Raw genomic sequence first — 62387 nt, 5'->3', positions numbered from 1 at the left:
TTATGCTAAGCTTCCTGCATTACAGCTTTATTTTATACCTATATCCTACCTCATACCTATGTGTTGCCTAGCCAATACCTATACCTGTAGGCTACAGACCTAAGACAAGAATGCTGGCAAAGAGTTTCTTGTCATTATTATGGGAGAAAAGCTGTCATTGGTTCAAGAAGTCCATCAGTGCAATTTCACCTTTCTCTTGAGCAGCAAGGAAGTAGTTTGTCATCTCATTGGTGGCAACAATGTCTGTGACTGCCCCGCTCGAAGCAATTTGTCCACTCTCGGTAGCATCCCGCCAGTGGCCGCATTGTTACAGATGGACTGACAAAAAGTGGTGTGATGCTTCCCCGGGGACAGAGATGATGCATATTGGGGGCATGCAGGGTCATGTGCCCCACCCCCGCAGATCCGCTGCTTGGCTTGTATTGAGCATGCTCATGTGGATGGAGCATGCTCAGTAACACCGCTCAAGCTGCCTTTCCTCACTTTGCTTTCCCACTGTTGGCAAGCACCAGTCGTCTTTGCCTGGGGAAACCAGGCCAGTCAGGCACTTTGCTACTGCCTGCCCTTAGCGTGAGGGAGCCGTATCTGTGCCTGCTGGGGGTTATCGCCCCGACTCCACCGGCCACAGGCAACACACAAACTGCCCTCCACGTCTACGCTGGCGCTACTTGTTCTGTATTTGGTTGTCATGGTTTTTGTTCCTATGGCAACTGAGTTAGATTATTAGGGGATAGCCCAGCCAGCTTGAGCTGGTCAGGTGAGCTCCGTGTCTGTAAATAAATGGTAGCTTTGTTAGCTGTCTGCTCTCTGGCCTCAAGTGATTTCTTCCTAAACTGGCTGCCCTCAAGGATATAACAAGTGGCGACGAGGATGGGATTCCGGTGCTGCCCCAGCAACAGAAGGAAGTAGAAGTCAAGATAAAGAACAAACAAACAAACAAACAAAAACTGCTTGTTTGTACTGACTGTGAAAGTGAAACTAAAATCATGGCTACTCTGACCAGGCCACTGGAACCTTTTGATGAAAATATAATGCAGTGGCATGTGTATACTGAGCGTTTTGAACTTTTTGTTATTGCAAATGACATTACAGAAGCGAAGAAGGTGCCAATATTCTTAAGTGTTGTAGGGGCTAAAAGCTACTCCCTGCTACGCAGCTTACTACACCCTGTTAAGCTTGAGACCAAATCTTACAGTGACATTGTGGAAATCTTGGGGTCCCATTTTTCCCCAAAACCACTGGTAATTGCTGGAAGATATAGGTTTCACAAAAGAGACCAAAAAGAAGATGAAACAGTTGTACAATTTGTAGCAATTTTTAAAAAAACTAGCAGAACACTGTGAATTTAAAGAGATGTTAAATGATGCCCTACGTGACAGGTTAGTGTGTGGCCTGTACAGTGAAGCTATACGGAAGCGCCTACTGATAGAGGCTCAGCTTACCTTTCAGAAGGCTGTTGATATTGCAGTCTCCATGGAACTGGCTACAAAGGAGGTGCAATACATCGGTGCATCCCCTAGGGTGCAAAAAGTGTCACAAGAACCTACCCACAAATCTGTGCAGAGTCAGGAATGTTACCGCTGTGGTAAGCCGGGTCACCAGGCATCAGAATGCTGGTGTAAGGACCTGGTGTGTCGACAATGTGGCAAAAAGGGACAGATTGAGTGTGCCTGTAAACAAAAGAAAAAGAGGCCTGTGGTCTGGCCAACAAAAAGTGGACCCTGCATACCCTAGAGCAGACCCAGGATGATCAAGGTGACACCTCATCGCAAGAGGAAGTGCCACTGCATGTTTTGTCTTTGGCAGTGGGCTCACATGAATACTGGGTAACCCTATTGTTGGACGGCAAACCTATACGCATGGAACTGGACACCGGTGCAGCCATCTCGCAGGTCTCCGAGACTGTGTATAAAGAAAAGCTACAGCATCTTCCGCTTAAGGCAACAAAAACTGTTCTGAAGACATATACGGGAGAAACTGTGCCCATGTTGGGCACTATTGAGGTTAAGGTGGAGCTCAATGGACAGGCTGCAAAATTGCCACTGTTTGTGGTGAGAGGTAATTACCCAGCCTTAATGGGTAGGTCTTGGCTTGGGAAGATTCAGCTGAACAGGGCAGAAGTGCACCGAATGACTAAAGAAGAAACCAGTCTAACCCCTATACTAAGTAAACATGCTGCTGTTTTTGGAGAGGATCTGGGAAGTATGATGGGAATCACTGTGATACTGAACATTAAACCTGACAGTCCACCAAAATATCTCAAAGCCCAAACTGTGCCATATGCCATCAGGCCAAAAGTTGAAGCGGACCTGGAGCACCTGGTGACCAATGGAGTCCTAATACCAGTTACCCATAGCCCATGGGCCACTCCTATCGTTCCAATAGTGAAGAAAGATGGCTCCCTCCGGATTTGCGGTGATTTTAAAGTCACTGTCAACCCAGTGTTGTGTGCAGAGCAATATCCGTTTCCCCGCATCGATGACCTCTTTGCAAGCCTGGCTGGGGGACAAAAGTTCAGTAAGATTGATCTGAGTGAAGCATATTTACAGATGCACGTTGATGAAAAGTCCCAAGAGCTGTTGACTATTGTGACTCATAAGAGGCTTTATCGATACTGTCGCCTACCCTTCGGAATAACGTCTGCTCCCGCCCTGTTCCAGAGGGCTATGTACCAGATCTTGTGTGGCTTGTCTCATTCTAGAACCGAGATGGACTGAACTAGTTACTGCCTATCTTACAGAGCAAAAGCTCAGGCCTGGCTGTGATCATCCGTTCAGGAGGCAAGTCAGACTGTCAGCTTGCCCCATCAGTGGAAAAGATCCTGGATGTCTCTCCGTGGTCCCAGTTACACTCCCCAATCCATTGCCTTTATTTATAAACTGGACACCTCCCACTGGCTGTTTTTTTCCTGTGTGCCTCTTTCTTGTCGATTGCACCGTCTCTTGATTAGCGTTCGGCTCAGTCTGTAGACAGGCCTCCATTGTGAAGCAGACATTACACAATGCACACCAAGGAGAGAAAAGTGTCCCTTCCTACCTGTCAGGAGCAGGTTTACCATCTTCTGGTGAATCTGCCTTAACTTAGACCTTGAGAACCTAATTTTCAGCACAGCTACATATTCCGTAAACATTATCCATACATCTGACCCAGGGAATCCTTGTAAAACTTTATACTGTCTGCCAATTGGCAACAACATGTCCCTGGCTCATAAGCACGATAGAAGAGCTAGGTTTGATTGGCATGATTATCATGTATAAATATCAAGGAAGGCCAGCTGCAGAGTCAGGCAGGCTTCCCCTGTTTAATAGTGGGAAAATTTCTCTGCAAATACAAAGGCTTGGAGAATGTTTTGTTTCCACTTGGGAGCTCAGATCGTGCAGAGCGAGGTGTGGATTCAGCAGCAGCACAGGGCCCCTGAGAGTGTTTCTCCATCTTTCCCTTTCCTCCACACAGGCAGTGGGCCACTGGCAGCATGAGAAAGGGGAACGAAACACTCGTGACCGAGTTCATCCTGCTGGGCCTTTCCAGCTGGCCCATGGTGCAGGCCATGCTCCTGGCTCTGTTCCTTGCTTCCTACCTGGTCACCCACCTGGCAACATGGTGATCATTGGGCTGATCCGTCTCGATTTGCACCTCCACACCCATAAGTACTTCTTCCTCAGCAGCCTCTCCTTCCTGGACATCTGCTATGCCTGGCATGCTGCACAGCCTGATGTCTGGCACAGGGCCATCTCCTACATTGGCTGCAAGGGGCACATGTACATGGCGTTGTCCTGCGGGATTAATGAGTGCCTCTTGCTGGCTGTCATGGCCTACGATTGCTACATGGTGGTGTGCCTCCCATTGCACTACATGGAGGTCATGAGCCTCAGGGCCTGCATCGCCTTGGTGGCTTGCTCATGGTTGGTTGTCTTGTTGCTCTCCGTCGTGCCTATCTTCAGCCTGTCGGTGCCTTTCTGAGGCCCCAACCAGATAGACCCCCTTCTTCTGCGAGATGCTGGCGGTGATGCAGCTGGCCTGTGCCGACACCAGCTACAATGGGACTGTTATCTTCAGTGGGGACGTCTTCACCCTGCTCATCCCCTTCTCCTTTATCCTGGCCACCTATGTATGCGTCACTGCTGTCCTGAGGATCTGCTCCCTCCAGGGCTAGTGGACGGCCTTCTCCACCTGTGCCTCCCATCTGATGGCCATGGCCCTGTTCTACGGGATGGCCATCTTCATGCACATGTGGCCCAGGTCCACCCACTCCCCAGAGCAGGACAAAATGGTTTCCATATTCTACACAGTGGTGACCCCCATGCTGAATCCCTGATCTACTGCCTGAGGAGCAAGGAGGTCAGGGAACCATGGCTAAGGCCATAATCATGGGGGGTGGTGGTGATTCTGTCCTGGAAGTACATAAGGGTGTTCTCTGTCTATGGCTGGATAGAGGCAAAGCCAGGTCCCACTTCCAAGGGTGGCTGGTATAAATGGGACTTATGACACTTGCATCAGAATTGTCTGCTGTTACTTAACAGTCTGGAAGAGTAGTGTGAAAGCAGGCAGGTAGGATGGGCCTGAGGTTAGGGTGGTGGCCTAGGGGACCTGGATACAATTTCCTGCTCCCACCACAGTGTCCCAGTGTGGTCTTTAGTGAGTCACTTAGCTTTATTGTATCTGAATTCCCCACATGTGAAAAAGTACTTCCTCACCTCATGTGGGGTGTTGGGAGATGCTTAGATACTATGGTGATGAGGACCAAATATGCTACTTATGGTAGATATCTAGAATATCAGGGTTGGAAGGGACCTCATTTAGTCCAACCTCCTGCTCAAAGCAGGACCAATCCCCTGATAGATTTTTGCCCCAGTTCCCTAAATGGGCCCCTCAAGCATTGAACTCACAACCCTGGATTTAGCAGGCCACTGCTCAAACCACTGAGCTATCCCTCCCCCCTATAATAGAGCCCCTCCCAGAACACAGCAGTTGAATTAAGTATTGTAGAGTGAAGTCTTATGCCCTTTCGGAAAAGGTATAGCGAAAAGAGAGATGGGGGAAATGAATGTTTGGCCGTGGGGGGGCTCTCAGCCAATGACAGCCCTACCTTTTTGGAGGACATTTCACTGTGGATGCTGACCGCTCCCCACTCTCTTGGCCACATCAAATGAATGGGGCAAATACCACGATGCCAAGATGGAGTTTGGTGCTCCAGGATTATGATATGGAAGTGATCCATGGGAAAGGGAATGCCAAGGCTGATTGCTGATAAACGCGTGATGCTCTGTCTGGGAAATAAGTCAATGGATTTGTAGCGGGGCAGTAACCCTGCTCCTGTGAAAGGGTTAAAGGTCCTTGGAGAGGGCTGGGGCTGAAAGCCGAGAAGAAAAGGCTGATTGGGGGAAGCAGCCACGTTTGGGCCATGCCCCAATTAGGCCACAGCTGGCCCTATAAAAGGGCTGTGAGCCAGGAGCTGAAAGAGAAAGATGGACCTGGCTGCAGGGAGCTGAGCAGGGTATCTAGAGTGCAGCAGGGCTGGGGGAAGGCCAGAGGAGCTGGGGAGCTCCAGCCTGGAAAAACCTGCAGGCCTTGCTAAAGGCCAGGAAAGGTAGTGTGGCTATGGAAGTGTAGACTGGGAGTAGGCAGAGGCAGCTGGTCCAACCCCCCTTGCCGATGATGAGTGGTTTACAGACTGCAGTCTGCCCCAGGGAGCAGGGGCTCAATGGTGACTGGCAGTAGCCACTGAGGTGAGGTGGGGATAGAGGGTTGGGGGTTCCCCTGGGTTGCTGCTGGGGACAGGACCCTGATGTAGAGGGGCACCGGGGTCTGGGAGGGACATGGAAGCCAGCGGCAGGTGAGACACTGGTCTGCAGAGGGCATTCTGGACTGAAAGAGCTAATTCCCAGGATGACCAGCAGGAGGCGCCACACCGGTGAGTCATCACCCCGCCACAGGTTTCCACTAGCATGCCGGTCAAGCAGCCTAGTTATGTTCAGTTCTTTAGCGGAGAGATGTGACAGGCAAATTTCCTGCAGTCTGATTGACTAGGTCAGCCTCTCTGTGTCTTGCCTGGGGGTTACCAACAAAATGGTTGCTTAAGTAGCCGATTATTGGACATTTTTAAAGATAGCTCAAATATGTCCCTCTCTTCCTCCATACTCCTTGGGTTGTTGTAAGTTGTTGTGGCCATTGCATCAGACTGTTTTACTTTGACTGTATTACTGTATTCAGTTTGCGAGGGATTCTGTTCAGCGAGAAGAATGCTTAGCAGATTGCTCCTAAAGATTTAGAGTTTGCTATTTTTGTTAATTCACATTGGACTTCTGTAATGTTGTGTGCCCTGCCCCATAATACTATCCCTCAGTGAATCTCAAAGGTGCCTATGGATGTTGGGAGCATTATCCTCACCCACTTTACAAGTGGGCAAACTGAGGCACGGACAGAGCAAAGTGAGGGAGCACAGAGAAGCCAGGGATAAGAGGCTTTGTGAAGTGGGGCTGAGCCATGCAACTTTGAGGGTTAAGGATTTGGCCCACAGCCCATAATGGGGGCTGATCTAAGTGGATGCCATGAGTACTGCAATCAGGCTGCTTCGTGATCACCTTTTACATGCAGACATCCCAAAGGGCAGGCACTTAATATCCTGCAGTTCTCCATCCATCCCCTTCCCCCCCCCTTCTTGCACGTCTATTTTTGAATTGTCCTAGACAAACAAAGGCGTGGTTAAGAAGTTGGCCAGCATTATTCATTCATTCCTCCTCATCTTCTCGTCACTCTTGGAGGGGGGGTCACAATCCGGGAAGACAGATGGGTGAAGATGATGGGAACAGAGGATGTTGATAGCTGTGGTCTGTGTCAAAATCGTAGCTAGAGCAGGGAAAACATTTTCAATTTTTGTTTCAATTAAAAAATGCAGATTAATTTCATGATTTCATATTGAATTTGCCAAACTGTTTTGGTCAAAACATTCCCTCCCTCCCCAACCCAGAAACAAATCAGAACATTTTTGAAAGGAAACATTTTGATTTTTCAATTTGAAACAACTTTGTGTTTCGACTTCTACTTCAATTTTAATTTTTGAAAAGAGTTCTAAAAAAACTCCCCACGTGAAACATGTTGTTGGCCGTCAAACACAATGTCTCTTTTGACCTGAAGCTAAGGTTTTTAGACTTTTCTGTTACTTTGAAAAATATTCATTTTGGTTCACCCCAAATGATTTTTCCCCCTTGATTTTTCAATTTGGCCAGTGGTCCAAAAAAATCAGACTGAGTTATTCACACAGCTCAAATCATGGTTTTGTGACATGGTTGTTTTCTCACATTGGTCAAACCCTTGGAGATAGTGCACTCATTATCACACCGAGGCAAAAGGCTTGAATCTCTTCTTCACATAAGGTATTTAATCTGAACAACTGATAAGACAATGAGGCTGGGATTCTAGCATCAGCATCAGCATCATTATATAGTCGTAATAATTTGTATGATCGTAGTGCCAAGCCTGGACCAGGACTCCATTGCGCTAGGCACTGTGCAAGCACACAACAAAAACAATCTCTTCCCCAAAGAGCTGACACTCAATTAAGAGACAGCAAGAGAACACAGAGGGATGGTGGACTACAAAAACAGTGAGACCGCACGGTGTATTAATTTCAGAGAAAGGCATAACAAGACCCAGTGGCTGGCAGCTCAAGCCAAACACATTTGAATTAAATGATGGCCCAATTTTTTAACAGTGAGGGTGATTAACCTTGGGACAAACTTCCAAGGGAAGTAGTGGATGCTCCAACTTGTGAGTGCCTCTCCAGAAGATATGCTCTAGCCAAACCCAAGAGATTCATAGAAGAATCATAGAAGATTAGGGTTGGAAGAGACCTCAGGAGGTCATCTAGTCCAAACCCCAGCTCAAAGCAGGACCAGCCCCAACTAAATCATCTCAGCCAGGGCTTTGTGATTTAGTTGGGGATTGGTCCTACTTTGAGCAGAGGGTTGGATTAGATGAACTCCTGAGGTCCCTTCCAACCCTGACAGTCTATGATTCTGTGATTTGTCAAGCCGGGCCTTAAAAACCTCTAAGGGAGGTGATTCCACCACCTTCCTAGGCAACGCATTCCAGTGCTTCACCACCCTCCTAGTGAAATAATTTTCCCCTAATATCCAACCTCGACCTCCCCCACTGCAACTTGAGACCATTGCTCCTTGTTCAGTCATCTGCCACCACTGAAAACAGCCAAGCTCCATCCACTTTGGAACCCCCCTTCAGGTAGTTGAAGGCTGCTATCAAATCAAATTCAAAACAAAGCAAAGCAATACAGAAAAGGAATGCTTTTCCACACATGCAGCAATAATAATCTGTGGGACTCACCGCCGCCTGGGGCCCAGCGCTTAGCCAGATTCCAAACAGAACAGGACAGTCGTAGGGACAAGGAGAGAATTGCGAGTGGCAGGGGAGGTTAAGAAACCAAGAGTTTTATTAAGGCTATAAATCCTCATGCTTCAGAGAATGAGCTGACCTCTAACAGGCTGGGGTCTGGAAAGAAACCCTTAGCCTGGAGTCAGGCAGATTATCCCATGACTGCTCACTGCAGAGGTTTAGAGACCTTCTGCTGAAGCAGCTGATGCTGCGGGGAGCCAGGTTACTGGGCTGGATGTGATCTGATTCAGCCTGGCAAGCCCTGTCCCCATATGACGGCAGGGTGGTAAATGGCCTTGTAGGGGGTGGCACCCCAGAGGTTTAGGCCCATTCTGGTTGAACAGCATTTTTAATGAGCTGCAAAAGGGAGCAAATAGCCTCTCAATGGTGTTCACAGATGCTCTTGCCTTGTAAAGGGCCCCTGACACCAGTAAGAAAAGGGAAATACCACAAAGGCACCCAGGGAGGTTAAACACAGGCAGGAAATACCACTAGGAGCTGTAGCTGCTTAGAGCACATGACATGGAAAGCCACCACCAGGTGCTGCTGTGAACTCAGGGATGAGACTGAGACCATGGCACCGATGCAGGAGGTTAGGATTTGCTCCCTCAAGTCTGAAACATGGTTCCCGATGGACATCCTGGCTGTGGCAGGGTACGTCTACGCCAGTGGTCCCCAACCTTTTTCGTCTGGCGGGCGCCAGACGACGAGAAACGGAGGACCATGGCGGCGGACGAGCATCCACCGAAATGCTGCCAAGCGGCAACGTCAATAGGCGTCGCCGCCGACAAGCAGCGTCATCCAGAGGCGTCGCTGCCGAAATGCCGCCGAAAATCGGGTACCGCGTTGGAGACCCCTGGTCTACGCTAAGCCCAGCGTCTGACTCAGATTTGAGCCCGAGCCCCCTTTCCCGTCCACACACAAATCAGTCTGACTCAGGACCCGGGCCCAGGGTTGCCAACTTTCTACTTGCACAAAACCGAACACCCCCTGCCCTGCTTCTCCTCTGAGGCCCTGCCCTTCTCTGAGCCTTCCCACCCCCAACTCACTCTGTCGCCCACTCCCCCTGTTGCGCGCTTTCCCCACCCTCACTCACTCACTCATTTTCACTGGGCTGGCTCTGGGGGTTGGGGTGTAGGAAGGGGTGAGGGCTCCGGCTTGGGGTGTGGGCTCTGGGGTGGGGCCAGGGATGAGGGGTTTGGAGTGAAGGAGGGGGATCTGGGCTGGGGGATGGGGCTGAGGGGTTTGGAGTATGGGATGGGGCTCCAGGCTGAGGCAGGGGGTTGGGGTATGGGAAGGCAGAAGGGCTCTGGACTGGGGGTGTGGGTTCTGGGTTGGGGCCAGAAATGAGGGGTTCAGGGTGAGGGAGGGGGCTCCAGGTTGGGGCAGGGGGCTGGAGTGTAGGGGGGGGGGATGAGGGCTCAGACTGGGGATGTGGGCTCTGGTGTGCAGCCAGGGATAAGGTGTGCAGGAGGGGCTTTGGGCTGAGAGATTTGGAGTATGGGAGGGGCTCTGCGATGGGCAAGCCAATGGGAGCTGTGGAACTGGCACTTGGGGTAGGGGCAGCGTGTGGAGCCCCCTGGCTGCCCCTATGCATAGGAGCTGGAGGGGGGACATGCTGCTGCTTCCGGGAGCTGCGTGGAGCCAGGGCAGGCAGGGAGCCTGTCTTAGCTCCGCTGTGCTGCCAACCAGACTTTTAACGGCTCGGTCAGCAGTGCTGACTGGAGCCACCAGGGTCCCTTTTCGACCGGGCTTTCTGGCAACTGGGCACTTGGCAACCCTACCCAGGCTCTAGGACCATGCTGGGGAGGTGGAACCGCCCCCCCCCCCACCCGCGGCCCCTGACCCCGTCCCCAACAGAAAAGCTCCCCCAACAGTGGCCCAGGCCTGACCCCAGCCCTGGCAGAAGCCATGGGATGGGGGAAGCTCCCCCTCCCCACCAGCAGCTCCTGACACTGTCCCCGGCAGAAGCCCCTGGGCGGGGGAAGCCCCAGCAACCCCCATGTGTCCCTGGCAGAAGCTGTGGAGCGGCGGGGGAAGCCCCTGGGCCCAACCCCGCTCTCTGACAGAACCGCCAGGCGGGTGGGGTGGGAGAAGCCCCAGCACCCCGACCCTGGTCCCCAACAGAAGTGCAGGGGGTAACGGGGGAAGCCCCAGCACCTGGACCCCTGCCCCCCGTGGCTCTGGAACTGGAGGTGCTCTCACTCCCTGCTGACAGAGTTTCTGTCCTGGGGCCACAGTTGAGGGGTGGGGGTGGGGGGCAGAAAGGAGCAAAAGGGGTTGAGGAGCTGTAGTGGGGGAGGGGTGGAATGGGCGGAACCCCGGGTGGGAACAGTGGTGGGCTGGAGCCAGGGAAGGAGGCAGATGTCTCTGCCTCGCTGTGGAGCTCCGGATCAGGGATTGAGCTGTGCAGCACCCTGACCCCGAAGGAAACTGACTGCTGTGAGGTATTGCTGGGAGTGCTATCTGCTATCTACCCCGAGGAGACTGAGGACCTATGGAGCCACATCAAGGAAGGGTGGTAGGAAGTAGCCCAGGGAACTCAGACATTAATCCCGTTATATTGCTGAGAGATGTTTCAGAAGGATCCCCACTGACCCAGTGGCGGGATCATCCGCCACTGTTAGGGCCCTGGGCTGGAACCCAGTGGAGTAGGATGGGCTCAGATGCCCCTACCCCTTGCTGTCAACCCCACCCCTGAGGTGGTGGCCTACTCACTAGGCTGGAAGGCCTGCACCTTACCTGTGGCTTGACCCAGCTTGAAGGTAGTGAGCCCTCCATATTGTCTCGTTTGCTGTTGGCCCTAGCCTGGAGGCTTTGGGCTATAGCCTGCTCCCTGCTGTGCCCCACCTGGAGGATCCAAGAGACTGTCCAGGTCATCAGCCCAGCCAGGAGGCCTGGACTAAAGACTATTTATTACGTGGCCCCACCCTGAGGGGCAGAACCCCAGACTGTGGTCACTGCCTGCCCTAGCCGGGATGCTAGACTGAAGACTGTTTCTGATTCTGTCCCACTCAAAGGGCCTGAGCTATAGACCGTTACTTGTTGTCTGCCTAGCCAGGAGTCTAGGCCAAAGACTCACAAGCCCCTATGACTTGGCTGTTTGATGGAGTGAGGCAGAGCCGGACGGCCATGGACCACAACATTGCCCAATAGAAATGCTACTTGTCCAATGAAAATTCCTCCTTTGTCCATGTACTTGGTGCAACCATATGATACCTGTACCCATCACCTTCTGGCTTCTCCCATCACCTATACAATATTCCATCTTTCACCTCCAAATCAGAAAGCTTTTACAGTGGTATAGTGAGGGTCCACTACATTCCAGGGTGGCTCTATTTGCAAATTGATTTTTCAGTCACACATTATTCTGACATCAGGGTCCTTTCTTTGGGAAGTTTCTAGTTGCTTTGGCATCCATTTCTGCAACCCCACTTCCATTATTCCAGTGGATGAACAAGGAACTTGTGCAATTCTGAAAATTATTGGATGAGAGGAGGCAACCATCTACTCCCTAGTACACACATCCCTGTGAGCTAACAATTGTTTGCTCTTCTGCTAAGGGAATGTTTGCGTTTAGTCTCTCCAACAAGGCCATGTACACAAGGCATCTGCATTGCTATGCTTATGGCCAGGCTTGTGCATGAATGGGAAATCACAGCACTGCAGTTTTCCCAACCACATGGCAAGCTGTTTGTCAGGATTCCTGAATCTAAAGAGCCATTGCAGGGAAGCATGGTCTGTCCTGACCAAAAATTCCTCCCATAGAAATACTGATGAAAATGTTCTCTAGATTTAACCACTGCAGGAGTTTCTTCCATGTGGTGCCCTCTCAGAAGAACTAGACTTTTGCTGAACAAAACCACCATCCTCTCAAATCCTTTGTGCTTGTGCCAATACTGCCCCCAAACCATAAGCACTAGCATCTCTGTCAAATCTGAAAGAGGTGCAGTTGTCATTTAACTTTCACTTGCATAATAGTCGCTCTCTGTCCCACCGCATCTCTGGGTGAGGCTCCCAGCCTTGTCACCAGTTGTGGTGTCTTTCACTCTTCACACCAGAAACAATAGGAAGTTCCGACCCCGCCCAGTTCCTTTCCTTGAACTTTAGCCAAGCATGAGATAAATGGCTAAACATCTGTTGTGTGGGTAACTCTGTGGTGTCTTTGGCCCAGAAGGGAGATGATGTTACCGATATCTTTGTACACTGTTACAACATTACATAGGTGACTGTGGCCCAGCAGTTTCATTTCAAGTTACTCTTGGCACCTCCCATTAAAACACGTTTTATCCTTCAATTAAAGATACAGAGAAGGTGGCCAAAAGAGAGAAAACATTTGAAATATAAACTTCAGCCATATGCCTGTGGAGTGGGACTGGGACTCCATATCTGTTTCCTTTCTTATAGCCAGGGCCCTACCAAATTCACTGTCAATTTTGGTCAATTTCACAGTCATAGAATTTTAAAAAATCATAAATTTCATGGTTTCAGATACTTAAATTTGAAATTTCATGGTGGTGTAACTGTGGGGGTCCCAATGCAAAAGGAGGCTATGGGGGAGGTAACAAAGCGATTGTAGTGGGCTCATGCTCTTGTCACTCTTGCTTCTGCGCTGTTGCTGGTGGTGGCGCTGCCTTCAGAGCTGGGTGGCCAGAGAGCAGCAGCTGCTGGCTGGGCGCAATCTGTTGGGGAGGAGCAGGGCTGGCCTTATGGATGGGCGACCACCCAGAGTACTGTGGTTGTGGGGGGGATTTTCCGTAGTTCCCCCCACAGCGTCCCAAAGTGCCTTTAACTCCCGAGTGCCGGGGCGCTGGGCTGGAGCCGAGGAGGGGCAGGGCTGGAGGTGCCCTGGCCGAGGGCTCCTACCTTACGCCAAGCTCCATCTGCTGGTTCTGGCCAGCGTGGTGAGGGATGGGACTTCCTCTTCCCTTGCAGGTACCGCTCCCGTGTCAGACCCACCTTCGGGAACCTCCCCCAGCTGCAGGAAGCTCTGCGGCTGCTGGCTGGGAGTCCAGCTCTGGGAGTCCAGTCTGCAGCAGTCCAGAAATAAGGGTGTCACGATATGGTATTGCCCCAGTTACTTCTGCTCTGCTGCTTAATGTGGCACTGCCTTTAGAGCTAGGCGTCCATCCAGCATCCACTGCTCTCCAGTGCCCAGCTTTGAAAGCAATGCAGAAGTAAAGATGGCACTAGTGCGACCCCCCCTACAACAGCCTTGCAACTCCCCAGAACCGCATTTTGGTTGGGACCCCCAGTTTGAGAAACGCTGGACTCCCCCATGAAATCTGGATTGGATAGAGTAAAAGTACACAAAAGACCAGATTTCACCATCCGTGATGTGTTTTTCACAGCTGTGAATTTGGTAGGGCCCCTATTTATAGCTATTGGGTGATCTCTAGCCATTGCATTTCCCTCACTCACTGCTCTTTAATTTGTGTCCCACTGCACTTATTTAAATTTTCTAATGATCATACTTAATACTGAATTGGGCAATGTGTATGCTGTTTAATTAGATAGATATTTATATGTATTTCGTGCTTTAGAATAACTTTTGTTCTTTTTAGTTCTTATGCTTTGGGCAGATATAATAAAGTTGCCATCGATGTTAATGTCAGTATGTTATTTCCTCTCATGCCCACCCTGTCAAAATGCCTTTTTTCCCCAATCCCTCTTTCTAGTAGATGGGTTTGTAGTCAGAAGCAGAAATCATTTACTGTCACCTTGCATACATAAACACTCACTGGAGATATAACTTGGGGGATGTGTAAAATATATCTGATAGGCCCAGAGACCATGCTGACGAGTTTTCCAAGACAGACATAACATCATAACCAAGTGCCACACAAATATGGTATTTGGAAAATTAGAGAAAAATTAAACAAGTAGGAAGCTGCTAATTTTCATACTGATTAATAAAGCTCCACAACCACAATAAGGTCTCTGAGGCTGGGTGCTGTAGGGATTTAATTGGTCATCTCCATTGTGTCTGTCCTGGTGGCTTCTATGTCTTCTCTGGAATCTGCATGCTCTTCAAAAACCCTCTGGAGTGCGACTTTAACAGAGCCCCTGAAACGCCACTTCCTGTAGCTCCCAACTAAAAAGTAAATAAGTGGGTTAATGCTGCTGTTTACAGAGGCCAGTGCATTACATATCTCAATGTGGATATTATAATAATTAAAATACAGGCCAAAGCGCTGGATACTGAAGGGAACAGCAAAGACGAGGAAGAAGAGGACGGTGAGCAAGATAACGATGTAGAGCCTTCCAGGCTGACGTTGTTGGGAGCTATGTCGGACCTTGATGAACAGGATCAGGTTGGACAGAACCATGATGGGAGCGAAAATCAGGAAATCCAGAGCATACATGGCTATGTTTGACATCCGACAGCGTTCAGTTCCAACAAAAACACAAAAATAAGACATTACTCCGGTTACCAGGCAGGAGAGCGCCCACAGCAGGGCACACACAAGGGCAGACAGGTGCTTGGGGCGGTGGCATCGGCACCAGATGGGGTAGAAGACAGACAGACACCTCTCAACGCTGATGGCCGTCAGGAAGTACAGGCCGGCATTGTAGGCGAACAGAAACAGCAGTTGTAATAACCCCAGAAATTGCCCAAATTCATAGGAACAGAAGAGAGATTCCACAGTAGAAAGTATGAGGTAAAGAAGCAGGCAGAGGAGGAAGCTTAAGTCTGCTACGGCCAGGTTGAGGATGTAGACGGTGAAGGGATTTCTCTTAATGAAGAAGCTGAGGAGCCAGAGGACGACCCCGTTGCCCACCAGCCCGAAGAGACAGATGAGCACAGTGACACCATCAAGGATCACATTAGTTAAACTGTGTATTTTGCAACCAGTCTCATTATACCTATAGTCTGGGCTGGTTTCTGTCAGAAGCAGGGACGTTGTGCTCAGCTCAGTCATCATTAAACCTCTGCTGAGGGATGCCAGTGTCTCCTTGTCTTTCACGCGCACCTGTTAGCAGAGAGCAGAAGCGGGAGTGGAAATCAGTGACTTTGACATTCCCAGCACAAAGTTTCACTGATCATTTCAGCCCCTCCCCAACCTCCTGGCCTGGAACAACCAGATCCCAAGGAATATGAGTGAGAAATACCCAGGGAGATAATGGCCATGGGGGAAGGTGGGGACAGAGAGAGGCACAGAGAAGGAGGAATGGGTGGGGACCAGCCTCGATAGAGGAAGAGTGACAGAGACACACACACAGAGAGAAGGGGAGATACAGAGAGGGAGATATGGAGAGGGAGAGAGTAAGAGAAATTGGTAGGGGTCATCAGTCCTCTCTGGACAGGACTGGCAGAGGAAAGGGTTGTGGATAGTGGGGTAGAGATCAGAAGAGAGATTGCTCAGTATAAAGTATGCCCCATTGGATGAATGCAAAAACCCAAAGAATCTATCCAGCAAACCCTTCTCTTACCCCTCTCAGCACCTGAACTGTGTTTACAAAAGCTGGGCAGGAGCGGGTCTGCTTCAGAATCTCCGTGTCTCAGTCACTGTGATCCTCCCCATAGGATCTTGTGAAAATTTATCTGACTGTCTCTAGGCAGCATTTGGCATACAATATGTGCCAGGCTCTGTCCGGGAAATATCCTTCCACTTTGGGCGTGGCGGGGAGGGCGGGAAGGGAACATGGGGATCACAAAACTGCCGGTAAGCATTGAGCACTTTATAACAACTGGTAGCGTTAGCATTCTGCTTCACTGCTGTGATTGTTTTCACTCTCCTAAACATACAGGAAATGGCTCGTCAAAGCTTAAAACTCAAGGGATGGATACCACAAAATGGCCCAGTTATAACTGAAAGGCTCCTTGGGTATTTAGAATATAATAGTTACTGTGGTAACTAGTGTGTGAATTGGCCTCAACACACGAGTCTGGTACGTGGTGTATGTTCTACATATCCCTAAAGATAGATTTCCTGGGAGTACATTTTAAAATTGATGTTGTGGTAAATAGGTTTGTATTAAGAAGGACAAACTATCTGCTAGGCAGACGTGGTCTGGAATCAGGAAACCCACAACCTTAACTCAGTCCCCCATTAATAACTGTGATGTTTTCCAGGGGTACTCATGGTTGTGAGGCACCTTGCTACTGTTATGCTTCTAAGAAGCGCACAGAATCTTTTTAAAGGGGATAAGGCAATATGCTGCGTTTATTGAGAGTACAATTTAAGCATTAAAATCAGCATATGTTTCCATTCACACCCACCCACCAAAAGGTTCTGCAGCTGGATCTTATAGTTACCGGTCCTTCGTGTTGCCTGGTAGGTCCAGTGGCCAGCTGAAACTGCACATGAGGGAGGGGAGCTGGGTCTCTATCGAACGCATTCAAAGCTCTGATGTTGATGCAGAGTGAACCCAAAATCCCACGGCAATACACCTTTCTTTTATAGTAATAAGTTCCCATACAAGTCTATGGACCTTCCTGTGTCACACTGGAGCTATCAATCATGAGGTATTTAAGGTTGCTTTTAATTAGCGTTATCAGGAGGATCCGCAGCTGTTTCTTATCTTGGCCCTCTGGCTCAACTCCTTATCTTGTCCTTGGGGTGTATGCCTTTGCTTTAGGGTCGTCAGTTTGCCAGCTGGGTGATTCTGATAATAAAGTTGGTACCTCTTGACTCCTCCACCCCCCTTTCAACCATCCGGGCTCCATCAGTATTGTGCCTCCTGTCTCTATTCTTTTCATCATCATAGCATACATTCTTCACTCGAACACACCACAGTATATGATTTCAAAGGCCGGCTCCAGACCCCAGCGCGCCAAGCGCGTGCTTGGGGCGGCATTTTGCCAGCAGGGCGGCAGGCAGCTCCAGCGGACCTTCCGCAGTCATGCCTGCGGAGGGTTCGCTGGTCTCGCGGCTCGGGTGGACCTCCCACAGGCACGCCAGCGGATGCTCCACCGGAGCCGCGGGACCAGTGGATCCTCCGCAGGCACGTCTGCAGGAGGTCCCCCGGAGCCAGACCGCGCCCCGCAGCGTGCCACCCTGCTTGGGGCGGTGGGATTCCTAGAGCCGCCCCTGCTCGCCCTCATACCACTTCTTCCCTTGAGGCCACACTACCATGCTCACCCTTGTGGCCGGTAAAAAGTGTGTGTGTGTGTTTGGGGGGGGGTGCATGGCCCCCTACCCCTCATTCCAGTGTCCCTGGCTACCACTGTCCTTAGCACAAGGGAGCAATGTTCCCTCTAATTTTTTCCATCCACATGTGGAATTAATTTTATGTGCACCACTAATATTTGGTAATATGCGGATGTGCGCCACCAGTACAAACAAAAAACCTAGATATAATATATTATTTTTAAAAAGTTCATAGGTATGGAAGAATATTAAAACCAGGGATAATTAACAAGGTGCACTGCTTAAGATGTTTATTTAATATGAAATCAAATAAAAAGAAAATTAACACTGCAAAATTTTCAGTGGCCTTTTAGGAACGTACATGTATCTATTCCATTGAGGCATAAAACAAAATTAGCCATTTTCTGGACATAGGAAACAAAATATTTTATCATTAGTATTGATGCATGAAATAAAATAATTGTTACACTTTCTTTATCCTTGACATTAAAGATTATGTTTCTTGGCTTGACAAAAAAAAGCTTTTTATCTAGTGCCTTTATGTAGGATCGTGTGTACACACACACATACACACACACACACTTTTGTTGTGACTTGTGACATAAAATTAAACATTTTGTTTTGACACATGAAAGAAATGACTTTATTTTCTTGATTTAGGAGACCACTAATCACTATCACTGGATACCCTGAGTCAGTAGTTGGCAGGCTAAATGATGGGGCAGATACTTGCCACTGATCATGAACCTTTTCTCTCAGGGCCGGCTCCAGACCCCAGCGCGCCAAGCGCACGCTTGGGGCGGCATTTTGCCGGGAGGGCAGCAGTCGGCTCCGGCGGACCTTCCGCAGTCATGCCTGCAGATGCTACACCGGAGCCGCGGGACCAGCGGACCCTCCGCAGGAACGTCTGCAAGAGGTCCCCCGGAGCCGCGGGACCGGCGACTGGCAGCGCGCCCCCTGCGGCGTGCCGCCCTGTTTGGGGCGGCCAAATTCCTAGAGCCGCCCCCGTATTCTCTTCTGTCTTGACACTATATATAAACACTGGAAGAGTGGTAAAGGTTTACTTCTCCACCACTTGAAGTGTGAAATTTGATCCTCATTAGCATATCCAGGCGATCTTCTTTCAGTCTGTTTCATGATTTAGTTTTGATATTATTCATAAGGTTAAAGCCACACTCACAATCAGCACCGGAAGCTTGAAAGGTTGCACATATATCCACTAGTTGTGAAACTACACTGGATTGTTCTGGATTTTGTAGACTGAAAGTCACCACTTCCTGGAAATTTGTCATCATCTTTGCTTCATGTTTCTCTGCAATTATGTATCTGTAATCATTGTAATAGTTCACAATGAACTCCTCCTCCTCCATGGTGTTTTGGGCAGATGACTTCACTTGACTAAGGTCCAAAATTTTTCTGTATTTATCAACTAGCTTGCTAATGTTTTCAGTACCAAATTCATAACTGATTTGTTGTGGTGAAAGTGAGGCAAAGTCAAAAGCTGCCCATTCATCAGGGGTGGCTCCAGGCACCAGCACGCCAAGCGCGTGCCTGGAGCGGCAAGCCACGGGGGGCACTCTGCCGGTCACTGCGAGGGTGTCAGGCAGGCTGCCTTTGGCGGCTTGCCTGCGGAGGATCCGCTGGTCCTGTGGCTTCGGCGGACCTCCTGCAGGCGTGCCACCGAATCCGCAGGACCGGGGACCTCCCGCAGGCAAGCCGCCGAAGGCAGCCTGCCTGCTGTGCTTGGGGCGGCAAAATACCTAGAGCCGCCCCTGTCATTCATATAGTTGCTTTTCTGGAAAACTTTCATTCAGATGATTACACAGTAATGATATGAAACTTAGAATAGATTCACAGCTGAATTGTTCATCTCTTGTGCTCGATGCAATTAGATTTTTCCACATTGTTGCTCCAAGAGACTGTTTCTCCATGATACTGTCCTCTCATCTTGTGGATCTGGGCCCTAGAGTGACCAGAGGTCCTGATTTTATAGGGATAGTCCTGATTTTTGGAACTTCTTCTTACATAGGCACCTATTACCCCCCACCCCCAGTCCTGATTTTTCGCATTCGCTGTCTGGTCACCCCGTAGCATAGCTAGTGGGGTGCAGGGGAAGCAGCAGCTTCCTCTCAGCACATTTTCAAAAAAGCCCCGCCTTAGGTGGGGTTACCATGGCACCAGGGGTGGGGCCCACGCTTCGCTCTGAAGCTTGGCCTGCCCGGCTTCCCCCAGCTTGCTGCATACCCCGCCCCCGCTGATCAGCTGTCTCTCCCAGCAGGAGGGGAGGGGAAGAACTGAGCTCCAGCAAGCTGGGCTCCAGCAGGCAGGCTTTGCTGGCTTCCCCTAGTGTGCTGCATAAACCCTGCCCCCTCCCTGCCTCGCTGATTAGCTGTCTCCCAGCAGGAGGGAGACAGACAGCTAATCAGTGAGGGGAGGGGGAAAGAACTGAACTCCAGCAAGCTGGGCTCTTGGGGAGGAGGAGAGGCTGGAGCCTTGGGGAAGAAGGGGGTCGGTCGGGGCATGCCCCTATAGGGGGCAGGGGCACCCACCCACCAGTCAACAGTTTATGGGGCCCGTGGGGGTCCACAAGCCATCAGCTGTTGGGTGGGGGCGGGAGCAGTAGGGTAGCTAGCTAGGGGAGTGCGAGTGCTCACGGTTTAGCTGGTTTTTGGCCACCTGCTAATCAGAGAGAGGAACTGCCCCTGGAGCAAGGGGCTGAGCAGCTGAGAGACCCCCACCTCCTTCTCCTACCTGCTTCTTGTGGCACTGTGGCAGGTGTGCTTTCTCTGGCTCTGCAGCAGCAGCTCCTAACCTCTCAACCAACTAAAGGCAGCCAGTAGCAGCAGCTGGTAAGTGTATTTCAAAGGGGGGTCTTTCTTGTGGTGAGGGGGGACTGGAAACCCCCCAGGTGGCTGTGAGAGCCAGCACCTGGCTGCCGGTGGGATGGCCATCTGCATGGTGAGGGGCAGGGGGCTCAGCCAGAGGCATCTCCAAAAACATCCCCTGCACCTGGGCAGCTGGACCAGGACAGGCATTGGTGGGAGGGGAGGCGCATCTCCTGGTCTCCTGTGGGGTGTGGTGTCCCTGCTTGCCCTCCCTGCCCAGGCAGAGACGCCTGCCTCTCAGAGACAGTGGCCATGTAGTGTGCTTGGTTCCCCCTCCCTGGCATCTGGGTGACTGCCTCTTAGGGGGTGAGGGGTGGAAGGGAAGAGGCAGTGGGGAAGGGATAGGGGTGGGGGGGTAGGAGAGGAAAAAAGACGGTTACTCACCGTAGTAACTGTTGTTCTTCGAGATGTGTTGCTCCTATCCATTCCAGTTAGGTGTGCGCGCCGCGCGTGCACGGCTCTTCGGAACATTTTTACCCTAGCAACTCCGGCGGGCGGGCTGGCTGGGCACCCCCTGGAGTGGCGCTGCTATAGCGCTGGATATATACCCCAGCCGGCCCATCCGCTCCTCAGTTCCTTCTTGCCGGCTACTCCGACAGTGGGGAAGGAGGGCGGGTCTGGAATGGATAGGAGCAACACATCTCGAAGAACAACAGTTACTACGGTGAGTAACCGTCTTTTCTTCTTCGAGTGATTGCTCCTATGCATTCCAGTTAGGTGATTCCCAAGCCTTACCTAGGCGGTGTGGTCGGAGTGAGACGTGGCAGAGTGTAAGACTGCTGAGCCGAAGGCTGCATCGTCTCTAGATTGCTGCACCAACGCGTAGTGGGAAGCGAAGGTGTGTACAGAAGACCAGGTGGCCGCTCTACAGATGTCCTGGATGGGAATATGGGCCAGGAAGGCGGCAGACGAGGCCTGCGCTCTCGTCGAGTGAGCGGTGAGGCGGCATGCAGGCACGCGAGCAAGCTCGTAGCATGTCCGGATACATGCCGTCACCCAGGAGGAAATCCTTTGAGAGGAGACCGGCTCGCCTTTCATGCGATCGGCAACCGCTACGAACAGCTGGGTTGAACGCCGGAAGGGTTTCGTCCGCTCGATATAAAAAGCGAGAGCCCTGTGGATGTCCAGGGTGTGAAGCTGTTGCTCCCGAGGGGAGGCGTGCGGCTTCGGGAAGAAGACCGGAAGGAAGATCTCCTGGTTGAGGTGGAAGGCCGACACCACCTTAGGGAGGAAGGCCGGGTGTGGTCGAAGCTGCACCTTGTCTCCGTGGAAGACAGTATACGGCGGACCAACCGTGAGGGCACGGAGCTTGGACACCCATCTTGCCGACGTTATAGCGACGAGGAAAGCCGTCTTCCACAAGAGGTAGAGCAGGGAGCACGTGGCCAAGGGCTCAAAGGGGGCTCCCATAAGCTTGGCCAGAACCAGGTTCAAATTCCAGGCCGGGGTAGGACGTCGTATTGGCAGGTACAACCGGTCCAGTCCCTTAAGGAAGCGGGAAACCATCTGGTTCGAGAAGATGGATCGACCTTCTATGGATGGACGAAAGGCGGACACGGCTGCCAGGTGCACCTTCAAGGAGGAGACCGCGAGTCCTTGTTCCTTAAGGTACCAGAGATAGTCCAGGATTGTAGAGATAGGGACTAGGAAGGGATTAAGGCCGCGCTGGTCGCACCAGAGCGCAAAGCGCTTCCATTTCGCGAGATAGGTGGAGCGAGTGGAAGGCTTTCTGCTTTCAAGCAGGACTTGCTGTACTGCCGCCGAACAGTCCCTCTCTGCGTGGGTCATCCACGCAGGTACCAAGCTGTAAGATGGAGGGACTGTAGGTCCGGGTGGCGGAGTCTGCCGAAGTCCTGCGTGATGAGGTCCGGCCATAATGGAAGGGGAATGGGATCCCGAACGGAGAGCTTGAGCAGCAGGGTGTACCAATGCTGCCTCGGCCAGGCCGGAGCGACGAGTATTAGGTGGGCCCTGTCCCTCCGAAGCTTGAGTAGCACACGGTGTATGAGTGGGAACGGAGGGAAGGCGTAGAGGAGGTGATCCGTCCATGAGTAAAGGAATGCGTCCAACAGGGAGCCCGGAGAGCGACCCTGGTAGGAGCAGAACTGGTGGCACTTCCTGTTCTCCTTGCAGGCGAACATGTCTATCTGGGGAAATCCCCACCTTTGGAAAATCATGTGTACCACATCTGGACGAAGGGACCACTCGTGGGAGAGGAACGACCTGCTGAGATGGTTGGCCAGCGTGTTCTGCACTCCTGGAAGAAATGACGCTTCCAGGTGAATCGAGTGGGTCACGCAGAAGTCCCACAGGAGCATCGCTTCTGTGCAAAAGAGGGAGGAGCGGGCTCCGCCCTGCTTGTTCACATAGAACATTGCCGTCGTGTTGTCCGTGAAGACTGTCACGCAGCGGCCTTGCAGACGGGCGCGGAAGGTGTGACATGCCAAACGGATCGCTCACAGCTCCCGGACGTTGATGTGGAGAGCGAGCTCTTGGGGCGACCAGAGACCCTGGGTTTGAAGGTCGCCCAGGTGAGCCCCCCATCCCAACGCCGAGGCATCCGTGGTCAGGGTGACGGATGGGCGAGGAGGGCGGAACGGGACTCCTGCACACACGATCTCTGGGTTCAGCCACCAGCTGAGCGAAGCGAGTGTCGGTTTTGTGACGGTGACTACCATGTCTATCGAGTCGCGGTGCGGGCGGTATACCGACGCCAGCCAAGATTGAAAAGGGTGAAGGCGGAGCCTCGCGTACACGGTGACGAACGTACAGGACGCCATGTGGCCTAGGAGGCGCAGGCAGGACCGAACCGTTGTCATGGGAAAGGTGAGAAGGTTCCGGATGATGGAGACCATCGTCTGGTGCCGAGATCGAGGGAGGCAGGCCCTGGCCAAACTGGAGTCGAGGACCGCTCCGATGAACTCCACCCACTGCGATGGAGCTAGGGTGGACTTCTCGGCATTGATGAGAAGGCCGAGGAACCGAAATAGGGATAGTATCTCTGTCATCTGGTCCTTTACCAGCTGTCGGGATGTCCCGCGAACCAGCCAGTCGTCGAGATATGGGTAGACGTGTATGCGACGACGGCGGAGGGCTGCGGCAACCACTGCCATGCACTTGGTAAAGACCCTCAGCGCGGTGGACAGGCCGAATGGCAGCACTGCAAACTGGTAGTGCACGTTGTTGACTACGAACTGCAGGTAGCGTCGATGGGGAGGGTAAATCGCGATATGGAAGTACGCGTCCTTCATATCGAGGGCGGCAAACCAGTCTCCCGGATCCAGGGAGGGAATGATGGTCCCCAGGGTGACCATGTGAAACTTGAGCTTGAGCAGGTACCTGTTGAGCTCCCGGAGGTCCAGTATAAGACGTAGACCTCCTTTCGCCTTGGGGATGAGAAAATATCGGGAATAGAATCCCCTGCCCTGCATGTCGTGAGGCACCCCCTCTATGGCACCCAAGCTCAACAGAGTCTCGACCTCTTGTAGGAGGAATTGCTCGTGAGAGGGGTCCCTGAAGAGGGATGGGGAAGGTGGGTGGGAAGGAGGGGGCAAAACAAATTGAAGGCGATAACCAGACTGGATTGTACGAAGCACCCAGTTGTCCGTTGTTATTTGGGACCACGCTGGAAGGAAGTGGGGAAGGCGGTTGCAAAATAATCGGGAAGGATCCGGTACAGAGCCTGATGGGCCGTCCTCGGGCGTCCCATCAAAACGCCTGCTTGGTGCCTTCGAAGGCGGGTGGGTCTGGTTGCGCTTGTTGCCCGACGGTCTACGGCGGTTCAGGCCGGGTCGCTGGCTATTATAGGGTCGCGACCTGGGCTGATTAAAGGGCCAGTAGGGTTGCTGCCGGAATGACCTTCGCTGGGTAGCCGGTGTGTGCATACCCAGAGTGCGAATGGCAATTCGACCATCCTTGAGGGTCTGAATTCTGGAATCCGTCTTTTCCGAAAACAGACCCTGCGTGTCGAACGGGAGGTCTTGAAGGGTGTACTGCACCTCCGGCGGCAAGGTGGAGGACTGCAGCCAGGAGATGCGCCTCATGGTCACTCCTGAGGCCAGGGTTCTGGCTCCCGAGTCCGCCGAGTCCAGAGTGGCCTGGATGGAGGACCTGGAGGATTTCTTGCCCTCTTCCAGGAGGGCCGAGAATTCCTGGCGTGAGGCTGTTGGGATCAGCTCTGAGAATTTCGCCAGGGACACCATGATGTCAAAGGTGTATCGGGCGAGGAGGGCCATCTGGTTGGCGATCCGGAGCTGGAGACCCCCCGCTGAGTAGACCTTTCGGCCCAACAGATCCATGCGCCTAGCTTCCTTGGATTTCGGCGCTGGAGCTGGCTGTCCATGTCTCTCCCTGTCGTTGACCGACTGGACCACGAGTGAGTCTGGTGCAGGATGGGTATACAAATACTCATACCCTGTGGGGGGAACAGAGTACTTCCTTTCTACACCGCGAGCGGTGGGAGGGACGGACGCCGGTGACTGCCAGATGGTAGTGGCGTTCTTTTGAATAGTGCGGATGAATGGTAAGGCCACCCGCACTGGGGCCTCAGCCCCAATTACATTAGTCACCGGGTCATCATCCTCAGCGACCTCCGCCATGGGGAGGTCAATAGCCTTCGCCACCCGGCGAAGAAAGTCTTGGTGGGCCCGCAAGTCAATAGGTGGAGGGTCCGCCGTAGACGCCCCCGCCACCGCCTCGTCTGGCGAGGATGACGAGGACCGACCTTGGACCACGGCCTCCGAAGGTGGTTCCTCTATGGGGTGGGCAGCCGTCTCGGACCGCAGATGCTCCGCAGGACCAGGTGGCGACTGGGCCTCACCTGGTGGTGATGGGGGCGGCCTGCTCACTGCGGCCTCCGGCCCCCTGCGTTCGGAGGCTGGGGTCCGCGGGGGGAAAGGGAGCCCTTGAGCTTCGTACTGGGCCCAGAGGACCCAAAAGCCCCACTGCTGCGCACCGTGGACTTGTCCTTGCGGGGCAGCCTGAAGATGGCCATTGCTGTCTGCCCGCGAAGCGACCGAGGAGTGACGAGACGGCCACAGAGGAGCGGAGGCGCTCACGGACTGCGCCGTCGATGCTGGCAATCTGTCCCCGGACGGTGCCGAGGATTGGTGCCGGTCGTCGCGGTGCCAAGATGGAGAGCGGGACCATCGACTGCCGCGGTGCCGGGAGCTCGACCGGTGCCGGGAGCTCGACCGGGATCTCGACCGGCGGTGCCGGGAGCGGCTTCGGGAGTCACGGTGCCGGGAACGGTGCCGGGAATCGGACCTTCTGCGGTGCCGACGGGCTGGCGACCGGGACCGGGAGCGTCTCTGGGAGTGCGACCGGTACCGCGATGTTGAGCTGTACCGGGACTGCGACTGGCGCCGAGAAGGTGAACGGTACTGCGATGGTGAGCGGTGCCGGGACCTGGAGCGGGGTGACGGTGACCGTCTTCGGGACCGGGATCGAGACCGAGACCTGGAGCGCCGTCTATCCTGTCCATCAGGGGAAGGAGGCCGCATCATAGCCGGCTTACCCGCTGACTTAACAGCCCACACCAGCGGTGCCGGGGGCCGGAGGCTCGGTGCCTCTGTGAGCTCGATGAGCTCTCTCGCCGTCGAGAACGTCTTGGGCGTGGACGGGAGCTGTAGCTCAACCGCGGTTGGCACCGGGGAGCAGGGTGGTACCGGACTCAACGGCCCTTGTGGTGCCGGAGTCAACGGTACCGTACACGGTCTGTGCACCGCCACAGCCGGTACCGGAGGCGTCAGTGGTGGCTGGGCTATTGGTCCTGGAGGATGCGGCATCGAGGCCGTCTTCGCCGGCTTATGTTTCCTCGTTGGGGAGAGGGAATGGTGCCGGGTCGCCGGTGCCGGTTGCAGAGGTCGAGGAGCCTCGGTACCGGAGTGGCTCGGGGCCGCCGGTGCGCTGCGCGCCGATGATGACTTCAGTGCCACCAGGGTCGGTGCGGGAGGCTGGAGCGTTGCCTCCATAAGGAGCTGCTTTAAACGACTGTCCCGCTCCTTTCTTGTTCTAGGCTTAAAGGCCGTGCAGATAGGACACTTATCTGGACGGTGGGTCTCCCCGAGGCAGCGCAGGCAGGAGTCGTGCGGGTCCCCGACAGGCATGTGCCGCTGGCAAGTCGCACAGGGCTTAAACCCCGGTGCCTTGGGCATGAGCCCGCACCGGTTGCGGAAGAAGAGGGGTAAACCCCCCCTATTCCCTTATTCTATACTATAGCTAACTAAACTTATTCAACTATACTAACAACTAAGTAAACTAAACAACTATGTACACTCAAGAGTAGAGAAACGCTAGGGCTGTGGAGGAAAGGGAGCACTCCACTGTTCCAACTGGCCGTCACGGGCGGTAAGAAGGAACTGAGGAGCGGACGGGCCGGCTGGGGTATATATCCAGCGCTATAGCGGCACCACTCCAGGGGGCGCCCAGCCGGCCCGCCGGAGTTGCTAGGGTAAAAATTTTCCGAAGAGCCGTGCACGCGCGGCGCGCACACCTAACTGGAATGCATAGGAGCAATCACTCGAAGAAGAACTGAGACTATCAGGGGAAACTTCATAGCAGTACAATCTCTGCCTTGGGGGTGTGGATGGAATTGTCTCCCAAGGGAAGGCTGGAACGAACTATCTGCTGTTGTAGTATGTTTAGTTTAGTCCATGTGCTCTGGCAAACACAAGTCCAGGCACCATGTTGGGAGGTAGGGTGAGGTAGCCTGATTTTCCCCTCTCCTACGAGGAGAAACCTGAATTGTGTCCTATGGGAAGGGCTTCTGATCATGTGGTGAGGAGGGGGAGGCATTGCTGAGTCCCAGGGCTGAGTAATTCTCTGGGGATGGTGGTCATTAAGTTACTAATTGCCATTCACTTGCTGCACACAATGGCTGGTGATGGTGGTTTAACATCCACCCAGCCATTTGGTCAATGCCTTGTTTCTTGGGAGTTGCCTTCTGTAACTTCTCTAATTTCATCCCGCTCTCCTGTGAGTACAAATTCTGGTTCTAAGGACCTGGTGCCTGGATTCCATATTGCCTTGAACTGGCCTTGGGAATCAGTGCCCTGACATGCAACTCCTCCTATTGTGCCCGTGTAGATCCTGCTGTTAGTACAGCTCTTTGCAGGTACCCTTGTGTTTAGCTGAACCTTTGGACTTAGCTTAGTGGGGATGGACTCAGAGACTGAGCTAAACTGACACGACTATCCTGCTGTGTGGATCCCAGTGTGCTTGTGCTGATAGTGCTACTGCCTTGGTGTGATGATGACATTATGCTAAGATGAATTGTGAAAATAGTGTCCTGGTGTGATGGGGGTCACTCTGCTGTTCATGTGAATCTTGCATTTTTGTATGCGGTGTTGGTGTAGCCCTGTTGTTCCCAGGAAATTAGAGCCACAAGGTGGGTGAGGTAATATCTCTTATTGGAGCAACTTTTGTTGGTGAGAGAGAGAGAGAGAGAGAGAGAGAGAGAGAGAGAGAGAGAGAGAGAAGCTTTTGAGCTTTCATGGAGTTCTGTCTTCTTCCTGAAGAAGAGTTCTGTGAAAGCTCAAAAGCTTGTCTCTCTCTCCAACAGAAGCTGGTCCAATAAAATATATCCCCCCCGCCATATTACCTCACCCAGCTTTCCAGGAGTGAGTTTTCATGATGACATGGGAAGTGCTCTGACTGGTCCTGACTTCTCTGTATCAGCCCCTCTAGCTTGCACTGCAGCCCAGTATCTGGGGGCTGGGTGCCTGCAGTGACGAGACTCTGCGAGAGCAGGGACTCACAGACCCAGTTGGGAGGGGAAGGGCACCTCCTCCTCGGCCTCTCTCTCTTGCTGCCTCCTTTTTCCCGAGTGACCTCATGATGCACAGAGCCAGCATGGCTAGGTGCTGCATAGGAGAGTCTCCCAGTGCAGCCCCCCACCCCCTCTTCCCCATGCGAACCCCCAATAGACCCTGCCCACCTCTGTCCGATTGTCTCTCTCATGCGGGGGACTGTGCCCCGCCCCCGCCTTGCTCCTGTGTGCTGCCTGCTTTCAGGGGCCACACAAGAATGATGTTTTATATGTACGTGTGTTATTTTGCATTTAAAATAGGTTTACAGTATGAAATAGAAAATAAGTAAATAACACGTGTTTTTATTGTTTTGATTTTATATACAATACTGTAAACCTTTTATTATATTTTAAATGCAAAATAACACACGCACTTATAAAACAATATCATTCTTGTGTTTTTATTTTAAGTACAAAATAAATATGTATAATTTAAAAGTATGTAACTAGTAATTTGATATGGCAGCGGGTGGCACCTTTTTTTATGTGTTCGCTTCCCCTGATGTTAGAACCTGGCTACGCCATTGTGGTCACCCTGGCCCTTGCTAAGTGTACAGCTTCCACTATTGTTAAAGAGCTCTTCTGAAAGCCTTTGGTTGGTTCTGCTAATTCATATAAGACATCATTTCATGCAGTTAGCGTGATACGGTAATTACTGTCAGAGAGCTTATTCAGGCAGTACTTTGCTATCGAGTCATTGTTTTCTGAGATTTCATGTTCAAGTATCTAAGAAGGGTCTCGTAATTACATATCAAAGCACTTACAGTGAAATGTCTCGATAGCCACCTCACTTCATTTAGAGGTTTAAACAATACAGTCTCATTTTCTGTGACATTTGCCATTTCCTCAAATTGTCCTCTTCAGACTGAGGATCTGCATAAGACTGTATAAATGGTTTTCAAAAGTGTCTCTATTGTCTTCATCATTGGTACTTTGTTCCAGGCATTGACTAACCCCAGATCTTCTCGATGGGTTACCTAGGGAGGTGGTGGAATCTCCTTCCTTAGAGATTTTTAAGGTCAGGCTTGACAGAGACCTGGCTGGGATGATTTAGTTGGGGATTGGTCCTGCTTTGAGCAGGGGGTTGGACTAGATGACCTCCAGGTCCCTTCCCACCCTGATATTCTATGGTTCTGTGACGGAGGAGTGCAAGGGGTTGGTAAGCAGCGCAGAAGCTGCTGCATGCCTTCCCTGTCAGAGCCCTAATGCCTATTTCTGAAAGAAGACCCCGGCTGCCTGTAACTGCTCCTGTCCCTACTGCTTTCCTCATTTTGAGGGAGGTCCAGATTGCTGTCAGGCTCTGTCACTTTAAGGGTAATGGTCCTAGAAGAAGTACAGGAAATCCAATGAGCTCTGCTTTGTGAGGAAAAAAAAAAGAGACGTGGAGACAGGGCCGTCCTTAGGATTTATGGGGCCCTACGCAGTATTATTAAACTGGTGCCTCTATGCCCGACGGCAGCCTGGGCTCGCAGCCCAGGATGGGAGGGACGAGGCAGCAAAGGATACCGAGCCATCCGGCACACCTCACAGTGGCGGAGAGTCACAGTTTCCCGCAGAGACCCCCGTACCCTCTCCCTCACACAGAATGCACAGAACCGGCGCATTTGTCTCTGTGAATGCGGCCCCTGCCTAAGGAAACTGCAGCGCGCGCTGGCTGTGCGGGAGCCGATCTGCTCTTACCTGCGGTCATGGGTGGTGGAAGAAGCTGCCGCTTGGGGAGGCTGGCTCCCCAACTCTTCTGCCTGTGGCCTCGCCCATACTCCACCCCTGCTCTGCCCCAGGCCCTGCCCCACTGTCTCCCTCCTCTCTTCCCTCCCCCTCCCTGCTCACCCCCTTCCAGCCAAATCCCTGAACCCAAATGAAGCAAATGACAGAAAGAAATTGCAGAAGAGTGGGTTTTTTCAAGGAAAATGGAGCACGTTTTCCACTGCATGCCAGAAGGTGACGACTGGACATATAGAAGGTACCTAATTAAAAGCACTAAATTTAGGAATAAAAAATGTTAGTCACAGGTATTTTGATATACAGTAACTCCTCACTTACCGTTGTCCCGGATAACGTTGTTCCGTTGCTGATCTATTAGGGAACAAGCTCGTTTAAAGTTGCGCAATGCTCCCTTATAGCATCGTTTGGCAGCTGCCGCTTTGTCCTCTGCTTGCAGGATTCTCTGGAAGAGCAGCCCCTCCTTGTGGGGATTAGAACCAGGGGGGGCCAGCAGCACCCCTCATCAGCTCCCCTAAATTCCCTGTAAGGTATGTGGCTTGACAGCTGCCCAGCAGCAGTTCAGCTGTCCCTCCCCCCACTGCCCTGCTGCTCCTGCCCTGCCCTCTGCCCTGGAGCTGTTCCCGGGAGCTTCCTGCTTGCTGGGGGAGGGGGTGCTGATGTCAGGATGTCCCCCTGCTCCTGCCCCCCAAGCTCTGTACCCCCGCTCCACAAAGCGGAGGAGAGGGACAGAAAGGAGGGAGCTGGCTGGAAGCTGTTGCTTCCTCTCTGAATGGGCTGGTCTTCTTAAAAGGGCAATGTACTTGAAGTGGTGTCAGCGTACTTAAAAGGGCAATGCACATCTCTCTCACTCATGCCTGCACCCCCCAGCACTTTGGAAAGTCAGCACCTGTGCAGCCGTGCATGTGCTGTCACGAGGAGGGAGTGGTGCGCTCCAGCTGGATAGCGTGGGCTCATCATCATGTTCAGTTTTTGCAGGGAAGTGTTTGCAGCTACTGCCCTGCATCTATTGAGTTTCCTCCCTTCTGCCTCAGTCCATGATGCCTTGTAGAGTGTGATGCTACATTAACAACAGCGTCTTAACCCTTGAGGGCTCAGCTGAGTGCTAGTTCATCATTTAGCAGCAAAGCATCCCCTGGGAAATATCCCACCCTCTTACTCCACCACCTCAACCAAGCTTCAAAATCATTCATTGCTGTGTACAATATTAATCTGTTTGTTTAAAACTTATACAGTGTATGTATATAATGTCTTTTGTCTGGTGAAAAGAATTTCTCTGGAACCTAACCCCCCCACTTACATTAATTCTTATGGGGAAATTGGATTCGCTTAACAACGTTTCACGTAAGGTCTCATTTTTCAGGAACATAACTACAACATTAAGTGAGGAGTTACTGTACCCTGAAGTTTGTCAGAGATTTATTTGCAGTAAGGGCAAGTCAGCTGCCCTGCTGAATACAACATTAATTATTATGGAATACGTGATGCAGCTCTTCTCTGTTTTACATTTTCTTAATCAGTATTTCTAAGATGATTTTTATATTTTAAATGCACTCTTCAGCCTTCATAAAGTAATCATTCCAGATGACTATGTATTTAACTCACTGAAATAAAGATATTAATTTTAAATGAATCAGTCACAGAGGTTTACTGTGTTCATCACAATGTTCATTACTTTCAGAAAAAGGCAACACTAATTTACTTTGTGTAATCTCCATAACAGACATGTTTATGAAATTTACCAACTTTAAAAAATGTTTCCAAAGATTTTAGGCATAACAAAGGATTTTCTATCTTATGAAGGTACTGATTTTGCTGGAGAGTTCTCTTAAAACTAGTTCATCAAATAGTCAGAAGTAAAGAGAGGGAAACTTCTTTGTCCAGCTATCTGGAAGGAAAGGGGTGTTGTCCCTTTAATGGCTAGCCTCTCTTCAACGGGGGGGGGGGGGGGGTGAAGGAAGAAAGGGATGGACAGAAAGACTTTGGAAACAAATTTTTTTTACTAAATTAATTAAAATTAAGATGTGTATTTTAGATAAGTTTTTTGAAGGATTTATTTAAAAAAAACCTATATGTCTGAAGATCCAAGCATTTAAGGCTAAAGATGAATACTCAGATAGTGGATCTAAAAATCTATGCAAGGATTTTTTAAAGATGTGATTTTATAATCTTCAGCAGGAGTCAGTGCCTATGCCCAGGGGTGCCTAAGGCTGGCCCTGCATGGAGACAGTGAGGAAGAAGGCAGGAACCCAAATTCATGGCTAGGAATGTCAGGAGCAGAAGAAGCCAGCATTTCTAAGGGTTTATGTGATTGAAGCAGAAAGTTATGCAGTAAGGCGTATTCAGGAAGGTTGATTCAGCAAAGCACTTCTCTCCCTGAGTCCCTGGACCCTGCAGCCCAACTGCGGCTAGGGGAGAGCCATCTCTCCCTGGCCACCGCAGCCCTGCATGCCCAAACTCCTGTAGCCCTGAGGATTAATCTGTTGGTCTGTATAAAATGTCTTTTTGATAAAAGTGTGTAGGCTGCATAGATTATAGAATTATTTGCAATAGCTGTAATGCAAGATACCTGTAGACATCCAGGCCAGACACCCTGGCCAATTTCCTGCGTGACGCTGAAGGCAACCTTTAAGACCCTTACTCAGAAAAGTAATAATAGAATACAAACCCACGTAAATGTCTGAGGACCTTTTGAATGTCTCAAAACCTTTCACCTAGATAGAGTGAAAAGTGGGGATTTCTGCCCACAAATCTAATACGTACACCACAAACTGCGTATATACCTGTCACTCATATGCATGTTTATGCTGGCCTATGAGAATAGGTACCCTAACATTTCCATGGGGGAAAAACAAATTTGGGCATAGGAGGAAGGATTTCTCCCTATAAAAAGGATGACAATCCACCATTAGGCAGGCGATACATCCAGCTGTCTTCCATCGTCTCACCCTGTCTCCCCTTTGAAGGCTGTCAACTACTGATGGTATTTCTTTTCACAGCTGTAAGTATAAAGAAATCTACTTTCTGCTTTGCCTCTAAAGCATCTAGTTTATAGACTTCTACTCAGTCTGTCATAAACAGATAGTTAAGGGTTAAAGTCTCTTTTACCTGTAAAGGGTTAACAAGCTCAGTAACCTGAGAAACACCTGACCAGAGGACCAATCAAGGGTCAGGATAATTTCAAATCTCTGTGGAGGGAAGGCTTTGTCTGTGTTCCTTGTTTACTCTGTGTGCTCTCTTTGGATCTCAGAGAGGCCAGACATGTCTCCAAGTTCTCCTGGAGTAGTTCCTACTATCCAATAGTGAGTATTAATTAGAACACTATTAATTCTAATTAATTAATTCTAATTAATTAATTAATTAATTTCTAGTTGATTCTATTAATTAGAAAGGCGGATTAGTCTTATAATTTAATTTCTACATTTGCAATTGTGTGTTTGCTGGAGAAATTCTTTATTTCTGTTGCTGTTACTCTGATTATTCTGAGGAGGAGGGAGGGGAAGTCTCTCCAGTTTTTATAAGTTAGACCCTGTATTTTTGCATCCTGGTAATACAGAGATAGTGTATTTTTTTCTTTCTTTAATAAAGTCTTTTCTTTGGACTTGGTTAATTCCTTCTCTTGTGGAAATTCAAGGGAAGGGGAGGGGGGAAGAGTGAGTTCCTCCTGAGGGTGATTCACAGAGTTGAATCCGTGTGTATCTCTCCAGAGTGGCTAGGAGAGAGGGAGGGGGGAAGTGGGCTGCTTCCCTGTCTGGTGAGATTCAAGGAGATTGAATCTGTGTTTCCCAGGGAAAGTCTGGGGGAACAGGCAGTGTGTTACTCACTTAAAACGTAACTGGTGGCAGCGAGAACCAGATCTAAACTAGGATTTTAGTTTAGAGGAGTCCATGCAGGTCCCCATCTTGTGAACCCAAAAGCTCCAAGTGGGGGAGGAGACCTATGACACAGTCTTTTTATTATTTCCTTTTAAAATAACACCTAAGTTCAGAGTGAATTAGAACTGTGTATTATCATAGATTTATATCTCTTAAAGAACTGTGATATTTTGTAACTTTGTAATCTCAAACTGCTTTTAACATTTTTGCATTTACTTCTTGTTTCATTGATTTTAAATAAAAGGTCTTGATTGACTAATTTTGTCTCAGTGTAAGTTCCTGTCATATACCCCAATCTTCTTGTATAAATTCTGCAAAGCCTGATTTAAGATGAACTCTTATCTTCTAATAACACATATTGGCATACCATACCCATATTATTAATATCTATTAATTATTACTAACATTACTAATTAATTAGGAAATTAATTATTAAATAAAACTAAATTAAGTGGATAAACTCCACTGACCCTACTAACCCACCCCAAATCAGGCTACACTCCCCGCCCCACCTCACCCCACAGCCCCCCACCTAGCTCTATTCCCCCCCACCACCTCACCTTCTTATATGTACATCCTCTCCATGGTCCAGGCACCTAATTAGTGGAGCCACACCTGCAGGGCTCCACTAATTAGGTGCACGGCCCTTGATGCCCTCTTGCGTGGCCGCTCAGGCAACATGCCTTAGAGGGAATGCAGCAAGAAAGTCTTGTTTGTGCTGGCTGTGAACCAGCTCCCCAATTCCACCAGTCTCTGGCAACACAAGCACTGCCTTCCAGGCTTCCCTGACTCTGCGCAGGTGGTTGATAGGCAGACACCGTCCTCCGAGTGTCCCTCTGCTCAGCCCATGTTCCACTGAATGCTCCCAGAATTCTTAGATCCGCTATTTACCAAGGAATAGGCTACACCAGCTTGTCAGATTCAATTCAGGATCCCCACTCAGCACTTAGATATAGTGATATAGTGAAAACAAGAGTAAGTTTATTATCAAAGAACAGAGATTCAAGTGATAGCAAATAAGAATTTTATTAACAAAATCATGACCTGCTTTCTAGAGACTAAATTTAGCTTACAAGACATTCCCCAGTCTCCCATAGCTTAATCCACATCCACAGGATGATTTAGTTGGGGATTGAATGAATTAGCTGGGGATTGGTCCTGTGTTGAGCAGGGGGTTGAACTAGATGACCCCCTAAGGTCCCTTCCAACCCTGATATTCTATGATTCTCTAATTTTTCCCAGCATTTTCAACCAAGCAGGCTGAGATCCCTCTTTCATAATATCAAGCCTGCTGGCAGCTTATCTTCACTGACAGAAGGAAGACAGGGTGTCTCTTTGCCTCTCCAAATGTACCAGAATAGATCTGTGGTGTTTACCTGAAAATAGGCTTCCCACCCTACTGTTAATTCCTTTCTGAAGTTTCTTCAGTTCTTCATTAGCATTTAACTCAGCATGCTACTACACTTCTATTGTATGGCACACAATGGTCCACCAGTGAGATAGGTGTCTCCCATCCCCCATCTGGAGAAGTTTATCTCAAGGTATGTCACCTTTGAGTGACCTGTCTTTAACTACAGACCCAGAGAACATAATTGTGAGTAGATATACGTTACTCCTCACATATTTTCTATACATACATCTCACAATGGTTATGACGACCAATGTGACACAAGCTTTTAGCAGATGATCCCTTTTGGTGAACCAGTGGGATCCCTGTGCCCCATATATTCTCTGCCTGTTGGCATCAAGAGGTCCTTGGGTCACATGGGTGGAGGTGTCACATCCACGTGGACTTGCTGTCCAGGTGCAATTTGTTGTTTCCACTCTTTTGTTGGCCCTCCTGAGTTCTCTGGAGACATTTTGTATGTGTGACTCTTCTGTGTCCATGGAATAGCTGCAAACACTGCTGATGGGGCTGACACCATCTCACCCTTTAGGGCAGCTACTAATGCCACATTAGTTAGGAACTTGGCTGTGGTTGCTGGGCATCACCAGAGGAGCAAAAAAAAAACCAAAAAACCTCCTTTACACATTTATTGAACACACCCACACACCCCAGGGGATCGGGAAGGGGAGACAATTGAAAGAGTTAAAAATTCAAATATTAAGTAACCCCTCATTTACCCATTTCCCTTGGAGAGAGGCCCTGGGCTGCTAGCCTGTGCAGCAGAGCTATCTGGTCATGCCCCAGCCCCTGTAGTATGGTCTTGTGGGCTGAAGTGAAGGCTGTACATTCAGCTCAACTTCTGCATTCTCCTGCAGATTCCCCATCACCTGGATGTGGTTCTTTATGGAATATGGAAGAGGTTCAGCACATGGAGACATTCTGAATGAGGGGCCTTCACCGGAGCAGAGTCACTGGGCAGAAGTCTCTGTTCCCACTGATACTTGTGTGACCTTCTTTTGTCAAGTGATGCCGCAATTATTTTCTCTTTGTTTGAGCCAATTTGCATTTGTTCTTGTTCAGTTGCAGGGTCCTGTCATGACACCTGTCTATAACTCTTTTGAGCCTTTCATCCTGTTCTCATCTGGAATTCCCTCACACCAGGTTGTCGTCTATGTAACATTCAGCACCTTGGATCATGCTTCAGTACCCTTCAGGAGCTGCACAGATGTCAGAAGGAAATCCGGTGAACCTGTATCTGCCAAATGGCGTGCTGAACATACAGAGTCCAGAACTTTGGTCATCCAGCTGTATTTGCCTAAATCCATTAGTGGCCTCTATGACAGTGAAAGTTGCAGCTTTTGCCAACTTGTTGGTGATTTCATCTCCTCTTGGCAATTGAAAATGTTCCGTTCATATCCCTTTATTCATATTGCTTGGATCCAAGCATATTCTTATTTCATCTCGACCTGGTTTGTCTAAGGTTACTACAGAATTGACCCATTATCCAGTGGCTCTCACCCTTCAGGGCAAGGGGAGGTTTGAAGACTCCAGGACTGCAGGACATAGGGATGAAAATGATCCTTTCCCAATCCACCTCTATCCACCCACCTAAGCAGCCACAAAAATCATCCCATCTCCTCCACTACTCCACTACCTCCCACGCAACGTAATGGGCGCATGTCAAGAGTTTAGCATCCAACGCATTCACACCCCAGCCCTGCTAACCCATATCCCAGAGAAAGCCTGGCTGTGATTGGGACCTTGCAATGTGGTGGCACCCACCTTTTGCAAGCACCCCATTGTTCAGGTGTGTATCTGTGTCTTTCACTCTGTGGTGACTCCTTCTGGAAGTTTCTCTGGCTGTTTCTAGTGACTCAGCTCTCTGGCCAAGTCACAGTCTGTACAGAACTCAGACAGGCATTAGACCAACAGAGTCTTTAGGTGCTCCTGGCCCTAGTAGGAGACTGTGTCCCAGGGCTTCCACCCTGGAGACTCTTCGCTCACTCTGGTCTGTTCGCTCACTCTGGTCTGGTCTATCCACCTGAGCCTCTTAACAATTCAGATCCCCTTCACTGTCCAATTGCAGGCCACTTCCCCAGTGGCTTATGGAGGGGACCCAGGTCTGCCCACTACTCTGGGTCCCCACCCAGGGACCCTAAGAATAGCAGCCATGTGCTGCCGTGTCCCTTTAACTAAACTGCTTTCAGTTCCCTGTGTCACTTCCCCATGGCACCAGCCTTTATCAATGCTTCACCCTTACCTCAGGGCTCTTCTATGTTCAGTCCCAGCAGCCAACCATGAGCTCTTCCTCACTCCCCCATCCCTGCCAGCTCTGAGCTGTCCATGGTGCTGCAGACTTCAGTCTGCTAGGAGCACCAGCTTCACTCCTCAGGCCCTGAGCAGCAACTGACTCTGGTCTGCACTGCAGTGCCTTTATACTAGCCTGCATCCCCCTGATTGGCTGCATCCCCCTCAGCCTCTCTATGTCGCTTGGAGGACTCCTCTACTACTCTTTTCCTGGGACGGATGTGGCAGGACACTGAGGCCTCCAGCAGGGGGCCTCTGGGCAGAGCCACTCAGAGGATTCAGGGGGCCTGGAGCAAAGGAATTTCAGGGGCCCCTTCCATAAAAAAAGTTGCAATACTAGAGAATACTATATTCTCATGGGGGCCCCTGTGGGGCCCGGGGTCTGGGGCAAATTGCCCCACTTGCCCCCCCTCTGGGCGGCCCTGCCTCTGGGCCAATTCCACCCCATCACAGACCTCCACCACTAATACTTGTCCTACACAAACACCCTCATACCATTATAATGTTGGCCTCCACCCTCTTGACATTATTACCTCCCTAAAATAAAATAAACCCTACATTAGATTAGATCAGAGATTAGTTGGTAGAGCAACAGGGTGGCAAAGAGACTAGAGGTGAGTTTAGAGATTAGATAAAGGAATGAGAGATTGAAGTAGAAATTAGATTAGATAGATGGATTAGATTAGTTATTCAAAAAGACGGACAGATGGATGGTTTAGACCTAAGGTTGGAAAAACAGGAAGATGGATTAGAGATTGGGATGAAGGGATGGGTGGGGTAGACACTAGGATGTGTAGACAGAAAATAGCTTGATGAGAGAGAGAGAGGGAGAGAGAGAGAGAGAGAGAGAGAGAGAGAGAGAGATAGATATCGTATGGGGATAGTGTGACATAGGGTACAATCCAGACTAGTGGGGGGCTGGGTGCACTGCAACCTTGGGTGCCTTACAATGCTTCATGGCTAGAAGTGTTGAGTACCCTCAACTCCCAGTGAAGCCAATGGATGCTCAGCACATTTGGAAACAAAACCAGGATCCCCCATCTCAAGAACAGAGAGGGGCAAGGCAAAGGCTGAGGCTCTCAGGACTGATCCCAAATGAAGCCTTCCGTAAGGACTTTCAGTGTTGTCAAATTGGAATGTTCAAAAATCATGAGTCAGGCTTCAAAAACTGATTGGATTGAAAATCATGAGATTTGGGAAAAAACCCATTGGGGTTTTTAATTTGACTGCTGATTTGAGATCCTTCCGTGGCTTTGTTTTCCAGATTTTCTCCACAACCACAAGAGCAAGAAACAGGTTACCGTGAAGGAAAGTTGAGCTTGTCATGATGTCACAGGATTCCAGGATCTGGGGATTTGGCAAGACTGGAGCTACCCTGTGAGACTTGGCAAGGCTAGGGATTCCCTGTTGGCTGCAGAGTTCAGACCCTTTGAAGGGTCTTTGGGGAAATGCCTGTCAGTCTATGGCTCCACCCCCTCCATTTGAATTTTGGTGGCAGTGGGAGAGAAGCCGTGACAAGAGTTCCCTTCTCCCCACAGAGAGGCAGGCGAGGTAGTGGAGGGGTCCCTCTCTTTGAGTGTGTTTGTAGTGCTAGGCTCCTTGCACGCTCCTCCCACCAGTCTCCCAACATGGTGTTACCAAGACCCCCAGATCAGTGGATCTTAGAGTTAACACCTCATTGAGATGTGTTGGGCATTTCCCCCTCATCACAAAATGACTGTCTCAGGCTCTTTGTCAATCCAGGCAGCCATCCCTGCATCAGTTAATCTCATGGCAGGTCCTGCTCCTTACACACTCATGGCTTGTCTACACAGGAATTCTCTGGAAAGTTAATTCAAATTCACTTTGAAAGTGAATTAATTAAACCACATTCAATTCCTGTATGGACACTTTATTCATAATTAAAGTGCCCTTAATTCAGTTTAGTTTAATTCACTTTGGAATTAAGGCAGGCCTCACTGCCTCTTTTAGGCCTGGTCTACACTAGGAGTTTATGTCAAATTTAGCAGCGTTTATTCGACTTAACCGTGCACCCGTCCACACCAGGAAGCTAATTAGTTCGACCTAGAGGGCTCTTTAGTTTGAATTCTGTACTCCTCCCCGACGAGGGGAGTAGCTCTAGGCTATGTGTGGACGGAAATCGACCTTAGTAGCTCCGGGATCTATCCCACAGTGCACCACTCTGTTGACGATCTGGACAGCAGTCCAAGCTTGGATGTTCTGACCAGCCACACAGGAAATGCCCACGGAAAATTTGACACGCGCCTTGTGGATGTTCTGCAGGACCGCAGGCAGGAGGACAGAGCCCCCCTGCACTGTATCTGCAACCGCCCTCCCCCGCCACAAAGTCCCAAACCCCCCTCACCCAAAGTAACAAGAAGGAGGGGTGACAGAGGCCGTGAAAACTGTCACTGCACCCCTGCAGAGTGCACAAATACAAGAAGGCTCTCATTCCCTAAATGTTGAGAAGTCCTTCCCTTCCTGGCTCACCGAAGCCCCAATCCCAGTTTCATCCCCTAACTGTGTAGTTGATTATTAAAAGTAGTTTGCTGTTAATTACTATTTCTGTCAAGTTTTTCTACAGAAGACTGTCTGTGAAGGGGGAGGGGGGAAGGGGGTTGTTAATTGCATAGGACAGTCACTTTACCAGGGTACGGACACGGGGGCAGGATCAACAGCAGGTCACACACACAGTGCAGTCAGTAGGCACCCTGGTCGGTCTGGGAGGTGTTTTCCATGTTCTGTGTGGGTGGGGGGTACATGACTTTGTGGCATGGGAGGACAGTTACAGAACTTATGCAGCAGTCCTTGTCCCGGACCACAGAGCCACGCAGTAGGGGAATCTGTAACCGTCCTCCCCCGCCACAAGGTCACGTAGCCCCCGCACACAGAGTCCCGAAAAGGAGGGATGGCAGGCTCCGTTGAAACAACCAGTCCGGCACTGCAGACCGCTCTAGGAGCAGGAGCCTATCATTCCTCGAGTGTAGAAGCGGTGTTAACATCACTGCACACCCTACCCACCACAGTCTGCGTCCCTGTTTCAACCCTTTAACGCAAATTCATTAATAAAGAAAATGTTGTTAATTAACAATGTTCCATTAACTTTATTTTTAAACGTGTGTTGGAAGGGGGGAAACGGGGTGAACGGGGTATGTAACTGCAGAAGAAAGTCAACAGTAACTGAAACAGGGGCAGGTTCAGCTTCTCTGTAAAGAAACTGAACAGTCACAGGTTACCCTGCTCCCTGAGGAACCTAGCTTTCAAAGCCTCCCGGATGCACAGCGCTTCCCGCTGGGCTCTTCTAATTGCACGGCTGTCTGGCTGAGCGTAATCAGCAGCCAGACGATTTGCCTCAACCTCCCATCCCGCCATAAAGGTCTCCCCCTTGCTCTCACAGAGATTGTGGAGCACACAGCAAGCTGCAATAACAATGGGGATATTGGTTTTGCTGAGATCCGAGCGAGTCAGTAAGCTCCTCCATCTCCCCGTGAGACGTCCGAAAGCACGTTGAATGATGACAGTTACCCAAGATCACCCTCAACACATTTTTCCCCCCAGCATGCATTGTGGGGAAATCCCAGAATTCAAATGGGCAGCGGGGACTGCGGGAACTGTGGGATAGCTTCCCACAGTGCACCGCTTCCAATGTCAACGCTTGCCCCGTTAGTGTGGACTCACAAAGTCGAATTAGTGTCCTTAGTGTGGACACACAAATTCGACTTTGTAAGGTCGATTCCACAAATTCAAATTAAGTTAAATTGAACTAATCTGGTAGTGTAGACATACCCTTACACTGAGGCCACTTGCATTTACTTGCACGTTTAATCAGGTACCCTAAAATGATGTCTGCAAGCTTGCAAATACTGCAGGAATGTCACATAGTACTTGGATGACAGCCTTGTAATATTTTTGTTAGCAGAAGTACAAATACTCCAACCCAGCCAAGTAGATAGAGATAATAAAGGACTGTCAATACATCCAGCCCATGACTGTCCATATACTCACATCATCCCTTGTGGATACCCCGAACGTGGCAAGATAGGCACTCTACAAGTGGTCGTACTGTTCCCGGTGTGCCAAGATCCAGCAGCTTAGGTTGTGCTTAGCCCTGACTGTGGACTAGGGTTCTGTGACTACCATGAATATTCATGAAGATGTCCCCTGTCTATTTCTAAACTTCCTTACCCTGATAATTCCGGGGTTCTCTCTTCTCGTAGGCTAGTATATGAATTATCATAAGCTTATTAGGATATACATCAATTGGTTACCATGGTACTTCTGTGGTTGAACATCTGCTGATGTTCTTATCCTAAATTATCTACACTAGTGTCAACTGACATTATGCGGTGACCTGTCAGCAGTTTAGTCAGCTTTGTTTATCACAGCATTATATCTTGTGACTTAGGGTTATTTGATTATTTATTTATGGTAAGACCTTATGCTAAGCTTCCTGCATTACAGCTTTATTTTATACCTATATCCTACCTCATACCTATGTGTTGCCTAGCCAATACCTATACCTGTAGGCTACAGACCTAAGACAAGAATGCTGGCAAAGAGTTTCTTGTCATTATTATGGGAGAAAAGCTGTCATTGGTTCAAGAAGTCCATCAGTGCAATTTCACCTTTCTCTTGAGCAGCAAGAAAGTAGTTTGTCATCTCATTGGTGGCAACAATGCCTGTGACTGCCCTGCTCTAAGCCATTTGTCCACTCTCGGTAGTGTCCCGCGAGTGGACTGACAAAAAATGGTGTGATGCTTCCCCGGGGACAGAGATGATGCATATTGGGGGCATGCAGGGTCACGTGCCCCACCCCCGCAGATCCGCTGCTTGGCTTGTATTGAGCACGCTCATGTGGATGGAGCATGCTCAGTAACACCGCTGAAGCTGCCTGCCCTCACTTTGCCTTCCCACTGTCAGCAAGCACCAGTCGTCTTTGCCTGGGGAACCCAGGCCAGTCAGGCACTTTACTACTGCCTTCCCTTTGCGTGAGGGAGCCGTATCTGTGCCTGCTGGGGGTTATCTTCCTGACTCCACCGGCCACAGGCAACACACACACTGCCCTCCACGTCTACGCTGGCCCTACTTGTTGTGTATTTGGTTGTCATGGTTTTTGTTCCTATGGCAACTGAGTTAGATTATTAGGGGATAGCCCAGCCAGCTTGAGCTGGTCAGGTGAGCTCCGTGTCTGTAAATAAATGGTAGCTTTGTTAGCTGTCTGCTCTCTGGCCTCAAGTGATTTCTTCCTAAACCGGCTGCCCTCAAGGATATAACAAGTGGCGATGAGGATGGGATTCCGGTGCTGCCCCAGCAACAGAAGGAAGTAGAAGTCAAGGAAAAGAACAAACAAACAAACAAACAAAAACTGCTTGTTTGTACTGACTGTGAAAGTGAAACTAAAATCATGGCTACTCTGACCAGGCCACTGGAACCTTTTGATGAGAATATAGAGCAGTGGCATGTGTATACTGAGCGTTTTAAACTTTTTGTTATTGCAAATGACATTACAGAAGCGAAGAAGGTGCCACTATTCTTAAGTGTTGTAGGGTCTAAAAGCTACTCCCTGCTATGCAGCTTACCCTGTTAAGCTTGAGACCAAATCTTACAGTGACATTGTGGAAATCCTGGGGTCCCATTTTTCCCCCAAATCACTGGTAATTGCTGAAAGATATAGGTTTCACAAAAGAGACCAAAAAGAAGATGAAACAGTTGTACAATTTGTAGCAATTTTTAAAAAAACTAGCAGAACACTGTGAATTTAAAGAGATGTTAAATGATGCCCTACGTGACAGGTTAGTGTGTGGCCTGTACAGTGAAGCTATGCGGAAGTGCCTACTGACAGAGGCTCAGCTTACCTTTCAGAAGGCTGTTGATATTGCAGTCTCCATGGAACTGGCTACAAAGGAGGTGCAATACATCGGTGCATCCCCTAGGGTGCAAAAAGTGTCACAAGAACCTACCCACAAATCTGTGCAGAGTCAGGAATGTTACCGCTGTGGTAAGCCGGGTCACCAGGCATCAGAATGCTGGTGTAAGGACCTGGTGTGTCGACACTGTGGCAAAAAGGGACAGATTGAGTGTGCCTGTAATCAAAAGAAAAAGAGGCCTGTGGTCTGGCCAACAAAAAGGGGACCCTGCATACCCTAGAGCAGACCCAGGATGATCAAGGTGACACCTCATCGCAAGAGGAAGTGCCACTGCATGTTTTGTCTTTGGCAGTGGGCTCACATGAATACTGGGTAACCCTATTGTTGGACGGCAAACCTATACGCATGGAACTGGACACCGGTGCAGCCATCTTGCAGGTCTCCGAGACTGTGTATAAAGAAAAGCTACAGCATCTTCCGCTTAAGGCAGCAAAAACTGTTCTGAAGACGTATACGGGAGAAGCTGTGCCCATGTTGGGCACTATTGATGTTAAGGTGGAGCTCAATGGACCGGCTGCTAAATTGCCACTGTTTGTGGTGAGAGGTAATTACCCAGCCTTAATGGGTAGGTCTTGGCTTGGGAAGATTCAGCTGAACTGGGCAGAAGTGCACCGAATGACTAAAGAAGAAACCAGTCTAACCCCTATACTAAGTAAACATGCTGCTGTTTTTGGAGAGGATCTGGGAAGTATGATGGGAATCACTGTGATATTGAACATTAAACCTGACAGTCCACCAAAATATCTGAAAGCCCAAACTGTGCCATATGCCATCAGGCCAAAAGTTGAAGCGGACCTGGAGCGCCTGGTGACCAATGGAGTCCTAATACCAGTTACCCATAGCCCATGGGCCACTCCTATCGTTCCAATAGTGAAGAAAGATGGCTCCCTCCGGATTTGCGGTGATTTTAAAGTCACTGTCAACCCAGTGTTGTGTGCAGAGCAATATCCGCTTCCCCACATCGATGACCTCTTTGCAGGCCTGGCTGGGGGACAAAAGTTCAGTAAGATTGATTAGAGTCAAGCATATTTACAGATGCACGTTGATGAAAAGTCCCAAGAGCTGTTGACTATTGTGACTCATAAGAGGCTTTATTGATACTGTCGCCTACCCTTCGGAATAACGTCTGCTCCTGCCCTGTTCCAGAGGGCTATGGACCAGATCTTGTGTGGCTTGTCAGGAGTTCAGTGCTATCTGGATGATATCCTGGTCACTGGAAGGAATGAAGAGGATCAATTAAAGAATTTAGACGCTATCCTACAAAGACTGGAAGAGTATGGCCTACGAGTTTGCAAAGACAAGTGTGAATTCTTCTAGCCCTCTGTTGAATATTTGGGACAAATAATTGATGCTGCGGGTCTTCATAAGGCCCCTGCAAAAGTTAAGGCTATTGTGGAGGCTCCCTCACCTCAAAATGTAAGCGAGCTGCGCTCATTTCTAGGACTACTGAACCATTATGGAAAGTTCATCTCACAGTTAGCCACACTGCTAAAACCACTTCACGAGCTCCTTGGGCAGAACAAGGCCTGGAAGTGGACTGAAGCCTGTGATGTTGCATTTAACAAAGCTAAGGATGCATTGCTAAATTCTGAAGTTTTAACGCACTTTGATCCATCTTTACCCCTACAATTGGCGTGCAATGCCTCCCCTTATGGAATGGGAGCAGTTGTGTCACACATTATGCCTTCGGGAGAAGAGAGACCTATTGCTTTTGCTTCACGCACTCTAAGCAAAGCAGAAACTAACTACGCCCAAATCGAACATGAGGCATTAGGAATTGTTTTTGGAATTCAGAAGTTTCATCAGTACTTGTTTGGGCAGAAGTTTACTCTTCTCACAGACCATTGACCTCTGACGTCAATTTTTGGACCCTACACAGGCATTCCTCCATTAGCTGCTAGTCATATGCAACGTTGGGCATTGTTACTTTCAGCACACAACACTACTTTCTCTACAGAGCAGTGATCGGCACACTCCAACCCCTGAACCCTCCCAGCGTCTCCCTGGAGTGTCCAGCCCCTGCTCCACTGGCCCCTTGCAGCACTTACAGAGCTGCTGCTCCCAAAGAAGCGGCACCCCCCCTGCGTCCCAGTTCCACCTCAGCTCACCCCCCTCCCACAGCGTTGAGATACATTTATTGTGACATCAGGCAAGAGTTTATTTTACACAGTACAGAGATTCTAATAAGAGGAGGGAGAAGTACTGGAAAGAAACAGTTACAATAAAATAAAATAAAAACAACACTCATTCTAGACCCTAGATGGACTGAACTAGTTACTGCCTATCTTACAGAGCAAAATCTCAGGCCTGGCTGTGATCGTCCGTTCAGGAGGCAAGTCACACTGTCAGCTTGCCCCATCAGTGGAAAAGATCCTGGATGTCTCTCCGTGCCCCCAGTTACACACCCCAATCCACTGCCTTTATTTATAAACTGGACACCTCCCACTGGCTGTTTTTTCCTGTGTGCCTCTTTCTTGTCGATTGCACCGTCTCTTGATTAGCGTTCGGCTCAGTCTGTAGACAGGCCTCCATTGTGAAGCAGACATTACACAATGCACACCAAGGAGAGAAAAGTGTCCCTTCCTACCTGTCAGGAGCAGGTTTACCATCTTCTGGTGAACCTGCCTTAACTTACAGACCTTGAGAACCTAATTTTCAGCACAGCTACATATTCCGTAAACATTATCCATACAAACAGTCCGCAATGCTTATGATGATCAGTGGAATACTGGCTCTTGGTAGAGACCTCATATGCCACTTAATACCCATACATCTGATCCAGGGAATCCTTGTAAAACTTTATACCGTCTGCCAATTGGCAACAAAATGTCCCTGGCTCATAAGCACGATAGAAGAGCTAGGTTTGATTGGCATGATTATCATGTATAAATATCAAGGAAGGCCAGCTGCAGAGTCAGGCAGGCTTCCCCTGTTTAATAGTGGGAAAATTTCTCTGCAAATACAAAGGCTTGGAGAATGTTTTGTTTCACTTGCATCAGAATTGTCTGCTGTTACTTAACAGTCGGGAAGAGTAGTGTGAAAGCAGGCAGGTAGGATGGGCCCGAGGTTAGGGTGGTGGCCTAGAGCTTTGGGGACCTGGATACAATTTCCTGCTCCACCACAGACTCCCAGTGTGGTCTTTAGTGAGTCACTTAGCTTCATTGTACCTGAATTCCCCACATGTGAAAAAGTACTTCCCCACCTCATGTGGGGTGTTGGGAGATGCTTAGATACTATGGTGATGAGGACCAGATATGCTACTTATGGTAGATATCTAGAGATACCTAGAATATCACGGTTGGAAGGGACCTCAGGAGATCATTTAGTCCTGCTCAAAGCAGGACCAAGCCCCTGATAGATTTTTGCCCCAGTTCCCTAAATGGGCCCCTCAAGCATTGAACTCACAACCCTACATTTAGCAAGCCAATGCTCAAACCACTGAGCTATCCCTCCCCCCTATAATAGAGCCCCTCCTAGAACACAGCAGTTGAAGCAAGTATTGTAGAGTGAAGTCTTATGCCCTTTCGGAAAAGGTATAGCGAAAAGAGAGATGGGGGAAATGAATGTTTGGCCATGGGGGGGCTCTCAGCCAATGACAGCCGTGCCTTTTTGGAGGACATTTCACTGTGGATGCTGACCGCTCCCCACTCTCTTGGCCACATCAAATGAATGGGGCAAATACCACGATGCCAAGATGGAGTTTGGTGCTCCAGGATTATGATATGGAAGTGATCCATGGGAAAGGGAATGCCAAGGCTGATTGCTGATAAACGCGTGATGCTCTGTCTGGGAAATAAGTCAATGGATTTGTAGCGGGGCAGTAACCCCGCTCCTGTGAAAGGGTTAAAGGTCCTTGGAGAGGGCTGGGGCTGAAAGCCGAGAAGAAAAGGCTGATTGGGGGAAGCAGCCACAGTTGGGCCACACCCCAATTAGGCCACAGCTGGCTCTATAAAAGGGCTGTGAGCCAGGAGCTGAGAGAGAAAGATGGACCTGGCTGCAGGGAGCTGAGCAGGGTACCTAGAGTGCAGCAGGGCTGGGGGAAGGCCAGAGGAGCTGGGAAGCTCCAGCCTGGAAAAACCTGCAGGCCATGCTAAAGGCCAGGGAAGGTAGTGTGGCTATGGAAGTGTAGCCTGGGAGTAGGCAGAAGCAGCTGGTCCAACCCCCCTTGCCGATGATGAGTGGTTTACAGACTGCAGTCTGCCCCAGGGAGCAGGGGCTAGAGGGTGACTGGCAGTAGCCACTGAGGTGAGGTGGGGATAGAGGGTTGGGGGTTCCCCTGGGTTGCTGCTGGGGACAGGACCCTGATGTGGGGGGCACCGGGGTCTGGGAGGGACACGGGAGCCAGCGGCAGGTGAGACCTGGTCTGCAGAGGGCGTTCTGGACTGAAAGAGCTAATTCCCAGGATGACCAGCAGGAGGCGCCACACCGGTGAGTCATCACCCCGCCACAGGATTCCACTAGCATGCCGGTCAAGCAGCCTAGTTATGTTCAGTTCTTTAGCGGAGAGATGTGACAGGCAAATTTCCTGCAGTCTCATTGACTAGGTCAGCCTCTCTGTGTCTTGCCTGGGGGTTACCAACAAAATGCTTGCTTAAGTAGCCGATTATTGGGCATTTTTAAAGATAGCTCAAATATGTCCCTCTCTTCCTCCGTACTCCTTGGGTTGTTGTAAGTTGTTGTGGCCATTGCATCAGACTGTTTTACTTTGACTGTATTACGCAGACACATCTATTGATAGCTATTCAGTTTGCGAGGGATTCTGTTCAGCGAGGAGAATGCTTAGCAGGTTGCTCCTAAAGATTTAGAGTTTGCTATTTTTGTTAATTCACATTGGACTTCTGTAATGTTGTGTGCTCTGCCCCATAATACTATCCCTCAGTGAATCTCAAAGGTGCCTTACTATGGATGTTGGGAGCATGATCCTCACCCCTTTACAAGTGGGGAAACTGAGGCACAGACAGAGCAAAGTGAGGAAGCACAGAGAAGCCAGGGATAAGAGGCTTTGTGAAGTGGGGCTGAGCCGTGCAACTTTGAGGGTTAAGCATTTGGCCCACAGCCCATAATGGGGGCTGATCTAAGTGGATGCCACAAGTACTGCAATCAGGCTGCTCCTTGATCACCTTTTACATGCAGACATCCCAAAGGGCAGGCACTTAATATCCTGCAATTCTCCATCCATCCCCTTCCCCCACCCCCTTCTTGCATGTCTATTTTTGACTTGTCCTAGACAAACTAAGGAGTGATTAAGAAGTTGGCCATCATGATTCATTCATTCCTCCTCCTCTTCTCGTCACTCTTGGAGGGGGGTCACAATCCGGGAAGACAGATGGGTGAAGATGATGGGAACAGAGGATGTTGATAGCTGTGGTCTGTGTCAAAATCGTAGCTAGAGCAGGGAAAACATTTTCAATTTTTGTTTCAATTAAAAAAGGCAGATTAATTTCACGATTTCGTATTGAATTTGCCAAACTGTTTTGGTCAAAACATTCCCTCCCTCCCCAACCCAGAAACAAATCAGAACATTTTTTAAAGGAAACATTTTGATTTTTCAATTTGAAACAACTTTGTGTTTCGACTTCTACTTCAATTTTAATTTTTGAAAAGAGTTTTAAAAAAACTCCCCACGTGAAACATGTTGTTGGCCGTCAAACACAATGTCTCTTTTGACCTGAAGCTCAGGTTTTTAGACTTTTCTGTTACTCTGAAAAAAATTGAAAAATATTCATTTTGGTTCACTCCAAATGATTTTTCCCCCTTGATTTTTCAATTTGGCCGGTGGTCCAAAAAAATCAGACTGAGTTATTCTCACAGCTCAAATCATGGTTTTGTGACATGGTTGTTTTCTCACATTGGTCAAACCCTTGGACTCATTATCACACCGAGGCAAAAGGCTTGAATCTCTTCTTCACATAAGGTATTTAATCTGAACAACTGATAAGACAATGAGGCTGGGATTCTAGCATCAGCATCAGCATCATTATATAGTCATAATCATTTGTATGATCGTAGTGCCAAGCCTGGACCAGGACTCCATTGAGCTAGGCACTGTGCAAGCACACAACAAAAACAATCTCTTCCCCAAAGAGCTGACACTCAATTAAGAGACAGCAGGAGAACACAGAGGGATGGTGGACTACAAAAACAGTGAGACCGCACGGTGTATTAACTTCAGAGAAAGGCATAACAAGACCCAGTGGCTGGCAGCTCAAGCCAAACACATTTGAATTAAATGATGGCCCAATTTTTTAAAAGTGAGGGTGATTAACCTTGGGACAAACTTCCAAGGGAAGTAGTGGATGCTCCAGCTTGTGAGTGCCTCTCCAGAAGATATGCTCTAGCCAAACCCAAGAGATTCATAGAAGATTAGGGTTGGAAGAGACCTCAGGAGGTCATCTAGTCCAAACCCCAGCTGAAAGCAGGACCAGCCCCAACTAAATCATCTCAGCCAGGGCTTTGTGATTTAGTTGGGGATTGGTCCTACTTTGAGCAGAGGGTTGGATTAGATGAACCCCTGAGGTCCCTTCCAACCCTGATAGTCTATGATTCTGTGATTTGTCAAGCCGGGCCTTAAAAACCTCTAAGGAAGGAGATTCCACCACCTCCCTAGGCAACGCATTCCAGTGCTTCCCCACCCTCCTAGTGAAATAATTTTCCCCTAATATCCAACCTCGACCTCCCCCACTGCAACTTGAGACCATTGCTCCTTGTTCAATCATCTGCCACCACTGAAAACAGCCAAGCTGCATCCACTTTGGAACCCCCCTTCAGGTAGTTGAAGGCTGCTATCAAATCAAATTCAAAACAAAGCAAAGCAATACAGAAAAGGAATGCTTTTCCACACATGCAGCAATAATAATCTGTGGGACTCACCGCCGCCTGGGGCCCAGCGTTTAGCCAGATTCCAAACAGAACAGGACAGTCGTAGGGACAAGGAGAGAATTGCGAGTGGCAGGGGAGGTTAAGAAACCAAGAGTTTTATTAAGGCTATAAATCCTCATGCTTCAGAGAATGAGCTGACCTCTAACAGGCTGGGGTCTGGAAAGAAACCCTTAGCCTGGAGTCAGGCAGATTATCCCATGACTGCTCACTGCAGAGGTTTAGAGACCTTCTGCTGAAGCAGCTGGTGCTGCGGGGAGCCAGGTTACTGGGATGGATGTGATCTGATTCAGCCTGGCAAGCCCTGTCCCCCTATGACGGCAGGGTAGTAAATGGCCTTGTAGGGGGTGGCACCCCAGAGGTTTAGGCCCATTCTGGTTGAACAGCATTTTTAATGAGCTGCAAAAGGGAGCAAATAGCCTTTTAATGGTGTTCACAGATGCTCTTGCCTTGTAAAGGGCCCCTGACACCAGTAAGAAAAGGGAAATACCACAAAGGCACCCGGAGAGGTTAAACACAGGCAGGAAATACCACTAGGAGCTGTAGCTGCTTGGAGCACATGAAATGGAAAGCCACAGACATGGAAGCTACCACCAGGTGCTGCTGTGAACTCAGGGATGAGACCGAGATCATGGCACCGATGCAGGAGGTTAGGATTTGCTCCCTTACGTCTGAAACATGGTTCCTGATGGGTATCCTGGCTCTGGCAGGGTACGTCTATGCCAGTGGTCCCAAAACCTTTTTCGTCTGGCGAGCACCAGACGACGAGCCATGGAGGACCATGGTGGCAGACAAGCATCCACCGAAATGCTGCCAAGCGGCAACGTCAATAGGCGTCGCTGCCGACAAGCAGTGTCATCCACAGGCGTCGCTGGCGAAACGCTGCCGAAAATCGGGCACCGCGTTGGAGACCCCTGGTCTACGCTAAGCCCAGCGTCTGACTCAGATTTGAGCCCAAGCCCCCTTTCCCGTCCATGCACAAATCAGTCTGACTCAGGACCCGGGCCCAGGGTTGCCAACTTTCTACTTGCACAAAACCGAACACCCCCTGCCCTGCCCCTCCTCTGAGGCCCTGCCCTTCTCTGAGTCTTCCCCCCCCAAATCACTCCGTCACCCACTCCCTCTGTTCCTCGCTCTCCCCACTCTGGACCTGGACCCCTTCCCCGGTGGCCCTGGAACTGGAGGTGCTCTCACTCCCTGCTGACAGAGCTTCTGTCCTGGGACCACAGTTGAGGGGTGGGGGGCAGAAAGGAACAAAAGGGGTTGAGGGGCTGTAGTGGGGGAGGGGTGGAATGGGCGGAGTCTTGGGGGGAACAGTGGTGGGCCTGGGAAAGAGGCAGAAAGGGGTGGGGAGGGCCTGCTGGCGGAAGGGGTGGGGAGGGCCCCCCACTTACTTCGGCTCAGGTCCCCAGGAAACCTTAATCCGCTTCTGGGCCTGTTTCATACAGGACTTCAGCCTAGATGATCACAGTGGTCCCTTCTGGCCTTGCAATCTAGGACTCTGTGGACACGTAGGCTTGGAAACACTGAGCCCACAAGGCCGACAATGCACGGGCAGCGTAAAACCCAGGGGCAAAAAACTCTTCCTCTTCTCGTTGCACTCAGGGAGTGTAGCGATTCAATGTGGTTTGAATTCGGGGTGCATGGAAAGGGCTGAGCCAGAATGGTGGGGCGTGGGAGAGCACCAGCTGCGCCTGAGAAATCCACACGACAAACCAGCCTTTGTTTCCTCAGGCTCTCGCTTGCAGGAAAAGGAGGGAGCTGCCTTCTGACATGGGGTCTTGTAACAGGCGGCAGTTGGACCTAGTGGCAAGAGAACAGCACTGGGAGGCAGGCAAATGGGGCTCTGTTCCCAGCTCTGTCGCTGCCCTGCTGGGTGACTCTGAGCAAGGCTCTTCCCTGCTCTGTGCCTCAGTTTACCCATTTGTACAACAGGGATAACATTGGTCTAGATAATACTTAGTCCTGCCATGAGTGCAGGGGACTGGATCAGATGACCTCTCAAGGTCTCTTCCAGTTCTATGATTCTATGATTACGGCTTTCTTGGGTAAAGCACTTTGACACCAACTGATGAAAAGTACTAGATAAGCTTCTGTTGCCATTCCTTTGCTACTTAGCTAAGTTGTACAGGTGAAAAATTAGGGGAAGAGCTAGATACCTTCAGTGCCATGGGGGGACTGATTAATGGCTGTCCTGTGTCCTCTCCCCACACCTGGCGATCCCCAGTGCAGGGTTCTGGGACTAGAGCTAAGGCCCTCATGGTTTTGTATCCATGCAATGGCCCATAGGAGCCAGTGACCTAGGGGCACAAATTAGCCAGCTCTAAAACGTAGAGCCATCAGACATTGTGCATTACCGAGACCAGCCACACGTCAGTGTTACCCATCTTGCCACCCTACAGAACACCAGGTCTGTCCTGCCTGCTGAAGTTCCACTTTCCAAGAAATTCCATCTTTGATTTTTTTTTCCATTCTGAAATGAAACAACATGAACAACAACAAAAGGAAAATTTCCCCTGCAACAAAATTCTGAAACCAAAATTCTTCAGATCAATCAGAATGTTCCATTTTGAGATGAAGAAATGAAATGTTTCCCCCCAAATGTTAAAAATCAGGAAGAAAAAAACCCTCTATAAAAATAAAATAAACAAAATTGTTTTTCAGAACAAAAAAATCAAAGGGTTCCATTCCTAGAGATGACAAAACGCAACATTTCAACTTTATCAAAACTTCCAATTCCCCCAAACAAAATTTGATGGAAATTGACACATTTCCACAAAATATTTTGCTTTAATCAAATCAGGAAAACGCCTGATCAGCAATAGGCAGGAGGGCATGGATCAGCGTTCCCATTGCACTCCCTGTCAGTACCCAGCCTGGGCCAGGGAAGCTAATGATCCAACCAGCGGCCCAAATTCGGTGATGAATCCTGGTCACGGGCCATCTGAGGCACGTTGCACAGATGCTAAGAAGAAGCCATGTGCACTGCAGTGTTGCTGTAATCGTGTTGGTTCCAGGATATTAGCAAGATAAGGCAGGTATCTCTTGCACCAACAGAAGTTGGGGCAATACAGAGCTATTACCTGACTCGCATTGATTAGTGATAGTGAAGGGATAGCGCATTGCTTTGCTAAACCCGCTGTTGTGAGGTCAACCCTTGAGGGGGCCATTTAAGGAACTGGGGTGAAAAATTGTCTGAGGCTTGGTTCTGCTTTGAGCAGCGGGTTAGGCTAGATGACCTTGTGAGGTCCCTGTGATTCTATGAAGAACTTCTTAAGCCAGCTCCTCCTGCACCCCACCATTAAGGGCCACAGGTGGGGCTGCTGTGCCAGGCAGCCTGGATACTTGAATCTTTTGCCACTCCACATTTGGGGCCAGTGCGGGGAGTGGCACTGCCAACGCTACACATTTGAAAGTCATGCGACAGGCCGCAAAAACATCATGAGATTGGCTTAAAAATTCTGCAATTAAATATATAGGGCTGCTTTTTCCTGGCCTCCTGGTTTCTGAGAGCTAGGACACTTTCTTTGGTTTTTGCAAATGCAAGCTGAGATTCTGCCGTGATCACCTGACTTCAGGAGCTGGGGCTTTAAAGAAAACATCAAAGATCTCAATGAAATCCCTGGGGCAAAGTGCCAGCAGCAGCAAAGAATGAAGGGAACCGACAGCATCAGACTTTTCTTGACCTAGAAGGATGGAGACTGCAGGATGGAAAGGGAGCAAACTCCAGTGGCGAGCGTGGAGAAGGAAGGCACCAGGGGAGAGGCACCAGGGGAGAGGCACCTGGATCCTTGCATATCCCCCAGACTCTGTGTGCAACCCCTGAGGGAAATAGGAGACAGAAATCTGAGTTCCAGTGTCCCCCGGGTCCCTTCCTGGGCAGCAGCTTCTCTCTGGCAGGGATTCCCCGGCACATACATCCTTTCATTGTTTGGCAGATCATCCTTTTGTTTAGGGACGCTGCCAAGCAGAGATTTATATTTAACACTGGCTGGGGATTTGCTGAGTGTGAGCTGGGCCCTGGGCCCATTTCTCTGTTTTCCCCTTCCTGGCCCTTCTCCATTTCTTGCCCTGGATAACCTCTGCCAGGCATGGCCTCCTGCTCCCGACAACACCATGGCCCTGCAGAAAGGGGCAGAGAGACAGAGGTGATAAACGGTGCTGTAGGGACCCCACCTGCTTTATGTTTCACCAGGGCCAGCAACCTGTCCGGGAGAGACCTTCCTCCGGCACTGGCAATGGGACCCCAATTCTGCCCTGAAGGGATACCCCCAATCCCCTCCCACACTGCCTCCTCAACAGGATCCCAGCTCCACACATGCACAGTGCCAGCAATGGGGCTCCAACCTGGCCCCAGAGGGACACCCCCCTCCCCTTCACACTGCCCCCCATGGGACCTTGCCTCACAGGGTGACACCCACATACTGCTCCCCCCAAAGAACCCTGCCCCAGAGGGGGACACTCACACACTACTCCCCCCATGGCACCCTGCCTCTGCCCCATAGGGTGACATCCTCTTCCTTTGCAGCCTGCTCCACCAGTAGAACCCCAATTCTGCCATGGACAGACCCCCTGATATCTACTCCTATGGGTGCTCCCCCTTCACACCCTCCCCATGAGCTCCCCCTTTCACATTGTCCCACTTTTGTCCTCGTGGAGGGAGGCTTCCCTCCCAATGACCTTGGGAGGAGAGAATGATCCCTTTCCTGTGGAGTGGGTGGGACAGAGAGGGCTGGAAGTCGGGGTGTGGGAGCAGGGGTCCTCCCCTGCAGGGAGGGGGAAGGGCGTCCTGTGTCTGCAAGAAAGAGACAGCTGGGAGAGATTGAGAGGGAGAGAGAGAGAGAAGGAGAAAAAGAAGGGGCGGCTGGGGTAAGCAAGGAGCCAGCTGGTCCCACTCCCCAGCACTGTTCAGTGCCCCTGTCTTTCTTCTCCCCTCTCCTCTCCCGATAACCCCCCTCGCCCCCAGCTGTTAGGGACACAGATGTCAGCTGCCCTGGGAAGGGACCTATGTGAGACAGGTGGTGGGGGCGGGAAAGTGAAATTGGAGACGGACAAGGGGAGACCGTAACCTCCACCATCTCCTTGGGACATTTGTTCATTGTCTCTGTCCCTTCACTGAGTCGCAGAACGGGGTGTTCTTACCTGGCCTGGGCTTAGCCGCAGAGACGCAGCAAAGTGGCTTCTAACTCGGGTTAGCAGCTGGAGTTCAAGCGAACAGGGGAGCCTGGGGTTGAAGCTGAGCTGCTCTGCCTTCGCTGCTGTTTCACCCCCAGGTAGCTAACCCCATCCAGCTAAGAACACACCTGAGGGGTTTTTTGTTTTCTGTTTTGCAGTGTAGACACATCCTGAGCACCTAGCCCATCCTTCCTGGCTCCCGTTCTTTCTCACAGCCCTTCTCTTCACCTGGAGTTAAATCAGGGTTTGTCTACATGGGGAAACTGGCCGGAGTAGCTCCCCGAGTTGTCACTTCTATTCCAGAATAGTGTCCCCAGGTAGACAGGCCCTTTGTGTCACCACCATACTGGTTTTGTGAACCGAAAGAGGAGGATCCAGGGAACCAGCCTGAGATTTATGGGGAGTCTTTTCCCCTAGCAACTTCCCCAGGAACCAGACTAATGGGTCCCAGGAACCAGACTAATGGGCCCCGAGCAAGGGGATGGTCCCACCCTGCTAGAAAGGAGAGAGGTGGAATCATGCCACGAGTTGCCTCCTCTTTCAGTGCTTTTGCTGAGAGCCGAGGGTTTGGGGGATAGGGGAGGGCAGGGGCCAGCTGTGGGATTGTTTCCCTGCTCTCCCATTCCTCTGCTGGAGGGCAAGATCTGGCCGGCCTGGGAGCTGAGTGGGCCGCAGTTGTTCCAAAGGCACAGCCCATCCCGTCCGATTCCCATGCAAACCTGCGGGACGTTTGTTCCACGCTCAGGAGAACCCAGTGCTGGGTTGACAGCCTGGGAGGCTTAATGGCCTCCCGCTAGCCACAGCTCATGGGCGGGGCTGGATTAACTCTCCTGTGGGCCTGGGGCTATTAGATTTTGTGGGGCCCCTGGATACAAGTCTTTTTTCTAATTTAAAACAAAATGATCACAATTATGCCATCGAGGCTTTTAATGCTATACTAAATTTGCCTTTTAATTAACATAAAGCCGTTCTGTGGTTACATTTCAGTCTTAAAACATGTAGAATATAGTTAAATTAATTCAAAATAGCCTACTTCTTACCTTAGAACAGCTGTTATATTAGCTTCTTTCTGGGAGGGAGTTTGGTGTGGGAGGGGATTCTGACCTGAGGCAGGGGGTTGGGGTGCAGGAGGGGATGTGAGGTGCAGGATCCAGCCGGGAGGTGTTTACCACAGGTGGCTCCTGGTAGGTGGTGCAGCAGGGCTCAGGCAGGCTGCCTGCCTGCATGCCATGGCCCCACGCCGCTCGGAAGCGGCCAGCTGCTGACACATCTCTGCGCACCCTTGGGGGATGGGGGGCAGTGTGTCTCCGTGCTCCGCCCACACCCAGAAGTGCTGCCCCCGCAGCTCCCATTGGGCAGCTGCAGGGATGGTACTGGGGGTGGGGGCAGCACATAGTGCCTCCTCCCCCCCCAACCAGGGGCCCCAGAGACGTGCCAGAAGCCAGCCACTTCCAGAAGCGGCGTGGGGCCACAGCATGCAGGCAGCCTGCCTGAACCCTGCTGTGCCACTGGACTTTTAGCGGCCCGGAGATCGTGGGTCCTGGGAGGGGGCAATCAGGGGACAGGGAGCGGGGGAGGGAGGGGGTTGGATGGGTTGGGGTTTCTGTGGGGGGCAGTCGGAGGGAGTGGATGGTGGCAGCGTGGGGCTTCCCTCCCCCTGGAGTGTCCTGTTTTTTTAATGTTAAAATATGGTCTCCCTACCATTCACAGCACTTACACCACGCTGCTGCATGAGGTCCCCCTCCTTCCTTTCCAGTTGGTAGTGGCCAAGGGAATGCTGGGAAATATAGTTCTTTCCCTGCTCCAGGGCTGGCTCTATAGGCAGGGAGCTAACCAAGGAACTACAGCTCCCAGAGCCCCCTGTTGGTTCTCAGCTCCCATGCCGCCCCTGCAAATGGGCTGCCCCAAGCAGGTGCTTGCTTTGCTGGTGCCTAGAGCCGCCCCTGCCCTCTACAAAGGTTCCAATGCCCTTGCTATGGAGTCCAGGCGGGTTGCACCAGAGCGAGGGCTCAATCCTAAGCCTACTGAGGTCAATGGGAATCTTTCCATTGATTTCAATACGCTTCAGATCAGGCCCTAGAACAGGATAGACTCTGGCCCAGAGGCTGAGAAAAGAAGAGCAGAGATGGTAATACGCAGCTCTTCTACAGCACTTTACATCCGTGGAGCTCAAAATGCTTCACAAAGGAGGCCAGTGTTATCATCCCCATTTTACAGGTGGGGAAACCAAGGCACAGAGTGACATGCTATGCCCAAGGTCCCCAAGCAGCCAAACTAGAAACAGAACAGAAGTCTCCTGAGGGCCAGTGTTCCACCCACTAGGCTATACTGTCACCCTTGAGCTATGCTGGATAATGTGACTGCTTAACGTTGCCCATGTTGACTGGTGTCCTCATGAGTTCATTGCAAACTGGCTCGTGGTCTCCCCCGCAACTGAATCACATGGCTACCCAGCTCAGTAAAGGACCCAGACACCAGGTATTGTTTCACACACCGGGTGCAAGTTGGTACAGGTATTGCTTCCGGGCGCATCCAATACAGGATACATCAGCCTCGTCATGCCAGCGAGTAGGATTTTATGCTCTTGTTCCATTTAAGATTGTTGGATAAAAACTTCAGAAGTGCCTCAGATCTGCTCTACCTGCAAGTTTTGAATCGATGTGACTCTATCGGTTAGGGCAATTTTTAACAGCTATCGTTACATAGGTACAACTTCTAGTATGGGCTCTTTACACAGAGACAGCCTAGGGCATAGTGGGTGGAGCACTTCCCTGGGCTTCAGGAAACTGTGTTCAATTCCTAGTGCTACCACTAGATTTTTCAGGTGACCTCAAGCAAGTAACTTTTCCCCTCTCTGTGCCTCAGTTTCCCCATGTGTGATTGATGGATAAAAAAAAAGTCCTATAGAGGAGGTATAGCTATACTGATAGAGTTAAAGCGGTACAACTTTTGTGAGCAGGCAAGCTCTATGGCCCAGAGACAAGAAAGGTACTTAAAGAGTCTAATTCTGATAGGCACCTAAATACCTTTGAGGATCTGGGCCCAAGTGACTTAGGAGCCTAAGCACTTATTGAATGTCCTGGGGAATTGAGGCTCCTAAAGCTTTTGAGAATTTCACTTCCCTTGTCCATTTCTGATGGCAGTACACTACCAGGGTTCTATCACACACACAAAGGTTCATCTCCCAAACAGGAGGGAAGCCATGGGAGCAGACAGCCCGTTTGTTATCTCACACACCCGCAAAACACACACAGAGAAGTGAGAGATACTGGGAAGATCAGATAAAAAACCACAACAGATAGCTAGCTTGCTCCCAGGTCCCGCCCAGATATGCAAGATACACATAGCACAGAGGATACTGAGATGGAAAGAGAAAAAACCCACCACAAGCTGCTGAGATCACTATCAGTGCCTGTGCAGAAGCCTCACTGATGTTTGTGTTGGTGGATGACCTCTGCATAAGGATGGACAATGATACAGGGTGAGACTGAGCTGGCTAGTGACTTGAGCAGCTCACTGTGACTCTGAGGACCTGCGGTCTAGTCTTGCCTCTGCCATTGAGCTACTGGGGGATCTTGGACAAGTCACGGCTTTCTATATGTGCCTCAGTTTCCCCCCCCCTTCAAAATGATCTTGCCCTCCTTTATAAAGTGCTTTTGAGATCTAGGCTATACAGGTTATATAAGAGCCAGGTATCGTTACCATAACTAGAGAGAGGGCTCTCGGCAGGACATTCAGAAATCGCCTGAATTGATTGACCTTGAGGAAGTCTCTTTTTCGCAGGCATTGGAAGAGGGTGGCAATATAGGGCCTGATCCACTGCCCACTGAAGTCACGGTGACTCTTTCTGCCGAGAGGGTCTGAGGTGGGCTGGGGTTCTGGGGTTGTTACTTGGGGCTTGTCTATACTTAAAATGCTGCAGCAAAGATGCTACCTACGCCGGTGGGAAGGGCTGTCCCGTCGGTGTAGGTACTCCGCCCGCCCAAGAGGTGGGAGCTAGGTCAACAGGTGAATTCTAGCTGTCCACACCGGGCATAGGTCAGTATAACTGCGTTGGTCAGGGGTGTTGATTTTTCACCCCGCCCCCTTCCCCACGTGATGTAGTTACACAGAACTAATTTCCTCGTAGAGACCTGGCCCGAGTGAAGGAGGCTGGCTCTGTCCCAGGGAGGGGCTGCTGGCGTGTGCACAGTTTGTGTATCTCAGTGATGGCAGGGTGCCCAGGGCTCCGGGCAGGCACCTCTCCTTGCTTCCTTTTCCATACAGCTAAATAAGTATATTGACAACAACCCAAGGGATGTCTGGGGCCACGAACAATTAGCTTCCCTCTGTGGTATCCGGGAAACACAGACTCTCAGCAACTGGGGAGTCGAGGATCCCAAAGGGGAACTTGACCCGAGACACCAAAGGCTCCTGGAGTCGTACTGAAGGGGGATTTAAGATTATTTAACCAACAAACCAGAGGAGAAATTGTGGGACATTTCCCCTTCACTGAGCAAACCATCGGATGCTTCCTTGGATGATTAGACTCAGTGGGGCCAGATCCCCAGCTGGTGTAAATCAGATATAGCTCTATTGGTGTCAGCGGGTCAGATCCCCAGTAGGTGTAAATCAGCACAGCTCTATTGACATCAATGGGCCAGTGTGATGTTCCCCTGGTGTTATCTGGCCTGGTGATCTGCTAGGTCACTCCAGTCCTTGACTCTGGGAGCCAGCCTTACCCTGCTCTGCTGTGAGAACCCCCACTCCTGGGCTGTTCACGCACAGCCTCTGGCATGTAATCTGCTCCCAGCTACGTGAATGAGCACTTTCGGCCAGTCATTGCTTGGATTGTGCAACCGAATGACACTAGCCAATATCTCTGGTCCCAGACACAACCCTAGGAACCTCCATCTTGCAGTGTCCAGTTATGCCTGCTGGACGCTGCAAGCTTATATGAGTTCATCAATTTAACAAAGGAATTCTTATTGTGGCAGAGCTCCGACCTTGTCTTTGTGAGTCCCGTGCTTCCAGGAGGATTATGCTAGCCTCAGAGCCTCACTGCGACCCTCCACATAGCCCTTCATAGAATATCATAGAATATCAGGGTTGGAAGGGACCTCAGGAGCTCATCTAGTCCCACCCCCTGCTCAAAGCAAGACCAATCTCCAACTAAATCATCCCAGCCAGGACTTTGTCAAGCTGGGCCTTAAAAACCTCTAAGGAAGGAGATTCCACCACCTCCCTAGGTAACTCATTCCAGTGCTTCACCACCCTCCTAGTGAAAAAGCTTTTCTAATATCCAACCTAAACCTCCCCGACTGCAACTTGAGACCTTACTCCTTGTTCTGTCATCTGGTACCACTGAGAACAGTCTAGATCCATCCTCTTCGGAACCCCCTTTCAGGTAGTTGAAAGCAGCTATCAAATCCCTCCTCATTCTTCTCTTCTGCAGACTAAATAATCCCAGTTCCCTCAGCCTCTCCTCATAAGTCATATGCTCCAGCCCCCTAATCATTTTTGTTGTCCTCCGCTGGACTCTTTCCAATTTTTCCACATCCTTCTTGTAGTGTGGGGCCCAAAACTGGCCACAGTACTCCAGATGAGGCCTCACCAATGCCGAATAGAGGGGAATGATCACGCAATATGACAAACTTTGCATTGGATACCACACAATCATATTATAAGGCCGAACATGGGGATGCAGGCCGGGTGTTCCCCTGAGGTACAGAGTGTCACAGCCAGATCACCAACTGGGGTAACGTGATGCAGCTCCCTAGATGCTATGCCAATTTATACCATCTAAAGGCCTGGCCAAATGAAAGATTCCTCCAGTAAAATGCCAGGGACCAAAACTTCACTGAACTTTGGGAGAAAGGGAAGCGGCAGCAGACGCATTCCCAGAATCCATGATAGCCTCAGCTGCTGAATCAAAAATGCTTGAGGATACAAACTGCTGTGCAGCCCCACTGACCGGAATGGGGATCTATGGGGATAGCTGAGGAATAAATTTGACCCATTGTATAAAAGTTACTTACCACTGACCATGCCTAGTGCACACTTAAACTATTGGGCATCAGCCACACCGGAGGGTTTTGTCCTGCCAGATAAGTTTATTAACCTTTAGCACATTGAATGTCTCCACACAAATTTGCCACCCACACACTGCTGGGGCTTTGGGCTGTTAGTTCTGCTGCAAAGAAACCTAAATCACATTTGTTTTTAGCCTGTGCTTGTGTGTCATAGGACAGTGATTGGGGAGATGAAAAGTGCTGGTGAACTAGCTTGCATGCTGCTTAAAAGGCCACTGTCCCACAGTGCCCCAATCATTCAAAGGCCCATAGAGGTGAAGGCCAAAAGGGAGCACGGTGATTGGCTTAGTTTCCCCATCTTTAAAATGAGGATGACGCGAAGAGCTAGGTATTTATTCATATTCTTATGTAGTCTGACCTCCTATAGGAAAGAGGCCATAGAATCCCACCCCGTAATGTTTGCATTGATCTCAATATCTTGTGAGGAAATGAATTTTTAGACCCACATCCAACCTTAGTGTAAAGACTCCAGGAAATGGAGAATCCACCACATCCCTAGGTGAGTTGTCTCACTGCTTAATTACCCCCACTGTTAAACGTTTGCACCTTGTTTCCCATGTGAATGTGCTTAGCTTTAGTTTGCAGCCATTAGCTCCTGTTACGCCTTTGTTAGATGAAAGAGCCCTTGCGCCTTCTCTCTCCCTAGGCACTTACAGATTGATGCTGGAGAAGCTAAAAAGATTCTATCTCCTTTAGTCTGTCATGGCAAGGCAAGCTTTCCAGCCCTCCAATCTTTTTTGTAGCTTTTCCATGGATTCCAAGGCCGGAAAGGGCCATTGTGATGGTCTAGTCTGACTTCCTGCCCCAGAATCATTCCTAGAGCAGAGCTTTTAGAAAAACAGCCCATCTTGATTGGAAAATTGCCAGTGATG

At 50.2% G+C, this 62387-nt stretch overlaps 1 protein-coding gene and 1 pseudogene across 2 annotated transcripts; one reads left to right on the top strand and one right to left on the bottom strand.

Annotated features, from left to right (window-relative positions):
• Nucleotides 1-3448: 3448 nt before the first annotated feature.
• LOC120404030 lies at nucleotides 3449-3960 on the top strand (annotated as a pseudogene).
• A 10374-nt stretch (nucleotides 3961-14334) lies between these two features.
• On the bottom strand, nucleotides 14335-41622 carry LOC120404988 (mas-related G-protein coupled receptor member H-like). 2 transcript variants are annotated; one of them, XM_039538127.1, is made up of 2 exons: nucleotides 41472-41622; nucleotides 14335-15362 (listed from the first exon to the last, which is right to left on the bottom strand). In XM_039538127.1, the coding sequence occupies exon 2, from the start codon at nucleotides 15312-15314 to the stop codon at nucleotides 14352-14354; it is 963 nt and encodes a 320-aa protein (XP_039394061.1). In that variant the 5' UTR covers nucleotides 15315-15362; nucleotides 41472-41622; the 3' UTR covers nucleotides 14335-14351. The 2 variants fall into 2 exon arrangements, with proteins under 2 accessions (XP_039394061.1, XP_039394060.1); XM_039538126.1 differs by lacking the exon at nucleotides 41472-41622 and adding an exon at nucleotides 30219-30451.
• Between the last annotated feature and the right edge of the window lie 20765 nt (nucleotides 41623-62387).

The sequence above is a fragment of the Mauremys reevesii genome, linkage group 4 (genome assembly GCF_016161935.1).
Source record: "Mauremys reevesii isolate NIE-2019 linkage group 4, ASM1616193v1, whole genome shotgun sequence".
In the NCBI taxonomy this organism is placed as follows: domain Eukaryota; kingdom Metazoa; phylum Chordata; order Testudines; family Geoemydidae; genus Mauremys; species Mauremys reevesii.
Note: the sequence above shows the minus strand (reverse complement) of the source record. Positions and strands in the feature narration are given on the sequence as shown.

Excerpts from the sequence above, each read along its gene's own strand:
- LOC120404988 (XM_039538127.1), bottom strand. The coding sequence starts at position 15,314 with ATGATGACTGAGCTGAGCACAACGTCCCTGCTTCTGACAGAAACCAGC.